Here is a 70,112-nt window from a genome sequence, read left to right on the forward strand (position 1 = left end):
TTCTAAACACCAATCGCATTTCTTTTTTAGTTTCTAACCTTTATCTTGAGAGAACTTGTCAACGTCTTTTCCGATGACTTTCGGTAAATCTTTGACGAGAATTGCCATCTGTTCTGCTTCTTCCATCTCCAAGAACTGAAACTGCATTAGTGTGTTCTCTTGGACATGTTGGCCTTTATTTATACGGAGAGATTATACATCGTAGTTAAATCAAATCTGTGTCCTCTACTGTCATGAAATGATGCAATGAAATGATGCCTGCTTTCCATGGTGAAACAATATGTCAAGCGACTACAGTGTGCTTTGTCGCCTCTTAGCCTGAAGGAAATGTTGGCAGAGTTTCACCAGACCAGGTTTGAGGAGTAAATAATTGATACTGGTCCATTGATGATGCAGGTGTTGGATAATATAGCATTGGGTCTTGATCACTCTTACGGCGTTTTGGATCGTACGTGTGGTGCATTAGGCACTCTTACGGCGTATTGGTGTTATAATTTCAATGCTGGGTATGAGACATCTGAGTGCTGATCACTCCAACTGTTAGGTATCAAATGAGGAATGATGTATACTACAGCTGTGAGTTGCTGGTGCCGGCAATGTCTTAATGATATCCTATTGGTGTAGGATAGTTGAATTCTAGGTACTTGTCACTACACTGATGAGTTGAATAGTAAATACTGGATGTATCATAGTCAAAGGCTGGGTTTTGCTCAATTTTAACTGGGTGTTTGATAGTAAATGTTTGGTAATGGATAGTAAATAAGTGGGTGTAGGTCGCACAAAACGGTGTGTTTGACATTATGTTTTGGATAGTAGCTAACTGAGTTCTTTGCATTCAAAGTGGTGCATAATTTTCAAATTATCATTTTCAGTTGACCCAGTATTACTTTCATCAATAGCTGAGTGTGTTCTTGTCGTTCAGACGATTTGATGGATGTAAAGATATATATATATATATATATATATATATATATATATATATATATATATATATATATATATATATATATATATATATATATATCGTCATCAATCAGCTAAAATCAACTAAATTGTGACATGTCAAGCAAAATGAAGGATCAAAACATCTAAAAGTATTTCAGAAACTTTAATGACGAAACAATTTTAATTATGAAACATGAAATTACAAAACATTAAACAGGTATCAAATTTATCAGGACATTTTCACTTCAATAAACTGTTCACACTAGTTGCAGTGGTGGGTAATGTCATCGTGGATGGCTTGGTGAGCTTTGCCTATAGGAGTTGTATCCCTTTCATAACTGGACTCTGCTTTAAGGACACACGGTACTAATTACACGGAAGAACTGTGAACCAGTCTAGAAATGGGTGAAGAAATAATAGAGTATTTACGGGTTTGGTGGTCCATAATTGGTTAATAATGAAAATTAAAATTTTAGGAAAAATATCTTTTGAGAGCTTATCCTATATGTAATTTAACAAAAATATAGACAAATTTCTACTGATGCAATTTTAGCATTCTTACAGGCTTGACTCAGGAGTACTCAATAATGAAAGTAGCACCTGATTCATTTGGTGCAGAATCAATGACATGTGTTTTATGCACATTTATGTAAACAAAATGCCGCGAGTCATATGGTGCTCTCCACACATAAGCTTGCACCAAGGTTAGATGTGCATGGAGAATTATAGGTCTCATCATCAGCACCCAGAAATTTTAAGTTATTGAATTTTGAATATGATGGTGTTTCCATATGTTTACCATTGGAATTGAATTAGTACCGTGTTCCTGTATGCCACCTATACCATAATAGGAGCTTGTTGTTTCCATGGTTACCATGTGCATCCAGAGTATCATTTTGGTGGTTTTTGCAGATGACAATCATAATGGCGTCTTTTTTTCATGGTTTGCATGTGATTTTGGAGAAAAATTCTATACAAAAGACAGATGGGGATAGTTTTATACACTGGAGAGTGGAAGTAGATAGCTCAGACCATGGGGAAAAGAGCATAGTATGGCCTGATGGCAGAATTTCATATGATGGTGCCCATAGATTGGCATATATGGTTAAATACCATTTAACGCATGCAACAATTCCCCAAGAGGGGGTGGGGGAAGATTTTATATGTAAGCCACTTATGTCACAATCACTTATGTATCAATACTGATCATGTAACTTTAGAGACACACTCAGCAGATCAAAGCAGAGGAGAGCATTGTAAAAATCAAGGACTGTGCACATGCTGCTTTGCATCAACCTGTAAATTGCATTATTATATGTCGTGTCGCATTGAATATCAATTATATCTGTCTTATTTCTTATCATAGAATTAAACTCCTTCACACCCATTCTATGTTCAGCATGTTTCTCATATTGGTACATCAAATTTTTTGGCTAACAGTATTGGAACTTTTCTGCATCCCTTTTGTTGAGGGAGCAGGGAGGGACATTTTCACTTAAAATAATAGTTTTCAACCCTTCATTCCCAATATAAGTCTGCAAAAGTCCTATCTGTATTGTATTATTTACACAGGCTGTTTTTCTTCAGCACCCTCTTTTCATACAGTTGAAACATTTTTGATGTATAACTGCATGGTGAACATATTGCTCTCTCCCACCACACCAGACCTCTTTTTTCTTCATGTACCAAGTCCCATGACAGAAAACTTTATAGTCAGGGTGTTGCAACTGGTGCCCTCAGAACACATTACTCCACATCTCAGCATATTTTCCTGTGTGCACTAAACGATATGTGTTTTGTTCATCAGATATGTTGTTGTGAATAGATGAAAACAAGCTTCATGTCAGAAATATGGTTTCATATTTGAAACAAAGGCTATTTATAAAGCCAACAGTGCTCTGCACTTACTATCAAGTAATAGCAAGGAATCATTTAACTGTAAATTAGAGCTTGCTACTTGGTTTGCTAAATCACGGTGTATTACCTCCCCTTTGACTGTAATTGAGTGATTGAAAGGTTTGCTTTGTTTCTCTTTTGTTCAATAATTTATGCATTGTATTCAGCTTTATATTAAAAAGTAAGTAATTTAAGACTGCTGTTAGTAGAAGGTAGCCACAGTAATGATTTTGAGACTTTTTCTTAACTTTTTATGAGTTTTGGGTAAATGTAGTTATATATTTATGTATTAGACAACTTTAATAGTTAATTCAATTCTATTACTTAAATTTAACAAGTAGTTTATGCAGTGATAAGTTTTATCAGTGTCTGCATAGAGCCATGGACTATGATTCATTTGGTGCAGAATCAATAACATGTGTTTCATGCACATGTAGATAAACAAAATGCTGCGGGTCATATGGTGTTCTCCACACATAAGCTTGCACCAAGGTTACATGTGCATGGAGAATTATAGGTCTCATCATCAGCACCCAGAAAGTTTGAGTTATTGAATTTTGAATATGATGGTATTTCCATATGTTTACTATTGGAGTTGAATTAGTACCGTGTGTCCTTAAAGCAGTAAATATCGTGATTATCTGCTTTCTTATAACTCTTTATCACTTACCATAATATACTTTGCCAGATAGTTGTATTGTTTTGTTATTTCGAACGTGGTTCAGTAATATAACAGCAAAGACCATATTCTTTATTAAATGAGTATGTTTTATTCTGGTTAATAATACACAAAATTATGAATGGTATGCTAGTAATAATTTAAAAAAATGTGCATAGAACATTAGTTTCTTGAAGGAAAAGAGCTTCGGCAATGCTGAAATACTTTGTGCAATGTATAAAGTTATATCATCTGTAACATAGAACATTAACTACTATCTTTACACAAGTCATGCTAAATTGTTATGGCTCTTTCTTTGCTCAATTCAAACTCAAAATCTGCTGGAGGTGAAGGAGTATGGTGCCCTGTTTGTCATCATAAAGCAACGTTAGATTTGAGTATCAGTAAATATCAGAGAGAAGCACATATTGCTAGACACACTGTCCATGGTAATGATTGACATTGATTGACATTAATTGGCCTAGCCCTCTATACTATGACTCTTTCTCACATGCATGTTTAAACATTTGCACTTCACATAATCTCAGGCTATTCAGTCTATATTATATGTACATGCAAACTGATATTTTTCATCGAGATCCGTCAATACCTGTACAATACATGTGTTAACATCCTACTACAGTTGTTTAATATCCTAGATTCAAAAGATTGTAGACGTTGAAGTATCTTATATATAAAAAGGAGAAAAGAAATGTGCTTCTTAGCTCATACATCAAAAATAAATGTCCATCATAAAGGCTATTAATGGAAACGATAGGAATTGGAATGTTCGTAGCAAACAATTATGATTGATATGAAACGATTTCAAGCTACGAAATATGTATATCGCATTTGTGAGAGAATATATGTATGTATTCATGTATTTTTATATACGTCTGTATGTTTGTTTGCATGAACTTATTCATGTACTTAATCACGAAATGATTCTTTCTGAAATTGATGAATGTGTATCCGTATGTGTGTATATAGTTTGGTCATTGTGAGGTCTGGACAGTGCAGTATATTATCGTATGTTCGGGTATATTAAGGTAGGTGATACAGACTTACAACAAAGCAGATAATCGCTAAATAATAAAAAAATTGCTAATTTTAAGCCCCGTCCAGCCCATCCTTAATGAGTATTACCCACCGGTTATGTTGTATTGACCATACGTTGCTGCCGTTATTCATACTACTAGTTGCAACACATTTCTGTTTCTTTGCTTTCAAACAAAACAAATGTTAAATTGACAGTTTTTGACACCTTTAATTACTGATGTGCTTGGCTATATTATTAATTAGTTATTGTATTGTTTGATAGCAATTTCTCTCTTGCAAATGCTCACTTAGGAATCATCGTAGCCAGTAGCGCTGCACATTCCTTGATTCTTTAATTCTTTCATTTGTGTGGTCTTTATAAATATACACAGTCAAAGATCATGCCGATTCTGAAAGGTGATTAAGTGTTGTATTTGTATTGGTCTTACTGGTGCAAACGTTCTATGCTTCTTGTTTCAACTGAAGTAAGAATCGTCTGATTTCGAAAGCGATGCTCATGGTTTCGAACAAGATTTGTCCTTTTAAGTTTCAGTTTAAATCTATCCATCAACCCATCCATCCTTCTATCCATCCATCCATCCATCTATGTATCGTTTTATTTTTATTTACTATTGTTATTAGTAGTATTATTAGTAGTAATAGTAGTAGTAGTGGTATTCTTGTTTTTTATGTTCTTGTTGTTTGTTTTATATGTTAATTTTTTATTCATTGTTGTGTGGGATGATGTTACGAGTCTATGCTCTTAAAAAAAGAAACAGAAAAGCGTGAATACAAAAAGTTGTGTAAAATTTACCAAATCATTTATTTCCCTACAATATAAAGTGGAAAATGAGAAAAAAAGAACTTATACCATTGAGAATTAAATCCAAAAATAATCCAAGAATTATAGACACAAGTCCTATTGATAAAATGTCCTGAATAAAATTCAGTCTAATTCCCAAAATTAAGACGATGACATATCTGTTATTGCCTACAAAGTACAGAGGAGTCAACAGTCTCATGTTGAATCACAGAAATATTATTGATGGTTTGAATTCAGTATATGTTCCAGTGAATTTCTTTATTCAAGACTTTTATCAGAGCACGTTTATATTTCCAGAAAAAAATTAACCACTAAAATTCAATAATTTGAATAAAAAATAAAAATTGACCACACTGGTCACAACATATTACAACTTATAGGGACATTCGTTAAAATACGACAGGTACAATCCTTTCCGTTGCAGGATAATATAGTTCTCTGCTTGATCTCAGATCACAAATAGCATTTTCTAGAAACAACTATTACTTAATGGAAAATAACTTTCTAGAATAATCTAATGAGCCTTGTTTATTTACAACACGATACCCTATAACATTCACTTGGGAATCCCCAAAACAAACAAAATGAATACCGTTTGTATACATCAGAGTGACTTTCAGTGGGGCATTACGCATGCTTTCAAATATGGCAACTGCTGCCTTGAACAAAGGAGGAGGTCGATCTCATCTCAAAGAGTGGGTATTTTTTATTGCTAGCTGGACTGTTTTGCACACTGGTTTATATATATATATATATATATATATATATATATATATATATATATATATATATATATATATATATATATATATATATATATATATTCACTCAGATATACAGACTTGATACAATTTACCATTTATAAAGTAATTATGGTAAGCACTGTGATATTAACTAGTCGTATTTTCAAGTATTATGCTTCAGACCTGATCACTTTCATCTTTTCCACCATGCTTAATGGCGATGGCTCCACACGATTCTGTTTTCCAAAAAATTCAACAAATAATTACAAACTTATATACTTATATTAATGCGTATATTGTATGTGATTGAGACAATACATTTTGCATTCCCTGAGATTTTCTCCGTTCGCTATGAAGCCGAATATCTCCTTCCCGACTTACAAGACCTCATGTGCCTTGGATGATATATTTAATAAGATACATTACTTGTTAATTTTCTTGGAGTCCCTCCCTTTTGGCAGAAAAACTTAGACTGACTAATGTTGTAAGGAAATTACTTAAAACCCTAAATTTTTCCTGGCAACACCCTCCTGCACTTAATTTTGCTATTCATGGTTAGCATTCTCAAACAAACAAAATTCTAGCACTCCCAACGAAATAAAAACAATTCTTTCTACTCCGTATTTATTAACAAATATACTGGTGGTATCATTTTGTGACATATTTCAATTGTTTCAAGATTTTCCAAAATTTGTCTCTGTCTTGTCGCTACGTTACCTAACTCAACATTGACATATATCTCGGACTAATATCCGAGTAGGTCCTAAATCAAATCCACTTGTGCTTTCAAACTAGAGAGGATAACCTTAACATTTACGGATAACCCATACGTCAAACTTAATGGTTGTGTACCCAACTGACGAAAATAAAATGTACTGGTAAAATATCTACAAAAATTTGCACCATGACAGATATACTTCTTAGAGAAGAACAACAAAACGGAAAGAAAATAAAACGAATTGTTGGAGGAAATTGGCTTGTGGAAAATGTAATCAAAACAAATTTGTATTTCATAGAATTCGGGTTGTGTACAAGATGGCCGCTATCGCTTAACCGGCTTGAAGCAGGTGGTAACTTTTTTAGTCCTATTTGCATGATAGTTGTGATTGTTGCCTGTCTTCATCTATGTTATTGTGTTTATTGTGTATTGGCTGTTCAATTTATATGTGTTTCTTTATCTCCTTGTTTTGGAAATGAGAACAATTCGACTTTTTCTCAGCTATCTTGCTCCACTGTTTGTGAACAAACCGCCATAACGTGATACTCGCCAGTCAACCCGTTTATGCTATGATGGACCCTCATTAATTGCTTTAAATGATCACTCCTTGGCTCTCCACACTACATTGTGCTCTAGACTAAACGAACTCGGACTACATTCATCATTACCCAAATATAAACAGAAGCGGAAAAAGAAACGTTGTTTCAAAGCTGGCCGGCGTAGAACAGGAAGAAGAATTCCGGTTCTCTCCCTTATTTCGGCTCAACAATTTAAAAAAAATTCGACCGTTAATTTAGATAACCTAATTCAAATCCCTATTAATTTGTCAACCTTTGTGTCAACTATCCAAGAGAAACCTCTTTGTATTGCATTATTCAATGCCCAGTCAGTAGGACCACCGGAAAAGCGCACAGAAATAGCTAATTTTATCAACGACCAGAATATTGACCTCTTTTTCCGGACAGAAACATGGCTAAGGACATAAGGCGATAAGCCCAAGTGTGCGGATCTAACACCCACTGGTTACTTCATCAAGTCGTTCCTCCGTAACTCTCACGCAGGTGGAAGTGCTGTCATCACAAAGAACTCAATGATCAAACGTCTTAACCCCACCACAACATTCAATTTCGACCACACATCGTTTGACCTAGTCCAAACCTCACTCACATTGGCGCAAATGTCAGTCCATTATTTATGCCTATGCCGCTCTCCTCCTAGTAGAAAAAAACAAGTTGGCTGAACCTCTCTTTTTCGAACAGTTTCCGAATCTCTTGGAGTATGGGAATTCAATAGTTGGCAACATGATTATTCTTGGAGATTTCAACTTTCACTGTGGCTGTCCCGGAAAACCAAACACATCAAAACTCCTAGATTTCATTAATGTTTCCAACCTCAAATAGTTAGTTAACCAACCCACGCATAAACATGGTCACATTTTCGAATGGATTCTTCATAGACCTGATGATAACATTGTACGGTCCCCCTTGGTATCCTATGACCTCGCATCAGATCACCTCTGCATTATATGACATCTTGACGTATCAGTCCCTAACCCTCCACCTTTATCTGCCACTAAGTGAAACCTTCGTATGATAGAATAAACAAACGACATCCAAGCAAACCTAACAACTTGCTTACCTCCTACAGCAGAATAACTCGATAACTGGCTGCGTTCATTACTCGACAAACATGCCCTTCCTACCAAGTGCAGAGTATTAATTCAAAAGTGTTCTCCATGGTATAACAGTGTTAGGGACTAGCTTCGGGCTGCTAATAGAGACCGCCGTAAAGCTGACAGGCTTTGGCTTCCCACCAGACTCGCTATTCATAAGCAAATCTATGAAACCGCTAAGAAGAAGGTCACAAATATAGTCCATGCAGCGAAATCAGCCCACTACACTACTAAGATCATGGAAAGTTCCATCTGCAAAGAGCTCTTCGAGACTACTAAAAATCTAATGTCAAGGAACAAATATACACCACTTCCAACTACCTTCTCTCCAGTCGACCTTCCGGACATGTTTGCAAATTTCTTCCGTGACAAAGTACAAACCATTAGAGATAAGCTTGACACCACAATTTCAATTGACTAGTCGTCACCATACAGTTAGGATTCGGAATTTGGGCGGCAACCATTAGCAGCATTTGAACCTGTCTTTATGGATTTCGTACGTACAATCCTGATGAAGAGTGCACCAAAGTCATATGAACTTGATCCAATTCCATCATCACTGCTGCTTGAGTGCTTAGATCCAGTATTGCCTTCACTAACTGATGTTATTAATACCTCTCTCTCATCCGGGGAATTCACATCATTTTTCAAAACGGCCTCTGTAAAGCCTCTCCTGAAGAAATCAACACTTCGCACAGTACTGAAACTACTCTTTTCAAAGTAGTTAATGACATTCTCTCTACGTTGGATAGCGGAAGGATTACAGTCCTCACCCTCCTTGATTTGTCTGCAGCATTTGACACAATAGACCATGATATATTACTTCACCGTCTCCAGCATGTATTTGGCATTCATGATACAGCCTTAATGTGGTTCAAGTCGTACTTGGTCAACAGGATTCAAATTGTATCTGCAAATGGAAAACGCTCCAGCCCAGTTGATTTATGTTGTGGTGTTCCACAAGGGTCTGTTCTTGGACCTGTTCTCTTCATTATATACACTCAGTCGCTCTCAATTGTCATAGATCATCATCCAGTGTCTCACCTGTTATACGCTGATGACACCCAAATATACAAATCGAGCCGCCAAATTGAAATTGATGCTACCATCCAAGGTGTAGAGAGGTGCATTTCTGATGCGAAATTATGGATGACATGTAACAAGCTGCAGATGAATGATGATAAACCTGAGTGTCACGAAATTGGGTATCAGGTATATCAATATGTATATGTTGTCAAAAATGTCGTCGTGTTTCGTTGCCGCGTACAGCGTCACCCGAGGGTGGTATATTTTTTCGGCTCTAGTTATTTAGAAATCCTGAGCGAAACTCGGACACCTGTACGTGCAAATTGCCGGCAGCGGGAAACCTAAGTACCTAGCTGCGCACATCTGTCACAGCTAGTGTACATATAGAGCAAATTTTCTATAACCAAATCACATTACGCAGTCTTGTCAGGAAGCTTACCCATTTACGGAAGCAAATCTCCAGCTGTAGAGGTAATGAAATTCTTTATTACTATTCGTTTATATGACAGAATTGTTTTCATACTGTAAATGTTTTAGAATCTTAATTAATGTTTCAAAAACACTTGTATGTAATGAAATTCTTTATTACTATTCGTTTATGTGACAGAATTGTTTTCATACTTTAGATGTTTTAGAACCTTAATTAATGTTTCAAAAAGACTTGTATACTGCAAACTTATTTATTGAATGCAGTAGCTAACGAGCAGGAAACATATATTTATTCCAAATTCTACAGAGTCAATACCTAGGTTATACAACGCTATATTATAAATACTATAGTCTGGTTCGAGTTAGCTATTTGTTGCAACAGAACAAATTGAATTTAATTATACGCTGTTTGTATTAAACGATTAATGTAATGGTTAACAAATTCATGTGCGCGCATCGCTACATATATCAATACAGAAGCACTTAACCGTGTCATATGTTCTACACGGTTTAGTTGTTATAATTTTAGCTGCATTATACCTGCCTTATACATGCCGCCACGTCTTATGCCTTAGAATGGTTTGATGTGAAGTCACAGAACTGTGTGTGGTTTCGTGTGACGTATACGCTGTGTTATGGTGACGTTGGATCGGAAGAGTATACTGGTTTTATCGGTGCGAGGGACCAGGGCTTCGCGACCATCGGGTCTGTGATGTGAAGGCTCTCGAGGGATCCTTCAACAGACTAAGAGGAGCAGACCGTGCGTGGGTGCTTCTCTAGCCATAGACTCTAGAGCGCTTAGAACTGGAACATCTTGGACGTCAAATGGGCGCCACAATGGTTATAGTGTTCCATGTTATTTCCACAATTGCATTTCATAATTTCATTCATTCCTATTGCTATATCGTTATGTGAACGATCGATAGGTTCGTAATTTCATTCATTCCTATTGCTATATCGTTATGTGAACGATCGATAGGTTCATAATTACACGTATTTCAATATCGGTTTACGATCGATAGGTTCATAATATCATTCATCCCTATTGCTATACCGTTATGTGAACGATCGATAGGTTCGTAATTTACACTGCTTTTCAATATCGTTTTATGAACGATAGGTTCAAATTTACATTCTTTTCAAAATCGTTGTTTGAACGATACGTTCAAATTTACCTGCTTTTCTAAATCGTTATTTGAACGATACATTCATAATTACATTATTTTCTACATCGTTATTTGAACCATACATTCAAGACTTTATATTGGGGGTGTAGGTCACTTTTATTTTGTTGATCGCTGATAGGAATTCACGTTCGTTTTAAAATTCCATTTGTTAAATTCATGTTTTGAGTTTTGAATTTTTTCTAGTTGAGTTAATCGTTGATAGTTCCATGGTAGGAACTTTATAATTTTCCTGATCTTTTTGTTTCCAATGGTGTCAGATTCGTTAATATTTAAATTGCGTTTATAAATAAACATCTCGTAAACGCAGTTGCTTTTGGTGCCTTCCCTAATCCAGTCCCAACCCGGCTTCATCCTGTGACACTGAGGCCATTCTGATCACAAACAAAGACTATTTCATTCACGTCCTTTACCTCAAATAATAAATATTAGCAACACCAACAACAAATTCACACAATCAGTGCAACACCTAAGTGTTACTCTGGACAGTACTCACATTGCACCAACATGTCATGAACATATGCAAGGCTGCATATCTTGAGCTGAGACGCATCAGCTCCATTCTCAAATATTATTCAGTTAATGCCACAAAATATTTGTGTGTTCATTAGTACTTTCAAGACTGGACTATTGTAACTCAATTTTGTCTGATTTATCGCAATATTTGCTCCAGAGACTTCATAAAGTTCAAAACACAACTGCTCGGATCATCCTTTCCCGCTGCTCTGTATCCTACATTGGCTATCAATTCGATCCAGAATCAAACACAAAATTTGTTCTCTGTGCTACGTTTCACTGTCGGACTCTAGTCCAACATACCTATCCGACGTCATCCATGTGTACACACTAGCAATATACTTACGCTACTCTTCTGACAATCGTATACTCATTATTCCCACTATGAAAACAAAGTCATATGGACAGCGCTCTTTTGCATACCAGGGCCCAACAACGTGGAATGAATTGCCTACTGAATTTAGACACAAAGACACAGTTATCACATTCAAGAGGGCTCTCAAAACTCACTTATTTCGACTGCAAGAACAAACGTAAAGACCTAATAATGGTTCCTACCTTTAATATTCTCAACTTTTTTATGTTTTCTAATGTCATGGTGTTTTCTTTTGTATTCATACCATTATATGTTATTATATCTTATAGATGTTGTTTAATGTTATAAAGCGCTTAGGGCTTCTAAAGATTATGCGCTATACAAAGTCATTATTATTATTATTATTATTATTATTATTATTATTATTATTACTATTATTATATACTTTAAGGTTTGAAAATTCGGATTGAAGAAATTATAAGTGAAAAAGTAAAAGGGTTGATTGTTTATTGAAACACAAAATGGATATGAGTAAAATAAATGACAAAATAATTTTCATTTTATTTAGTAAACATGATAATAATGTAAAATAAAACTGGATGACATGCTGGGAAGATTTGAGGTTCATAATTTGCAAAGCAGTGAATAAAAATCATTGAAATAACTCTTTTGGAGGCTTCAAGATGCCTAATGAACGTGAGTTTTTTAAAAAGGTACAAAAGTGATGTTATATGTATAACAGAGGAAGGGAATTATCACAACATGGCCAAAGAAAACTAAATGTAGAACATTTTTTTATAGAATTGGAGATCTATTAATTTGTTAAATGTTTCCTTGGAAATAGTCTTATCGGTTATAGCTAGCAGAATAAAAACATGCCGAAATTATTACATAAAAGTAAAAAAGGATTATAAAAGATAAGGACATTGGTGAGGTAGTCAGAATGATATATGATCGGATGTGTTTTATTGAACAGAATAGTGTGAATGGTATTATTCTACAGCCTGGTCATGACAACGTTACAGGAAGTGCTTTGTGTCTTTCATGGTTGAACAAATGAAATATTATATATATATTCTTCAGAAGTGCAAAACATGTGTGATTTAAAATGGATTCGCACAATCAAAGTGTTTTTTTTATAGTGGACATAGATGTCGTCAAGGGGATCCACTCTTTCCTTATTTGTTCTTATTAGTAACATGAACATTATGAATTATGATTCAGAACAATAATATAAAAGGAATATGCATCTGAAAATAAACTGGTACAATATGCCGATGATCTTGTTAAATGCATCAGAGAACTCTTTCCATGCCTTGGTAGAAACATTAGATGTATTTGCACTAAAAGTGAATATAAAAAATTATACAAAAAAAAGACATTTGATACTCAGTTCTACATATCTAGAATTTCATTGGATTTCAAATTTCTCTTTATTAGGAGATAAATTATCCATTGATATAGAAGACATTATCGAAATAATCTTTGAAAACAAAATTAAGATGTACAAAAACTGTTAGATCAATGGCATCTAAACAAATTAACAATATATGGGGAAATTGTTTTAAAATAAGTGGCTTTATCTAAACGGATGTATTGATTTCTAATGTTACCAAATCCAGAGCTAGTGTTCCAAAATGCATTGAAAAAATGTACAAATAATTTATGTGAAATTACAATCCTGTTTAAAAAAAATGGAATAAAATGTATCAATGGGCTAGAAGTATATAGATTTCGCATGAAACATCTAGCGTCTTTTGTCAAATATAATTATCCTTGGTAAAATATTTCTTGACTTATTTCTTAATAAACGAGTTGTCGTCATAGAGCTATTTCAAATAAATGAATTGCAAATATCACTTATCAAAAATATTAAAAATTCCTTTAGGTGGGATATTCGTTTAGTATGGACATAATTTATATCAATTACAAAGGATAGAATCAACATTAAAATTGCACATGAAGATGTAGGGGGAAATAGAAATATCAAAATTGTCAAAGACCAACTTTGTACTGATTGTGTCTGTCGAAGGGGATATGTATATATATATATATATATATATATATATATATATATATATATAATAATGAGCAAGGTTTTGTGAGTTATATGATATATTACCCAAGATTACACAACATTAGGTTATGTATATGCAATTAATTTATATATGATTTAATTTAATTGTTGTTTATTAGTTTTAATTGTTTTGTTTGTACCGTTGAATGATATTGTAATGTAACTTTATTTGCTGGATTTGACATGGTCCAGAAATTCAGTTCAGTTCTGTTGACCTGACAGTTTTTTTTATAAACAATTATTATTAGAAACACTGTATTCAGATTAAGACCTTGATTCAGAAACAGTAATAGTTTTTGGTAAACAACCTTTGTTTAATTTTTATTAGTTGTTTCTTAGACGAAGAAATATTAAGTCAAAGCCATACATTGAGTACGTGATATGGAACATGAGTTTATTGTTACAAACTTCGAAATCTTTTAGAAGGACCACCCACATCCGGGAATTATTTTTGCGTCGTAGTTAGACCTCTCACTGATGTTTTGAGAAGGAATAGTCAGTCGTGCCATAACACTTGAGAAATCAAGGTGTTTATGTTGTGCCAAGTTTGGGGCTAATGAGGTATATTATATTTTTTTTAATTATTTGAATTTCAAGTAAATGTTTTCATAGGAGATATTAGTGCTCTAAATTAATTCTTGGACAATGACATTTATCGAAATCTATACAGAATTCCTAAACTGTAATATTTTCTGTGATTCAAGAAATGACTGTTGACACTGTGGGACTTCACAGGTTACAGGAGATGTCATTGTCTTCAATTTTGGATTTCATCGAGAATCGAACTCGGCTTCATTCAGGACTTTTTATTATTAAAACTTCTGATTTTTAAATCTTGCATTTATTTAGAATTTGATTGATGAAACTGTAAGTTCTTTTTTCTCATTTTTCACTAGATATTCTCGGAAAATAAATTATTTGTTAAATTTTACAAAGCTTGTTGTCTTCACTTTGTTCTTTTACTTTTTGTAAGAGCCTAAACACGAGAGAAGAAAATTGGTCACTCGTCCTTAAGTTAAATGAATTGTGGCTACAATATTTCAGAAAACTTTGGTAAAGCTAGCGATATGTACTATTCATTCAAATAGCAACAAACGGCTGACTATGATCTGGTTAAGGAATGCGTCTTGAAGGTTTATGATAAAGTCCCTGAAGCTCTTCAGCAAAAATTCAGGAACTATAGAAAGGAAGCTAGACAAACTATCTCGAATTTGCAAGAGAAAATGAACTGTGTCCATAATGCCATTAAAACTGATCGTGATGAACATAAGGTCGAAACTTTTGAAAATGCTGCTCCTACTGCTGAGGGGTAATTCTTATCTCATAACGTTTCTTTTGGCAAATAAGACTTCGACTTCTGGTAGAAAACTGATTAAGCCTAATATAAGTCCTTCTAAATTTCAATCTGACAGAAAACGTGGAAACTCTATTTATTATTGATTATAAATTTATTGAAACGTACGCGAGCATTGAAGATCTTAAATGAGTAAGCTGTGGTGACTCACCATGATATAGCTCACCATTGTACATGTTTTAGTTCCGTCAGGTAAATTAAAATTTCTTCGACAAATAAGAGTATTTCTATTTGTTGTACCAGCACTTATAAAATCTAGTTCAGCGTCTCTATAATCAATCTTGTACAATGTCGTTTATGATCATATGATCCTCCTTAGGTGAATTTACTGATTGTTTTCCTGACAAGATCTTTTGCGATTTTATTCTCAAAATCAGGATTTTCATAATCAGAATATTTTTTTTTGTTGTGGTAACTAAATGCGGCGAACGATATGATACATTTGCTTCACTTACTGTTAACAATAATAATATTTATACATCGAGGATATACCATAATAATACTGTCGGTGCACCCAGGTTTTCTGCAAAATGTTTGCCAAACCGGACATAACATATCGGATGAACATTTTCGGCAAGCTTAAATTACTCGATACAAGTGAATCCAGTCAAATCAAAATCTGGTAATGGTCCATTTATCGATACTCTGGTCACTTCGTGTGTGGGATGTCCAAATTGTTCAAAATACTTAGAACACTCTCCCATTCCAAGAACACTTCCCGGATAACATGCAATCATATCACCTGAAATAACATCGTTATAATCGTATTCAATATTCCATAATACACCGTGTCCATATATCAATACAATTGTGTTATATCTCTTCAAGAAAATCAAATCGTGTTGGTTTCCACGAATTTTTTCTCTCTAGCAAAATGAGCAGCAACTGACGGAACAGTAAAACAATTACTCAGTAATTGTTCAGACCTGGCTTCGTCAGGGTCATGGGTGTATTTGGACGCAATATTTGTCATTTCTTCATGGAGAGATTTTGTACGATGAATAACGCCATTAGGTCGTACAAGCGGATCATAATTTCCATTTTCTTAACTTTGAAATAACCTTACTGATATAGGATCACTTTTACTTCTTTCGTTAATAAAATAAAATATATCTCCTTGGTAAACTTTATCAGTTCGATTTCGTGGAAATATTGTTACTGCATTAGCCTTTGCATGTATATTATGCTCAATAATTTCAATCGAAGCTCCTTTCGATCTATACTCGGATTCGTATAAAATATCTCCGGTTATCGTTCTTAATATTATTGGAAATTAATTTATGTCCTAGCTCAGCGATATCTTTAACAGATGATCCGGTATCTTAACTATTTCTCCCCACTCGTAAAGTATTGTACGTCTTTTATCCGTTAATCCGTTTCCACGTATCGGGTTTGTTAAATGTTCCGTTACTCGTTCGGCCACACAATTTCTTTTTGAAAATTTAATCTTTTTTAGATTATTGACGCGGGGTTAAATAACCGCGGTTACAGGATACGCTCTTTCATAATACGGTTTAAAAATAACAGTCAACATTCCTGGTTTTGAATTTTTCCTTAATACATTTTTTTCATTATGAAGGACAGGGTCATGTTTGTCATTGATAATCCAAGTATTGTTTGTTTCTGCTGATACAATAAACATTTCTCTGAAAAAATATCGGCGAGATAATTAATAATAGTTGCCGCTCGTTTGATATTCATTGTTCCATCGACCGCTTTGTCGACACCATCGGTGTTGCGTACGACATTGAACGTCGACCACGCATGAGATGCACCATCCTTGCTAAATTCTTTCTTGGCGTCTTGAATATGATTAATCAAACTTGTACTCCAAGGATCAACCAGAGCTCGCATCTTTATGTCGGAGGATATTCTGTCAAGTTTTCTTTTAGAAGGCCTCATTTTAATCTCTTTCAATTCTTTCATATTATAACTATTACAAATACATATTTAAATTGATATTATATATACAATGATTGAAACAAAGAACAAATGCAATTAGATTATTATATTCTCTATAACTCTTTGCGACAAAGTTTGTGTAAATGAATTGTGTGGCTCTCATTTACAAAGTGTACGGAGACGGAGTTTAGGACCTAAACCATGTCTAAATGGTGATGTTGGAGTTAGTGGAAACAGGCAATTATGTGTTGAATGTGGTGGTAAAAGTAACAGAATGCTCATAAGAAATGTGAAAGATTATCTATCTAGATTTTTAAAAAATTGATTTAGGCAAATAACTATTTAAACAAATGATAATATATATAAATGGAGCAAAACGAATTTGTGAAACATCCTATTAAGAATTATGAAGCATCTCGTGGTGGTATCATCAGGCACTAACGACTCAAAAACGATCTGTCACTAATACTGGTAATATCATGATCAATACTAAAGGGAATAAACATTATTTCAGTCATAAGTTCGTCTACGAATGTTTTCGAGGGGTACTCAAAGTGGTCTTCTGATACAATTTGCGAGCTATTACACAACACTAGACCAGTAGATTTTGGAAATTCTGGTAAACATCAAAAATTGCAAGACTTGATAAAGCTGTAAATACACAAACTGATATAGAAATGCTATTTCAATAAATGAACGCAGCTGGCAGATATTTTGATATTTTTCAGCGGTCGGTTCATCACGTCGCAGATAATATTACCAAATCGGCCTTTAAAAAAAATATAAACAAAAAATAAGTTTACATTATTGTTGAAGGAAGACAAATCTGTCAAGCTAAAATATCTTACATTACAATTTAATTATTCAATGTTTTGCTTATATTCTACAACCTTAAATGCAACTGTTATTTGATTAATCTGAGGCTTTTATCGTTGATTTGGCAAATATATAAATTACTGTAAAATTTCAGCATTGTTGAAGGGAGATAACTATCACTTTTGTAGAGTACCTCATTAGTTACATTGCTTGTTACTGCAAATAGCCTCAAGGATATAACTCTGTAGTTTTCTTTCTCCGTTGAGCCACATGTTTCCTCATCGTGGTGCAAATGATATAACCAAATCGGTATTTTCAAAGAAATACAAACAAAGGTATCTTAGTTCAGGGTATAACTCTATCATTAGACAGAGAAATTTAATGATTATATGACTCGGTCGATAATATACATCAAGAGGAATAACTCTGTTAGATAAAGGTAAAAGCCATAATCAAGCAAATTTTCATTTCTTAATCAATAATATTCTTTTACTTGATAATTTAAGAAACATTATCCTTATTTTTCTGAATTTTTCAGGTTTCTTGCTTCATCTAGATATTATCATCAATAATAATTAACAAAAAAAGAAAAATGCAAACAGCAAATAAGCCTAGGATTAGTTAGATTATATATCATAGGACCCGTTCTATCATTAGGGATCATTCGTAGCTGCTCCAACTTTGACCCCACAAAAAACACTCTTACCACCATGTTTTTGGTTCTCTCGCGGGGTTGATTATTGGCGGTGCGTGTGCTAAATCTGTTGAACGTAGAGAAGGCTCCGTATATGTATTGTCTTCCTTAGAATTGAGATTGTATGTATTGTGCCGTCCTTAGAATTATGATCATGTCATGCCACTAAGTGATAATCCTGACTGATCCATTGTCATAAGTGAACCATTGCTATGACACTATATGGTATTTCTGACTGAACCATTGTCATGACTGAACCAATATTATCATTGAACCATTGTCATGACATTATGTGATATTTCTGACTGAACCATTGTCATGACTGAACCATTATCATGACTGAACCATTATCATAACTGAACCATTATCATGACACTATGTGGTATTCCTGACAGAAACATTGTCATGGCACTATGTGGTATTCTTGACTGAATTAGAATGAAAATTGTATAAAATGATGTAAATAGCTTAATACAATGCTGTAAATATGCTACTATATGTGTTGTGCCGTACTATTATTTAGATTGTATATACGCTCTAAATAGCTTAATATACAATATGTATTACTATATATATATATATATATATATATATATATATATATATATATATATATATAATGAATTACGAAAATAATAATGATCTTATTTCTACAATAAAAAAATTAAAAATAGACGGCATAAAAATTCAACTTGTTCCAGAAAGCAACAAAATTCTGATTTCGAATCACTGCAAGCGCGTAAATTTCACGATAGATATGCATTGGCAGCGGAATATAGATTCATAAAGAGTACAACAAGCTTTGCTCCAATCGTTGACTACCGCAAATGATACGGAAGTTAAAAAATTCGTATGCGTCAGGAGCGTGATCGGAAAAATTAGATCAGAATTAGCTCGCGAATACGAAATGAAGAAATGTATTAACACACGCGTGAGGCAGTTAAAAAAGTTATGTCAAATCGTCTAAGCGACGTGCTTTCAGTGACTGTAGCAACAATGTCACTTGTGAATGTAGTGACCAAAGTGAAAATAGTGAAAGTATTGACAGCGTCACTGATGAAAGTTACCGCAATGTCGTGGTTAATTAACCTCTGAATTCTATTCAACCTGAGAAATAAAAAAAAATCCGTCTGTAATATTTGTCTTCTTAGTTTATGGTAATATGCCAATCTATTTGAAGAATTGGACAATATTTTTTAAACCTGATCCAATTCAATACAAGAATGTACATTATTCATCATCGGATCTCTCTCGCATGTAATTATAATTATACGTTCTCGCTGCAGTTCATTTAATTGTTCCTGCGTCAACAACTATTTTTCATTACCGTATTCATCAATAATTATATTAACACTAAATAGTTCTGTATTAACTGGGGACTGTATCATTACTATTATGATGGCTATTTCAAGCACCTCTTTTGTCGTGTATGAAAACGCACATGTTGGTACATTATATAATACCTCTTGATTAAATAATTAATTGTAAAACACTCTACCGATCAAAAATCATTAAGATCTTACATATAAATTTATGTTCAGAGATTCTCCATTCGATATTCTTCCATTTTTATTTTTTCACATTTATCAGGACATAAAATATCAGAATATAAAATATTTTTATAATGATTCTTATTTTAATGAGTTTTGTTAACATTTCTTATTTTTCGCTAAATTTAGTTGAACTTTTGTCACTAATTTTAGTCGTATTTGTCAAGGAAAATCTGTTAAATGCCATTTTCTTCGAGGGTGAAAACCTCATCGATTCTCTAATTGGTTTTTGACCATTTTGTAATAACGTCTTGCATAACACACCTAAAAATGATGTTTTTCTGTGTTTTTTGCAGTGTTTTAGCCGATTTTCGTGTATAAAATGAGAATTTATCGAGAACTGGTAAAAACCAATTAGAGAATCGCTGGGGCTTTTACCCTAAATAATTACGAAATCTGACAGATTTTCTTCGACAAGTTTATCGAAATAGATACTAAAACAATAATTTTGTCATCAGAATAAAATAAATCTGATTTCACCTTAAGGATGAAACTCGTCAAAAATCTATACAAAAATCTATAGCTATGATTTTACGTAGAGATTTATATTCAAATTTTCACTTCTTAAATCAATTAGGTGTCCACTCTGGTCAGTAACTTTGAAATGTATTCATGACAGTAAATTGTTATGACATCGTAGGTAACCTGGATTAATATACTCTTGAACGATTAAATATCCAGGAAGTACAAGCGGTGTAAAGCTTTACAGAATATATCCCTGTTGAGCCTGACTAGACGTATCAAGATCTATTTGATAGCTGCTATCAATTGCATCACATACAAGATTTACTGCGATAGTCGATGTTATATTTACAATACCTGGTTAAATATGTCTGCCGCCACCGAAACGACCATTGTTATTTTTGAGAAGAGTGGGTCTTTAGTGGGACTTTTTTCTCCATGACTCAATAATTTTATGATAATTTTCATTAATCCATTTTTTAGTTCCTGTTTATTAAATGTTGGTACAACAGATGTAAAATCACCTGGTTCTGTATACTCTTCTTCTGTTATTTTATTATGATTTATAAATTGTTTTCTAGGGCGGGGAAAAGAAAAAATGTTTATTTACTTCAGTAAAAGTTTCATTACATAATCATAATCTGTTTCGACTTGATTTAGACGTTGTATTGACTCAATGATCTGTTCTTTTATATCATCATTAGAATATTGTGATAATGACGAAAACAAACTGCACATTTTTGTTGATTGATTGATTGATCTCAGAATTAATGGGATCGGAACACATTTTATAACCGTATATGTATCTTAACTAATCGCGAAAAGCATATCTATTATATACATCATCAGTCCCATTCCACGGGAAAATATTTCGATATTTTGGAGTTGTAATTTTTATTTTATTTTCATTTGTAAGAAATTCATTTGACCTTGGTTCCTGTGGTCCATGATATTCAGGTGGAATTTCATGACAACATAAATCAGATCTTATTGCCTATTTATACATATCTACAATGTAATCTGGAGAATATATTCAATCACAGCCAATAATGATGGCTAGTTATAGCTATTTTGGATTCTCTTTCGTTTATAGATAGTATTCAGCGCTGGAATTCATCATTGATTTGTTATATTTAATGTGCATGTTGGAATTTCGACAATATTCCAGTCTGGTGTTCCATCAACTTTATCTTTGCAAATACAAGCGAATTATTCGCCTGTAATCCACCGAATGATCTTGATCTGATATTTGTCCAACTCTGGTATTCTCGTAATTGTGCTAGCGCTATTTCTTTCGCTGGAATTGCAGTTGGAAAGTCAACATTAAATTCAGGATTAGTTGAGCTTACTGATATCATTTTTGTTTTTTGTTTGAGCTGTGTTCGTTACAATTTGTTGAAGTAATTCGTTCGGAGTTGACGTTTTATAAATCCCGATTTTCTAAATTAAACACAGTCATTGCTTCTTTGTAGATTTTAATCATCTCCGTGAACTCAAAATCTGATACTTTTCCATCGCTAAGACTTGTTGATAATAACGAGGATAATTTGAAGTATGCTAATGTCGTTGTATGTAATTTTATTATATAATCATGCAATTTCGTGTTTGTGCAAGTGCATATTATTTGCAGTGATATTAAGGATACCTGCAATCGTTGTTGCAGCTGAAACACAAACTGTTATAATTGCTGGTGCCATCGCTATTGTTGATAACAATACTCCTGTTCCAACGATAACAGCGGACTTTGAATAAACAATTATTCAACGACAACTACACATATGCGATATTTTTTTAAAATTTTAATGTATACCCATCAACAATAATTTTTAGTTTTGTTTGCCATTCACGTGCTTGATTTTATCTGAAGCATTGAAAGTTGATCGGAAGGCTCATTATATTTTATTTAGTAATCAATTGAGGTGTCTAAGCCACAACTCCAATAACCATCAGTAACACGCTACGGTTAATTTTTTTATCAAATGATTCCAGCATAAACATTTCTTCGTCTCCTTTATTTAACACAATAGACACAGTTCCATAAAAAAATTATCGGTTGAATGACGCCATGGATACGTGGTAAATATCTTAAATTTTGCACTGCTGAACACGGACAGCCAATGACTTTTGCGGTATGTTCTATAGGATTATTTTGATGTGACTATGTTGAGAATCTTGGTGACACTATGTATACGATGTTGGTAATCTGTTTGTGGGGAATTTTAATCAGTTTAATTTTTTAACGCTGTCAGGAATTCCACTTATTACATTTTCATGTGGGTTTTGTTCTAATCATTTCAATATCTGATATAGCTGTTTTAATATTGCCAAGTTTTGTGTGAATTTCAGATAGTTGTATGTAAACAGTCAACAGATTTCCAAAGTAATCATCTGCGATTTCATTAATTCTTTTTACATTTCTACGAAGATTTGTAAAAATATTTACATGAACGTCATACTCAGCTCGTAGCGTGATTAATTTAGTATCTACTATATTATAGTTATTCTCTACATATTGTTTTTATTGCGGCATCTTCGTCAGATGTTGGATCTCTTAAAACAACTATTTTATTTCCATTCATGCTCAGTTCACCTGTCGTTATATCACCGGTAGATCGTAAACAATTCGCAACACATTTTTCGACTTCATTTATAATAGTTGCCATTGATATATTTGAGTCTCTAATTCTACAGCCGTCTGTTAATATTGGATTGTTATCTGTTTTAGCTCAGAGAACACTGCGAATTATGTCATTCCATTTGATATTACTCGTTTTTAAAACACCGTATTTATCCTGCAAAACAACTACTTCATCTCGGTCAACTCCAAAGAGGTTAATATCAGTGAGTTCATCTTTAGTCGCTTAATTTGACAAATAAATGCCACTTTTTTTCTTGTCTTTGATAGAAGATCATCCGTAAATATTTACTTTAAGATCTGTTTAAAACGATTAACGGCTACTTGTATAATCTCGCACGACTTTATGAGGTGGTAATGTTGATTTTGATATAGCATCTGAAATGTTTTATATTTAATTTTAGCAGTATCAAGTAAATCAAAATTTGACATTGGAAGAATTAACGAAGTGTTCCTGTAAGTCTTAGACCTTTTCCGTATCGGTAAGTGGTTCCTGGTAATCTTTGACCTTGTCCCATTTTTAAATCCTTTTCCGATTATTTTACCAACAGACATTTTACCAAGACCTCGGCAGCATTGCTTAAAACACCAAGTGCAGCTGTTTTTGCAATAGCTGGAGCTGCAGTGACTATTAACGTTGGTAAAGCTGCAAAAGGTGGAAATATACCACCTGTTTTAACTAAATTTTTAATGGAAATTGGAGAAATATGAAGTTGAACTCCAGTTTTTTATTCTAAAGCCCTTTTGAAATGTTCAAGTTGAGTCTTGGTTAATGAAAATTTGGTCCACCACTGGAAATTTACTCATTTTTTAACGTTGTTTTTTTCGATTTTACTTGCAAGTTTTGATTGTAATTTTTTCACCTGACCGGAAGTCAGAGTGACATTGACGTGACTATAAGACATTATAAATATCATGAGCGATTGAATTACATTTTCTACTGGAGCGTCAATAACTCTCATTCGTCCACCAACACCTTCAAGTAACATTGATTTGTCGCTGAGTATAACATCAATTGCTCTGTAATTAGGAGCAGCTCCAGCTTCTCTATTTAATCGAGCTCGAAAGTGAATATCAGTGACAGATTGTCTAAATAAATCAAGATGTTCCAATGAAAAGTAATATATCGGACACAGATTTGTTAAATCTAGTTGTGATATTTGCAAACCAGTATCTATATTTTGATCAGGTCCCATAAATGTCATTAACCGATGATATGCACGTGCTACATGATTTATTTCAAAATTTAATAGTATATCTTCAGATGGTTCTTGATGTCCATTTAACCTCAGTGAAACTTCATAAACTCCAAGTTTGTCAAATATAATAGGACTTTCTTCTTGCGAGTTTACTTGTTCAGCATTTTGAAAAACAATGAAAATATTCCTTGGCACACAAACACCTTGCTGAGATGCTATATGCCAGGTGAATAAACCATTAACGATACGTTGAAGACTGTCTGTAGTTGTTGTTAACTATGATAATAATGGTTTACCGTCTGAACCCATAAAAGAGTTTTGTTCTTCGGCAATCGTTGGAATCATTACCGGCATCCTCAACAAACATTTTGTTAGTTATACTTTACCGGCATTAACGCCAACACCTTCTCACCAAACAGCATCATCGTCAGTAGCCTTTCTTACAAGGACAATTTTATGCTTGGCACGGAAAATAACCTTTCTAACGTTTCTACAAAGTCCAAAGATATGAGACAGTGGAATCGCACATGAAAATCTTCTATTACCTCTTACCATCGATTGACTTGTTGTAAAACCTAAGGTGAAGCGTGCATTAATGCTAATCATTTCAAGTTGTGAATCAACGTCACGGGTGTTGGCAGCCTTTCTTGGCTGTCCTATCATATACTATCTCTTGTCAGGAAAAGTCCGAGTTGTCTTTAGCAAACATTATTGACGGGCCAGCTGATCTTGTATAATCGTCAGAATATCTTGCTATGCCTATTATTGTTTTTATAGCAACATCAACCTCTTTTTGAATATTTTCAATATTGTTTCCATCAATCATGTATGTACGTAGCACTGCCAAACAACAACATGTTGCCGTTATTAACGAAACTAATTATATCACTGACATTATATTCTGTCTTATCAGCTTTCAAAAGTTACCCTTCTACTTCAATAAAAGCTGCAGCAGGTAAGACATATGTGCTTGTATCTTGAACTTGTAATTCAATTCAACCACTCTAATCTGGTTGTCGTGCGTCATAAAAAATAATACTGATATTCACGTATGAATTCATCTTTGAGAATTGGTACGTCCATATCGAACGCTGGATCAGATATACGTTTGAACATTTTATTATAGTTGTTATCGTCTAACACAAAGACCACTTCCTGCTATTAAACTTGCCGTTTTTTTTCTCCTTCTGACGGGGGTATATCAGCCAACTCTGCTAGTATTTCATTTGCAGCTTGATTTATTATTTTACTGATATTTACAGGCACAACTTCAGTACTGGGTAATTTTATTGGTTGTGGTTTTCTTCGTACTAATCGAGCAAATCTCTTTAATTGATGAAAATGCTTTACCGGCAACATTACCAACAGAACTAATACCTTTATCACGGACATCCTCAATAGCTTTCATCCCTAATTGTTTTGCAATCGGTATTGCTTTTGAAGCCATCCTTCTGAATAAACCCATAACGACATCACCGAGTCTATCTCAGTAAATCGCTTTGTAAGTTGGCAATCTAGAGTTTACTAACCTAAATATTACAGGCCCACGTTGAGCAGTGTTTATAATCGTTTGTTTAATTACATACTGATTAATTAATTGTTTCAGTCGCTGTGATGATCATCACAGATTTCATTAGTAAAAGAATGATAACTGTTGCGATGCATAACACTGCCTGTAAATAATATTCGACAAAATCAGATATTTCATTAATAATTTCTGGAGAATTATTTCCTGCGCGTTTTCCTCCAATCAGAATTTTTAGTCGGTCAACATAGGCAAGAATACTGCCATGACAAGTAATAAGATCACTTCATTGAGTAGAAAAACCACTTCCGGTTGCTCCTTCTTCTTCACTTACTTTTATATCTGCTTCTTTCTCCCATTTTTGAGACTGAATTCCAATTTGCTTCTTTCTTACTTGGTGAAGTACGTAACTCCTTCCTTCGTCTAATTTCTCCAAAATCCAAATCTTCTTCTTCTCTCTTTTTCCTTTCTCGTGCAATCTCTTTAAGTCTCGACTTCATTTCTTTTTCCCTTTGTTTCCTTGATTGTTTAGCTTCTTCAAATTGCAACTTAATGTCTTCTTCTTTTTGTCTCCTTTCCAGCCTTGATCGTCTAATATGCTCATCTACTGTCTGGTTAAAAATGTTAAAATTATTAACATCTTCCTCAGATCTTTTTTGTTGAGTATTAGTAGCGACGCGATATGCTTCCCTAATCCAATCAGCATTTTGTAAAGTATTAATATACTCGGGTTTCACATATTTTTCTCTTTCACGATATCGATACGTGGCAATATCAAGTATTTTGTTTAGGTCTTTGATAAAGTCAATACCTTCAGGCGTGAATTTATCCATAATGTTAGTTCTAATTTTTTGCAGAGGTTGTGGTTGAACTTCAGATTGTAGTTGAGGAGGTTGCTGGGGTGGTGGTTGAGCTGCTTGAAGACGGCCAACAATATCAACAGGCAATGTTTCAAGAGCTTTTTGTGTTGCCTCAGTTGCTGTAACAAATTTCTTGGTTCGACAATTGGTTTAATTGTTCTGTATCTTCTGCATATTCAACTTGTACTTCTTGGCGTTCTTGCAGTTTTCGTCTGACAGAATCACGGACGGAAAGAAAATTCTTAATTGCTTCTAATCTTTCTCAAGCTAATCTAACAGTATAAGACTCCATAGCTGGTGCCTTTATTGATATAATAATGATTTAATTACAGCAGCAGAGAGGGTGCGACCTCAATGAAACGTTCCGCGGTAAACAAAAACGCACATACAAATTTAGAAAAACACTAACGACAAAGATAAAGTAACAAAATAAACTAACCCAATTAGATAAACTCTCGGTTTTGTTAGAGTATTCGTTTTAGCGTTATTACGTTTATATTTTTTATTTTTTTCGTATGAGGTTTTACTTTTCATTTTGACGTTTCAGCAAAAGGTCTGTTCACCCTCTCTGCTTCTCAATCACATATAAAAGCATCACTGTATTTAACTTGTAAATCAGTAAGAATTTTTGTTGCAAAATATCTTGATTCTTATACGTATTGCTAACTTAAATTAACCAAAATATGCACGTATTTATTAAGTCCGAATTGCCAAAGAAAGGAAAACACGACCATGCAATTCCTTGATAATGAGCGCAGCAATTTAGCATTCAAAGTTGTTTCGAGAAAAATTCTAAAGAAATGGGTTATTCCAAGTTGTCGCCAAACACCCATAGGGAAAATCGTTTGTCATATCGGCGTACAGGTAAAGTGCCTTTATTTGTTTTGGTTTCTCTTGTATAATGTGCATTAATTTCTTAACTTGTAAATCAACTAACCATATCTGCATAATATTTGATTGAGCATCATGCTCAATAAAGCCGTTGATATTACTGTTTCGATTACGTATCTGGTTTGTTCAAATACATGGCTGCCTGGGCCCAACCCGGAAGTGTGCTGTAATTTTACAGGTTGGACCCCAACTCTATCCATTCTGATTCCTTGAAGGGAATACTGGAGTGCATTGAAACCATTAGGGTTAATGTTGGCGATCGGCGAATAAGTACATAAAAGGCATCGACCTTTTAACAGATTTATGTTTTTATTGTATTATTTGTTTTATATTAACATGCATATAATTGTCAGTGTGAATCACATGATAGGGGAAAGCGATCGATAAACAAGAGGCATTCGAGATTTCTGGTTAAGCAAGGGACGTTACTCTGATATCACGGTAGTACTGAAAACATGTGGTTACAATGGCATATGCATGACCTAGTGTTAGGAGCTTGATGCAAATTTTGTAAATCAGTTTGAAAATTGGACGCTGATTCAAAGGCTCGCAATATTTCACTTGTAGCCTCCAACAACAGAAGAACGGATCTGCGACAATTAAAACATTATATATGTAACCATGGGCTGGTGTCCACAGGGGCTCATATTGTTGCTTATAATTGACCTGTCATACATGTACCATATAATAACTACAAGGGAGGACGCTTGTCTCCTTGCTCACGTGACCTGTTTAAATGCTGATATTAAAAGCTACGCTTTGAGTAGCTTAATAAAGTTGGTACTGATATTTAGTTTAGGCATTCGACTGTGTATCCCTATCAAACGTTTGACTTAATATCATTCCTTTAAGGAATGCCAAGTCATTTTCCCATGCTATTGCTCGACATGGCCCTGATCGCGCCCGCTTAATACGAAAGTGAGATCCTGATACATGGAATAGTCTGTCCTCTCATTCATTAAAGGAAAGTTGCTTCCTGTTTTTATTATAACTTATTTTCCTGTTTTTATTATAACTTATTTTCCTGTTTTTATTATAACTTATTTTCAGTCGGCCAATGAGAAGTACTATTCTTATCAATGCGTTCTTGTATATTAAGCAGGGCGACCAGGGCCATGTCGAGTGGTAGCGTTGAAAAATGATTTGTCATTCCTTAAAGGTATGATATTAAGTCAAATGTTTGAAATATCAGCATTTCTTAAATAGGTCGCACGAGCAAGGAGACAAATGTCCTCCATTGTAATTATTATATAATACATGTATTACAGGTCCATTCTAAGCAATGATACAAGCCCCTATGTCGGTTAGAGTGGACTCACCAACATGAGCATGAAAATACATGTCGACAACAGATTGTTTAAAGAAAACAAAGTGTTATAAAGAAAAATACAAATAATTCAACACCAGTTAATTGCCAAAGCCACCTTGAAACAAACATTAACATCCTTCATATTTTGATTCATATTTGCTACCATAGATTTTCAATGTGGGTATGTGAGAAAGCTTGCCAGTAGCTTCTCATGGGTCGGTTCTTTCCGGGGTTTTCTCGGGTTCTTCCTCCACCATTAATACTGGCCGCCATGTATAGCCTATCGTGTGCTGAAAAATGGCGTTAAACCCCACAACAACAACAACAACAACCATAGATTTTATCTCTTGCTTCTTTTTAACTATGGTAATCTTGTGATCTGACTCATGCCTAACATCATTGTACATTATCAGATGACAAACTGCTTAACCAATTTCTTAGAGTGATATCAATTTTATGATGATATAGATTTTTTTTAGAACATGCGATATGGCCATGTGTTAAAAACTTGTATTCGTCAGGGCATTATTTAAATAGTGTACTTGCCAGCAAATTCCAAAATTTTCCTGAAATAAAACTGGTGATGCAGAACTAGTAACTTATGGTCATATCTTGTATATAAGAATAGCACAAGATTGGTGGCACTAAAAGGAAAATTACCGAACGAGGTCGCCTTTGTGCTAAAATATAGCGTTTAACCCTACAACAACAACCTCTACTACCACGCTACTAAAAGCCTGTGATATCTTAGGAAGCCACTGTACACTAAATTTTCTTGGTACCCAGTCCACGTGTGCCATGCAACATACTGAACATGCTTCATCAGTTGCGATCTGTAAATTAAAAAGAATTTTAAAAAATTGAGAAACTGAATATTTCTTGGCACTTATCTTGGAGTATAACAAATCATATATTTCAGTTAGTCATATATTTCAGTTAGTCATATATTTCAATTAGTCATATATTTCAGTTAGTCATATATTTCAGTTAGTCATATATTTCAATTAGTCATATATTTCAGTTAGTCATATATTTCAATTAGTCATATACATTAGTCTCCTGGACTGTATGAGGCCATAACTCATTCTTGCCACATTGGCTACTAAACTGTTTTCTATTTTTACGGAATTTTTGGCAGAAAATTTCTGACATTCTAAAATGTTGAAATGCAACATAAAAAACATTCACACACATTATTATGATCTTAAACGACCTGTATTTTGAAAAGTAAAGTAATTTTCAATAAAAGTGAGCATTTTAGAATTTTCGTTTTCACATCTATAGCAGCAGAGGGGGCGAATCCGACATTTTGTCCAATCGTTATTTTGCTTAATTATTACTTCTGCACTCAGCGGATCCGGTGTAGTCAGCGCTGGTAAAAAAAAAACGACGACGTCGTTGGGGGATCGTCGCGTCGTCATTTGGTTTAATTAACACCTTCTGCGCGCCTATCCCAGTTTTGTCAGCGTCCGGTAAGCACATCGACGACCGCGTCGATGTCATCGCCCCCCTCTGCTGCTATGATCTTACAAACAGAGTAACCACTAACTCCTCCTCCTGTAGATCAATTAGGTTATTTGACTGATCGGTAAGTCTAAAATTAATTCTCGTTAAAAACCGATTATGGCATCTCATATAGACCGGATTAATCGGACTCTCAACGATTAAAAATCCGGGAGGGGCTGTTGGTGAAAATGAATAAAGGATATATCCCTGTTGAGCTTGATTTGATTGCTTGGTATCCACCTGGTAACTCCCTTCGATAACATCACACACTAGATTGATTGCTATCACTGATGCGATATTTACGTTGTACGGGGCAATATGCCTACCACCATCTCCGTTATCGTGTTTGAGGATATAAGTTGATGGACCGAGAAAATCATTAAGAGACTTTCTTAGTTCTGGCGCGTTGTATCCTGGAAACTTGAAATCGGGTAAATCGGCTTCTATGATATTATACTCGGTTAGGAATCGTTGTTTATTATCATCGCTGTTATCGGATATTGTTTTAACGATTAGTTCATTGATATATTCCATGTCTGATATAAGTTGATTTAACACCTCAATGTGTTTTCGTGTTTTTGTCTCCCGTAGCTGTTCTAGTTGTGATTGGTAAATACGATTAATCTCGGCAAACGCATCAGTGATATCATTTAAATTAACTGTGACTACGGCGGATAATTCAGGAGTTTTCTTATACTGAAAATACCATTGCATGGTATTCCTGTCTCGAAATGTAAACCAACTGAATAATAACGCGCTCCTTATAACAGACCAATCATCTCGATACCCGGGATTAATCTCATGATACGATTGCTCATTCGTGTGCAAGTCCGCGGGGATTTCCTTAGGCCATCCTAGTATGGTTCTTATTGAACTGTTATAAATATCAACCATATACCCCGGTGTGCTTATTTCAATCGTCGACGATAACGTCGGTTCATGAACCGTAATAGCGATTTTTGATTCCTTTCCTGTGATCGATTTTATCCTGCGTTGAAATTCCTTATTGATTTGTTCTATTTGGTATGACCCAGTTGGTATTGTAACCTCCTCCCAGTCTGGGGTCCCATCGGGTTTATTTGTCCGTGCAAAAACCAGCGAGTTATTAGGTTGTTGTCCGTTAAATGCGTCCGCTCGGATATTAGGCCAACTGTGATATACTCGCAATTTTGCCAGCGCTATTTCCTTCACTGGAACCGGCGATGGGAAGTTCACACTGAATTCGGGTTTCGTTGATGTTATCGATATCATACTTGTTTGTACCGGAGTGGTGTTCTCCGCGATCCGCTGAAGTAATTGAGACCCTTCGGGGTTCAGCGACATTATTATTATTCGTTGTCTTTAGTGTCTAATTTCAACAACCAGGTGGTTCCGGCTTCCAGTTGAAAATCCTCGATTTTTGACATCGCGGAGCTATACAACTGGACCATCGTGGAGAATTCAACATCGGATACGAACAAATTATCAATTGACAACGAGATCAACCCGGATAATTTCGAGTACGCGTCGGATACTATTTGATGTTTTACTGTATACTCGTTGAGTTTTTTCTGAAAACACGATGATATCTTCCTAGTGATTGCGTTGGCAACTCCAGCAACTGTTGTCATCGCGGAAACAGCGATTGGAACAGCGATCGGGGCTATCGTGGTCACCGTGGATAAAATAACACCGGCGCCAGCTACTATACCCGACACCGAGTACACGACCGCGTCGATGGTGGTTATTTTTCGACGGTATTTTTTTATTTTTGCACGGTATTGTTCGGAAAGCGTTTTTAAGTTCGCGGAGAATTCTTTTGCGGTATCGAATCGATATTGATGTGACGTCGGTGATACCTCTGATTCAATTTCCTTGGTGGTCATTTTTATTTTAAAAGAGCTAGTGTTTTTAATTACTTAGATTCGCTACAAATTCCACATACCATGTAATGTTTGCCCCGGCTAGATTTCTATCAACGGCATAAATTGTAAACAGTTCAGTTGCGTTCTTGTCTATAATTGTTGATATTGTATTGTTAAACCCGGATGAACTCGACGATAATATATTAAACTGCATCATTGAAACCAGTGTCAATCGATAAATACCCTTAACAGTTGCGGTGATATTCACTGTATTCTGTGTAGGAGTCCAATCGAATGATCCATGCCGAATTGTGTATACTGTGTTGATGATGTTCTCATGAGGGGTTTTTATTTTTTCGAATTGCTCTGCTACTCTCGGTAGTCCGTCTTTAATCGCTTCAACATCAGTTCTGATTATTCCTACTTCCTGCCAATGCGCGTCTATATTATTCTTGTTCGCTGCAACATTAGTTTTGATTGTTTCTATTTCCTGTGTATTCTCGGTCATACTTTTTTTGTTTGCTGCAACATCAAGTTTGATTGTTCCTATTTCATATGTATGCACGTCTATACCTTTTTTGTTCGCTGCAACATCAGTTTTGATTAATCCTATTCCCCGCCAATACGCGTCTACATTTTTTTTGTTCGCTTCGACATCAGTTTTGATTGTTCCTATTTCCTGTGTATGCGCGTCCACACCCTTTTTGTTCGCTTCAATATCAGTTTTGATTGTTCCTATTTCCTGTGTATGCGTGTCCATATTATTTATGATCGTTGTAACATCAGTTTTGATTGTTTCTATTTTCCGTCCATGCGAGTCTACATTATTTATGATCGTTGCAACATTAGCGCCGATTATTTCTATTTCCCGTTCATGCGCGTCTACACTCCTTTTGTTTGTTGCAACATCAGTTTTGATTGTTTTTATTTCCTGTCCATACGCAGTGATATCATTTATAGTTATTGTAATCTCATCCGGCTTGGTATTTTTTTTACCAAAGAATTTATCAAAGTTGTCATCGATCCTGTTAACATTTTTTCGCAACGGGGGTAAATTGGCCGACATCTCCATAAGATCCGAAATAGCATTTTTTATTTTTACAAGATTTGGTTCGTCTGCCGTCGGGGGTCCCCGAAAAAATCTTTCGACAATGTCTCGCATTTCGCCGATGTGCGTTATTATCGACCTGAACTGTTCTCCCTGCAAGTTAAATTCACCACGTAAACCCTTTAACGAATCCGACATGGTTACATAATTGTTGCCAAGTGTACTTATTTTTCTATTTATTGTCAAGATGGATTCACCCGGTTTGAGTCGTCCGTCGCCGGTATACAGCGCGATAGCGTTCTCGGCGGCATCACGCTGTCGTATTAAAACGTCATCCAGCGACACATTACTGGATTTCAATTTACCCTGGCGGTCTTGAAATACAACTATTTCGTCCGGGTCAACACTGGTTAAATTCAACGTATCAGCGATTTCATCCTCAATTAGTTTTTTTATGTCATCGGTGGCGGGCGTTTCCGTGGGCTTTTTCAGCGCCGAAACCGGTCGTCCCCAAATATCAATCATCGTTATTGTAAAAAAAACGGCGTTTCTAATTAACCCGCCGGGCCTCTACGACCCCACTAGTGTATTCGTTTACAACCACATGAGGTGGTTTCCGCGATGATGAAATCGCCGCAAGTACGTTCAATACCTCGCGGCCACATATCGGTGGGTCACTTAATCGCTGTGTTGGCAGCGTGGAATAAAAAACCCGGGCTGAACACGCCCGGGCTGAACACGCCCGGATATACCGCATGAACTCTTTCGGCGGGGCTAACCCGTATGAATCAAAATAGACGATCGCACGCGGATCAATTGCGTATGCAACCCAATGAGTTCCCGCTCCGGAGGACCCATCGAGGTTAATTATACCGGTTTCAATATTCCTTGGTGCCGCCGGTAATTGATCCCTCATAAAAACACCTCTGAAGTTTTTTATCGCTAACGCGTTTGCGGCGTCTATTAAATCAAAATTAGACATTGGAGTCATTGACTCAGGAGTCATTGACTCCCGAGTCAATAAACGGTTCCCGGTAGTCTTAGACCCTTTCCCGAGTACCATGAATACGGGGTTCCCGGTAGTCTTAGACCCTTTCCGGCCACGGGTCGTTTTTTTTTGTAGCCTTTCCCGGTTGCCTTCTTTAATGCCATTCCCGCCGCGGTACCAACGGCTCCTAACGCCGCCGCCTTAGCCACTGCTGGGGCCGCCGCGGCAATCAATGCCGGAATCGCAGCTAACAGCGGAAATATCCCACCGGTCTTTTCCATGTTTTTAATTGCTGCGGCTGAAAAATCTATTTGAACACCTTTTTTATTCTTAATCGCGTCATTGAAATGTTTTATTTGACGCGCCGTCAACGATATCTTATGATTACCACCCGCCATCTGCGACGGCTTCAGCGTTATTGTGGTCCCGCATTGTTTAGCCGACTTTGATCGTAATTTCTTGACTTGACCATCAGTCAACTCTACACTGACGACACTATACGACATTTTATTGTAAACGCGTTTATGCTTTCAATTACATGTTTTCCACTGGCGCATCAACGATTCTCATTCGTCCACCAACGCCTTCCAACAGCATTGATTTATCGCTGAGAATGACAGCAACCGCTCTATAATTAACACCAGCCGGGGCTATACGAGCTCGGAAGTGTATATCAACGACGGATTGTCTCGTTAAATCAAGATGTTCCAGCGAAAAATAATAAATCGGATACAGGTTTTTAAAATCAAGTTGTGATATTTGCAAACCGGTGTCGACGTTTTGATCACGACCCATATATGACAGCAATCGATGATACACACGTGCGACATGATTGTCACCGTAATTAAGCTGTATATCCTCGGATGGTTCCTGTTGTCCGTTTATTCTCAGCGAAACCTCCATGACTCCTAATCGATCAAATATCATATGGCTGCGTTCTTGATTACCCAATCGTTCCCTATTCTGTAGCGCTATGAATATATGACGCGGGGCTGAAACACCCTGTTTTGATGCTAGGTGCCATGTAAACGTATCGGCGACGTTATCCTCTTTAGCATCAGTTGTTACCGCTAGCCAACTCAACAGCGATTTCCCTCCCTGTTCCATAAATGCTAACAATCGTGCTTCCGTGGTAACTGATGGAGTCAGCACCGGCATCCACAATGCCATTTTAGTTAAAATGACTTTACCGGCAGCGACGCCAGCAGCATGCCATATTGCATTGTTATCATCGCCCCTTCGCGTCAGCGCGATTGTATGCTTAGCCCCATAGACAACTTTTCTAACATTTCTGCAGAATCCAAATATGTGATGGAGTGGAATCGCGCATGAAAACTTTCGGCGTGGTCCTTGCAACATTCCTATTCGTGTTGCAAACCCTAGATTAAAATTATCGTTAGTACTTTTTATGATATTGAACTCAGCACCCGGTCTTGTTCTGCGGTCTGGGTTGGCTGCTTCAGTTTGATTAGGAACTGAAGTATCTCTTTCCACCAGCACGTTAATGTACTGAATATGATCAGCGTTATCGGTGGAGTCCTTTGCGAACATCATAGATGGGCCCGCCGATCTTGTATAATCATCCGAGTATCTCGCCAACCCAATTATCGTCGTTGCAACATCAACCTCGCGTTCTATTGATTCAATTTCTCGCCCGTCAATAAGATATCTGGCGCTCTCAAATAACGCCATGATACCGTTGTTGACGAAGCCAACTCGAACACGATGGTCATCTGCGTATGGTGCATTATCGGCGGCATTTGTCACGAGTTCTCCCTCGATTTCGATAAACGCTTCACACGGCAAAAAATATTTACTGGTATCTTGGACTTGAAGTTCAATTCGCGATCGTAGGTCAGGTTGCGCTGCATAATAAGAATAATATTGATAATCACGGACAGAATCATCCCTGCGTACTGGGGCGTCCATATCAAACGCGGGATCAGCGGTACGCGCAAACATTCTATTATTTATCATGTTGATGTTTTCAATTGCGATTTTTTCGTCGTAAATTCTTTGAATTTAAACCACTCCCCGCTATCGCGTTCATGAGCGCGTTGGTTGCCGCATCGGCGGATGGCGAAGTCGTCGCCAACGACTCTAATTTTTCTTCCACGGCGTTATTTATTACTTTACTGACATTTGCAGGCATCACTGTCGTTGATGGCATTACCGGTGGTTTCTGTTTTTTTCTCCTGAATTTCACCAATGACATTAGTTTGTCCCGCGCGGCTGAAAACGCCCTTCCGGCAACATCTCCAATGGCACTAATACCCTTATCACGAATAACATCAATAGCCTTCATTCCTAATTGTTTGGCTAACGGCGCTACTTTTGGAGCCATTCTTGTAAATAACCCCGCAATGGTGCTACCGAGACCATCTCCATAGTACGCGCGGTAAACAGGCAATCGCGAGTTTACCACGTAGACGAGTACTGGTTTATCATGGTTGTAGTGTATGATCATCCTTATTAAAAACACCAGTTTTCCAATTAATCATCCACGAGTTCGTCTATGAGCGTTCGATATGCATTAATGTCCATAATACCGCCTGCAAATAACCGCTTGCAAATATCAGCGGCCTCATTGATTATTTCCGTAGAGTTATTTCCGGCTCGTTTTCCTCCAATTAGTACCTCTAGCCGTGATATATCACTGAGAACACTATTAGGGCAGGTAACGCCGTAGGATTCTTTACCAACAGGGTATCCTTTTCCTTTTTTTGGTGTTCTACTCTTAACTTCCTTGTGGAATGCGTCGTAATCGGATTTACTACGATGTGGTAATGCATCTTTATGTTTACTTGCTAAATACACTATTCTTGCCCAGTCCTTTAACGACTTTATATTTTTCTCGTAACCGCTATTGATATGCTTCTTATCTCGTATGCTCTTAGCAAAATTGTTGGCAGTAAAATTAATTAATTCTTCCCTGTTGCTGAAGCCTCTAATTTGATCTATTGTGCTCTTTTTGAGTACAATACGGGGTATATTCCCCTCTTTTTCTTCTGGTATTTCTTCTTCTGGTATTTCTTCTTCCGGTATTTCTTCTTCTGGTTCTTTCGCAGTAGCGCCTAGTTCTTCTTCATCGACCATTGTAACATAGGGTTCTTGTGGTTCTGTTATAGCGAGTGGTGGTGGCCTCCGTGTTGTAGCAGCCGCTATTTTTGCAGGGAGTGTTTCTAAAGACCTTTTTGTTTGTTTTGTCTCTGCCGCTATCTTTTCAAGCGCACCAAGAACGGGTACAGTTGCCGCCGTAACATCCTTAGTCGCTTTAGTTACCGGGGCAAATAACTGTTCACTTCCAACAGCAAAATCAGTTTGCATTTGTTGTCGCGTTTGAAGTTTCTCTCTCACTCTATCTCGTAACGGTATAAACTTTTTAAGCGCCGCTAGCCGCTCTCTGGCTAGCCGAGTAGTAAGTGATTCGCCTACCATTATTGTAAATTGATCCGCAATTTTCTAATTTTCCGCCGAGTGTACCATCGGGGGCTCCACGGAGTTTTCGTCTATAATCCTTCTAATGTTTTTGATCTTACTAGAAATCTCCCGGCGTCGTTCATAAACACGTCCGAGTTTTTTTCGTATTATTTCAACGGCAGTAAATAGTCCAATGAATGCATTTGCGTCATTGTGGTACAAGTTTTCATTGATCGTATGTTGTAATCGTTTTATAAAAAAGTACTCGCGGGCCAGGGTAAAACGCCCCCGTTTCGACTGTTCGTTAATAATCTCATAATCGGATAATATTTTTTCACTGTCGAGACCATCAGATAATTCAATTCCTTGATTTTTTAATTTTGAAATCTCAGTTAATATATTATTGATGTCTTCGATATTCATTATTCTTATAAAACATCTTATTTCTAATATCAAAAATTTTAATAAAATTTAAGTTAAAATTATTGGGGTCATTTTTGACCCCGTTTTTTGTATGGACAGTACAATGCCGTAAATCTCCACTCGAGTGTTGTGGCAGATTACAGGCATACATGGACAGTACAATGCCGTAAATCTCCACTCGAGTGTTGTGGCAGATTACAGGCATATACATATACTTAATTAAGGACATTCACATCTTGGAACCCCAAAGCATACATCTCCGGGAGGGAGGCCTAGGGTGACAAACGTCATCGTAGACCGCCCAGAAGATATGCTTGGGGACATCACTACATGTACTTAATTAAGGATAGATATATTTACAATGAAATGATTGATGGATGATGGGACGGCACAAGACAGCACAAACATAAAACGGCGGGGCGGAACTCTACGGCCAATTCAACCAATCAAAAGCAACCCAATTAAATTAACCCGGTTGCATGATTGTGAACAAAAGACAACCACACGCCCGGGTTAAGAGCGTGGGTTAGTTTTGATTGGTTGAATTGGCTTTCGAAAGCCCCAGGCTTATAACGAGTCATCTTGTATATAAAGTGACTAATACAGCGGCGTCAGTCACAAGGTGTGTGTTAATTTGAATTCCCTTGAATCGTTAAACCCTTAAATACTTATTAATGGTGTTTCACGGCATTTAAATGAAACCAAATACTCAAATAAAACATTAAAAAAAAGAATACAGCTGTTAGATAATAGCGTGTATTTCATTAGTTTTCATCGTAAAATGATTAATTAATCGCAACATTAATTGGACTTCAAGGGACATAACTCTTGTCATGCGACGCTATCACAAAACGAGTTATCTCCCTTTGATGTTATATATGAAAATCGAATTCTGTGACCCGTCTTTTTTGAGATCGCTGTTTTAGTTATATTCTCCGCAACATCTAGAACTGATTTACTACAAATATCGAAGTATTTACCAGCCGCATTCATGGAGCGAAATATTTTTTCTTCGTGCGTTATTGTATCAAATGACTTTACGGGTTTTGCCTTTCTCATCCCTCCTGTTTTTCCAAATTTGGAATTTTGACTCGGTGTAACAGCTCTTAGATTACACAGTCTGTTATTTTGAGGACATCCATCAATGTGATCAATAACGAGACCGTCGTTGATCAGTCCGTTAAACGCTTCATACACCATCCTGTGAATAAGACAGATTTTTTTCCCAGCAATAAATCGCAAGTATCCGTGATTATTTACGGTACCAACCGGCTTCTTCAGTCTGCGGTTTCTAACAATACCGTCGCGAGATGCCTCGTAATTAACAAACACAGGGTGAGGTCTGAACTCTTGGTTCATTTGTATAATAATACTACTTGTCTAATTTATTATTTGGTTTAATTATAAACCTTGCAATGTAGTCCTGAGGAGTTTTGATGACGAAGTCTGCGGTGGGGTCAATGACGGCGTTTTTAATTCGCTTGTCATAATAGCGTTTTAGTTCCCTGTATCGCTTTCCGCCACAATTAATACACAACTGCGATTTTCCTCTTACACCGACGTGGCAAACCAAGCACGGGAGAGGGCCAAGAGAGCCATTACGAACGCTTTGTAAATGATACCCGCAGAATTCACCTCTACATGATTTATTGCACGGGGTTGTCGACCCAATCATCAACCATTTGCATTTATTCATTATACTATATTCTTTCATTTAAATACTTGTTTTAATTATATGGATGAGTTCGAGAGATTAGCAGTAATTAAACCCCGGAAAAATATTAAGTTCAATCTCGATAGAGTCCTCAAGGACACACCAAAAGCATTAATAAACGATAGAACCCTGTTGAATAAAATACGCGATTGTATCAATGAATTCAAACGTGATGGTGCATCTCATAGTTGGTCAACATTTCGAATTGATGGCGTTGTTGATGCTACCATGAACGACAACCGCGCAGCAACGATAATATCACAACTTGACGGTAAAAGGTATTTCTTCAGAGTAAAATTCATTGTCCGGGTGAAATCAGGCGATTGGATCATACGTGATAAATTTGAACCAGTTTTCAGCGACAAGAAAACAGTCACTGTCAGCCGCGACTCCAAGCCGGGGTTGTTAACCGGAATTGACAGACCATACTATGAACGAGCGTATCCTGAAACAGCAGTTGTTTATGGAATATACCCGTTAAATAAGAAACCTGATATCGGAAAACTGAAACCGATGAAACAGTCAACGGGGATAAATTGTGTAGCAGAACGAATAATAGAGCATTTTACAAATGCATGTCGAGGAAACAAATTGACTGATTTACGACGTAGCAAAATCAACCAGTGGGAACTAACCGTAAAAGAGCGTGGAGCAACCATCAGCGACATAGCGAGATTAGAAACGTCGTTGAGATTTCCAATAACCGTTACAACGATAACCGGTGAAGTATTATACGAATCAAAGTACAAATCAAATGGAGCCCCAATCAAAATTATTGATCATAACGAACACGCATGGACGCCCGCGATCACAATATTTCCACGGGATAGAACAGTAAAGTATATACCCGAAGAATTCCTGGGAGAACAATTCTCCAGGGATGGTTTTCTCGCGGAGAGGAAACTATTTGATGCTATTGCCTACTTGTGTAAAAACGACCCTGTATCAGTGTGGTTACTTCGCAGCGCTGAAAACGATGCGGATACCTTTGATCAGTTTGTAAGACCAAACGGCGAATTATATCGCACTGAAGCATTTCACAACAGGATGAAAAAAACCGCCATGGAATTTGAAGAGCATGATGAACAACTGCTAACAAATTGTTTTACGATTCCATCGGTTGTAGCTCATGTTGCAGCAAGGAAAAATGCGTGGAGACCAACGCGCAAGGAATTTCTGCCGGATGTACAATCCAGTTGTTTGGAATACTATCACGGTGGACTATGGAACACTGAATACAGCCGCGACGCTATGATTTCCGTTGATATGGTTGCCTGTTATCCAGCGAGTTTTCTCGGGTATGGATCCGCCGCTGAGTACTTTAGACGATTTGGACACCCCAGTCATGAAATGACTCGTGTTGCTATTAATGGACCTCTGCCTGATTTTGATTTAACCGGATTCGCTCGCATAGTATCATTTGAATTCGCGGCAGGACTCCATCGCTGTTGCTATATTTGGATCGGTAGACACATAGCTGAAAAGAAGTGGTTGCCAATAGCGCTGCTACGGTATATGATTGATTGTAGCATGCTAGTTTCGTTGATTGTCAGTGACGCAATTATATCATACCGGGCGCAGACTGAAGTCTGGTTACCAGAACCGGAGCGTCTAGATAGCATAATTGACGAGTCCAGAAAAAACATTGATGCCGACGAGGAATATATCATCGAATGGTCCAGGAGGATATTTAACCAACGAAACAGAGAGGCAAAAGATCTCGGTAGAAGAATAATTGGTAAGTTCACACAAGGTGGAAAAAACTGCGACTACAAACGATATTGCTCACGGCTGATTATAGATGACGCAGAATATGATTTCGTAATCAAGGACGCAGTGGCGAAAAATAGATACGTGAACTGCAAAACAGCTTTCTTGTCCAGTGGAACGAGGTTGGGTACAGTTGTTACCTACAGCGACGGAGACAGCCCGGCGTATCCACATTTGAGGGCGTCTATGCTGGGTTATGCCGCTATCAATTTATTCTCGATGATAAATAGATTCCCCGATACCGCGGTTAGAGTAGCCGTTGATTCGTTTTATGTTGACGTAGCGTATAAGGAAAACGTAGCCGAGTTTACTAGTCCGGACGAGAGTTGGGGTACATGGAGAATTAAAAATGAAATACGACGCGATTATTCCCCGTCAGCAGATGTCACCGTTGAGAACAACTACTTACGCGGTGATAAATTGTCAGAATGGTCTAATGCACCATCGTGTTCTGATCCAATTTGTAGACACAAAACAGTTTATTTAAGCGGCTGTGGCGGGTCAGGAAAGACGACTCGGGCAATTGAATTATTTCGTACGCGGGCAAGTATAATCGTGCTTACACCGACCCATAGACTAGCGCGAGAGATAAAACAACGAAATGTTGACGCCGTTACTTATCACAGCTTTTTTCGATACAGCGGCGGTGAGTGGACTCCTGATCGAATGGGTGAAAAATTTATTCCCGACATTATCATCTGGGATGAGATATGTACTGTTTCGTTAGATACTTTACAAATGTTTCTTGAGTGGTTGCTGCGCGCGAATACAGCGGTAATCATGTGTGGGGACCATGGCCAACCACCACCATTTGTCGGCGAGGGTCCACATGATTGGTTGAGCGGGTTCGTAGACTATTATGAAGAAACCGATACTGATTATCGAGCACTTGATGAACAACTGCGCGAGGTTAAAAAACTAATCAGATTACAGCCGGATAAAATTCAATGTGAAATAATTCGCGAGGTGATTCCGGAAACGCCGTTAAATGAATTCTGGGAAACATGGAGACCAAACGATTTGATTGTAGCGAGTAGAAAGATAGTCAGAGACACACTACAGCGGAAGTTGTTTGCGTTGCATAAGGAAAAGTTTCCAACGCGTCCAGTGCCGTTATGTTATAGACCCGCGGACACACGGCGGCAGAACATTGAAGTTGAAATTCCAGCCCCGACAGCGTCGGGGGCAAAAAAACAAATTCTCGTGCTGAATGATATTGTGCTCGTTGATATCGGTGTCGTCGAGGACGCGCTACGTGCTGATAAATCCCCGTGGACGCTAGGATACGCAACAACAATACATTCCTCGCAGGGACTAACCATCACGGACACAATTGTTTGGATGGTTGATAATCGCATCGAATGGTCGAATCTAGTCTATCTTGCAGTGTCCCGAGTACGGAGAATAAATCAGCTTCGAAGAATTGTTGTTGACGAAGTCAGTGACGGAGTCACCAACGACAACGACATTATCGATGCAAGCGTCATTGATAGAAAACTCTCGGGTTACCGCCAACAGGATAAAAAAAAACAGCGGCGTTTTGATATTGATGCCGAATTAATAATTGCGTTACGACAACAACAGAATAATCACTGCGCGAGTTGTAATTGTGTAATGCGCTGGTGTTATTCGGATAAAGACGCTCGCCAATTTACCGTGGACAGAATCGATAACAGTCTCGGTCATGTTAAAAACAATGTGAGGTTGACATGTCTTGAGTGCAATAGACGCAACGGCGCTAGTTAAGACCACGCGGGGGTAATTGAGTATCGTCAGGTATCACTTGTAGTTGCTCGCGTGTAAATCCGCGCCGAGGAGCAGTTGAATCCAGTCTATAGATCGGTGGTCTACCAGTTGATCGTGTTATCGTTGATATGTTATGCGTGGTAACACTCCAAATAGGATCAGTAGCTCTTTTTTTACCGCCTTCAAGCTCTCCTGGTTCATATAGATATCTAACAGTGACATCGCCAAGAATCGGCTTGGAAACGCTATTTATTTTTGATTTTCCGGGTATATACTCGTATTTAATCGCGTCGCTGGGCTTCATGTTGATTGCTCGGGTAATCTCGTTATTTAACGCTGCAATTACACCTGGCAACCTTTTGACCCATTCACGAGATCGTTTTTCTTGGATGAATTCCTTCGCGTATTGATATCCAAATAACCGTTCAGCGAGAGTCCGATTGAATCGTTCAACAATTGCCTGATCACGATGTAGCGCAGTATGACCTCGTCGTATCGCGACGCTATGATGTTTCAGCGTTGATAAAACAGCACCGCGAAATTCACTACCGGGATCAACTTGTAATAGATTTGGCCAGCGCAGAGGGCCTCTTCGATAAATTCTTTCAAACGCAGCGGCTACTTCAGTTGCCGACTTTGTTTTTAACGGCTCCGCTTGTTTGTATCGACTCGCAACATCAACTACGGTTAGCGCGTATTTGTAACCGTTGTCATGCGGCAAAAATAGTATATCAGCCTGATGAACTTCATTAGGTACGCTGACATCAAAGCGAGAGAAGTTGATTTGTTTAGGCGGTGGTAGATAAATTTGCCATATAGCCTGTTTGGATAACCAATTAGCCGCAGTGGTCTTTGTTACCTTTGCAGCGCTTGCAAGCTTACCAATTGCGGCCTTCCCCTTCCAGTATCCTCTCGGAGAATAATAGATGGAATCCATCGTTTTTCTTGGATGATTGTTATTAATTACCAGCGCCAATCATTAATTTACCTTTCATAGCCGATTTTACCAACCATGAGGCCAATTTTTCTTTCACGGATTTATCAGGAATAGCATTTAGCGCGTGAATTAATTTTACATCCGCGATATGACGCTGTTGCAGATCGCTACTTTTGTAAGCAACATCATGAGCATGACACGCCTTATCGATAGCGTTTATTGGATACTCACCGGGTCGCGGCTGATTTTGATCATCGAGTCTAATATCTAATCGTGTTCCGGGGCCACAGTAGCTATATCCTGGGAGGGTTTTTCTCCTGGATACTTTGCCCACGGTGTTCCGGGGAGTTTTGCCAATTTGGCTGCAATATCACCTCCTCGCTTTTTTTTAAAACATTCCCGGGTTTAATAGAAATAAATCTAAATTTCTTTGTACCGCATTGTACACACTTACCAGTAAGCGCCGATCTGTTATTTCTTGTTGTAGCGGTTGTCATATCATTTGTGCCAGTACGCACTCTACACTTCACACAATATAGATCCATAATTTATGTATAGAAATATGAATATAATTGATTTTTCGGCGACTAAAACAAGAGAACCAGTTAAGCATGTTGCAGCGTTACCAAACTCGATCCGGATGATTATCATCGGACCATCTGGATCCGGCAAGACGCAATTGTTACTCAATTTAATAATGAGATGGATGAAGTGGGATAAGTTGTATTTGGTTGCTCCTAGCGTAGATGATCAACGATGCTACGAGGTGTTGAAAGATTTCAACGAGAATGCATCAGCGATCGCTAAAAAAAATGTCATCGAGTTTATTACAGATATCAATGATGCACCGGGTATTGATGATATTGATGGCGACGTTAACAATCTAGTCGTGTACGATGATGTTATGTTAGACAATCAAAAAAACCCAGCTAGGATATTTTCCAGAGGCAGGCATAAAAACACTGACGTGATATATGTCACTCAACGATACACTCAGATTCCAAAAGTAATTAGAGACAACTGTAATATTCTTGCTGTGTTCAACGGCGTTGATACACACACGCTACGAAATATTTGGCAGACATGGTGCGGCGGTGACATGGACTTTAATGTTTTTCGAAACTTTTTTAGTCATGCTCAGTCGACCCCACATGGATTCGTAACGATAAATTTACATGATCCTCGGACACGATATCGTATCGGACTTAACCAAATATTCGGTTAGTTGTAAATAATTTTCATTGTAAATAACCACTTAGCAGCAGAGGGGGGCGATGACATCGACGCGGTCGTCGATGTGCTTACCGGACGCTGACAAAACTGGGATAGGCGCGCAGAAGGTGTTAATTAAACCAAATGACGACGCGACGATCCCCCAACGACGTCGTCGTTTTTTTTTTACCAGCGCTGACTACACCGGATCCGCTGAGTGCAGAAGTAATAATTAAGCAAAATAACGATTGGACAAAATGTCGGATTCGCCCCCTCTGCTGCTTCTATAGAGGCGCTAATAGTCACATAGTAGATCTTAAGCTGCCAGCATATTGGAATAAATCAGTGCATGTTTCATGTTTCTGAATAAGCTCTAATTACCATACAAATGGTGAGTCAATGAATTAAGATATGTTCTGTGCCGATTGATACTCTGTTCCACTGATTAATGGCAGTATTCCAATCATACTAGGAATACTAGGGACAACTTATATGCAGAAATTCATTGTTGCATACACTTGTCTATTATAAAAAGTATCATATGAAGTAAAATACATAAGTGAGGACAAAATTATCCATATATGTTATAGGTATAATAAAACAGAACATAAGAATATTATTCTCTAGACCTGACCAGTCAGTGGAATTTGAGAGAATTAAAAAACTTGGTGAACCCCACCCCAAATTTATACATTCATTTTTCATGTCCAAAGGCCATTTTTGAGAGCATGTGATGGTCACAGTGCAAACACAAGCCTTTGCTTGGGTGATAATTTGGAAAAACATTTTGTACTTAATATATTGATGCAATTCAAAGTAGGTGTCATCCAGACAGTTTCAAAGATATTCTGCTTGCCTTAAATCAACGTGTCTACTGCTTTAAGTGACTAGCTCTGCTTCCTTGCAAGCTGCTGATATTTCACTGGCTACATACTGTACATAGGTGTACATACTTCGCATCAGTTTCAGGAACAACACAACGTGGAAAGGCCAACTTCACAGATACATGTATTTATTCATATATTTAATTATCACACAATAATAGTTTAAACAGTGACACCATAGTCTTAAGAAATTTCCCAGGAACCAATTTAAGAAACTGTCTCCTGCCACCTTAAGTGAGTGTGATCATGGTCATATCCACTGGTAGCGTGTGAAAATGGCCTGGTATTCCCTAAAAGCATGATAGAAAGCCAAATATTAATTAGGCACACAAAGTCAAATGCCTGAGCTAATCACCAGCACAAATCTATTGCCCTACACAAAGTGGATCCTGAAATATCTGTTTTGATTCTTAGATAGGTCGTGCAATGGGAGAGAAGTGTCGTCCCTAATGGGGTTATATAATAAGTATCTGATTGGTAGGTAAACTGTAAGTGACAATACGAGCCCTTGTGGGTGTATAATATCTCCTTTTATTTTTGACTACACATGAACAAAGAATACTACAGCTGCAATATTGAAGCAATTGCAGACAATATGTGAACAGTGATTTCAATTACAGCCTGAGACTCCGCTGGGAATAATAAAATATCATTGACATGAATGTAGGGTGTAATTTTTATAACTGTATCATATGATTGTTTCTACCTTGAGATATTGAGACCCCCCTATCCAAACTTTCTGTATAATTGAAGGTGCATATTGAGACCCCCTATCCATACTTTCTGTATAATTGAAAGTGCATATTGAGACCCCCTATCCATACTTTCTGTATAATTGAAAGTGCATATTGAGACCCCCTATCCATACTTTCTGTATAATTGAAAGGGCATATTGAGACCCCCTATCCATACTTTCTGCATAATTGAAAGGGCATATTGAGACCCCCTATCCATACTTTCTGTATAATTGAAAGTGCATATTGAGACCCCCTATCCATACTTTCTGTATAATTGAAAGTGCATATTGAGACCCCCTATCCATACTTTCTGTATAATTGAAGGGGCATATTGAGATCCCCTATCCATACTTTTCTGTATAATTGAAGGGGCATATTGAGACCCCCTATCCATACTTTCTGTATAACACTGGTCAACAGTGAAATCATTACTGACTTGAAAAGGCCCTAATCTGTAGTATTTTGGTGTGCCGAACACGAATATAACCGTGAAAAATTTGTATTGGCTCTCGTTTTGAAGATATTCATATACCTCATTTTCTATGTTTCACTGTGTAAATTTCTCCAGTAGGACTGCAGCAACATCCGGAATAATGATGTAACATTGCATAATACCATCATGCTCACATCATCCACAGTTGATTGCATCATTTTCTGATGCAATGCAATACTAATGCCATGCGGCTGCTGAAGTAAGTTGACGTCAGCAGTGTACTATACATGTGTAGGCCTATTATACTAATGCCAGGCGGCTGCTGAAGCTGACGTAAGCAGTGTACTATATAAAGCCCAATCAGATAGGTTCAGCATTTAAAATATTTTAGACGTTGTGCGAGACAGTTCAAGCTACTGTTACATAAAACTTATTATTTTATCCATTTACGTACAATAAAGAACAGTAATGCCTCGAAAGTGTGTTAATACCGCGGACAATTTTTGCTATATTTGTGGGGAAGTGACATTTGCCAACCAGAAGAAAAGTATCAATTCTCAAGTGAAGAAGGCATATCATCTTTACTTCGGATGCAAGGTTGGTGACCAAGACAAGCCTTGGGCTCCGCATATATGCTGTGCTACATGTACAACACAGCTTTCACAGTGGTTGAATTGCAAAAGGTCATCAATGCCGTTTGCAGTCCCAATGGTGTGGAGAGAGCCAAGCAACCACCTAAATGACTGTTACTTCTGCTTGGTTCCTCCTCTTTCCGGCGGAATAACGAAGCGAAAGAAGTCGAGAATAGTCTACCCAAACATTCCGTCTGCATTGAGACCAGTTCCACATGGTGAGGGACTTCCTATTCCAGAACCTCCAGCAGAATATTCTCTTGATTCATCTGACGAAGACAAAGGTGAGTCGACCTGTTCTTCTCCTGGTCCATCAGCATGCAGTGATCCAGATTTTCACTGTGGTGCATCATCAACCCCACACAGAATAACACAGGAAGAACTAAATGACCTGATTCGTGATTTGGACTTATCAAAGAACAAGGCAGAATTGCTAGGATCAAGACTCCAACAATGGAATCTTCTAGAAGAAGATGTCACAATTACTGCATATCGAAAGCACCACCAGCAATTGGAGCCTTTCTTCAGAAAGGAAAGTAATCTGATATTCTGTTCCGATATTGAGGGCCTCATGAATGCTTTAAAAATCACTCATGACCCACAAGAATGGAGACTATTTGTGGACTCTTCGAAACTGAGTCTCAAGGCTGTGCTTTTGCACAATGGAAACATTCTTCCATCTATTCCAGTAGCGTATGCTGTCCACATGAAAGAGACATACGATAACTTAAGGCAGCTACTGAATTCCATTGAGTATAACAAGTACAGCTGGCACCTCTGTGGTGATTTGAAGGTAGTTGCCCTTTTAATGGGACTGCAGCAAGGATATACAAAATACATGTGTTTCTTATGCGAGTGGGATAGCCGAGCAAGGGAAATGCACTACATGAGGAAGGAATGGACTCACAGGCAGAATGTAGCCATTGGAGAGAAGAATATCCAACACCCAGCTCTGGTTGAGGCTCAGAAAATCTTGCTACCACCCCTTCACATCAAACTAGGTTTGATGAAGAACTTCGTGAAAGCCATTGACCGGACTTTGCCAGCATTCCGATACCTGCATGAAAAATTCCCTCGACTCAGCGAAGCAAAGATTAAAGAGGGAGTTTTTGTGGGTCCTCAGATTCGAGAGCTTTTCAAAGATGACCGGTTCAACAACTTGCTGGAAGGTGACGCGAAACAAGCATGGAATGCTTTTCGCCTAGTTTCTACAAACTTCCTCGGAAATGTTAGGGCAGAAAACTATAAGGAACTAGTAGAAGACATGTTGATGAAGTATAAGAAACTTGGCTGCAATATGTCTCTAAAGATTCACTTCCTTCATTCCCATTTGGATTTCTTTCCTAGCAACTGTGGTATTGTTAGTGATGAACACGGCGAACGTTTTCATCAAGATATCGCAACAATGGAACAAAGATACCAGGGAAAATGGTCCACTACAATGCTGGCTGACTACTGCTGGACACTCCTCAGAGATGCTCCCGAACAGCTGTACAAGAGACAGGCGAAGAAATCTAAGATGTAGTCAATGACTTGATTTTTTATAGGTAGGCTATTACAGTTGACCTTTTACTATTGGAATGCATTTCGTTATGTAAACATTAATTTCTTGCAGATTACAAAAGAACTAGAGCCAATTTTGCAATTTGACTGTCATATTCGTGTTCAGCACATAAAAATTTTGATAAGAATTGACTAATTTTATTTCAGTAACATGACTTTTGTAAAATTGTGTTGTCCAGTGTAATTGAAAGGGCATATTGAGACCCCCATCCATACTTTCTGTATAATTGAAAGGGCATATTGAGACCCCCTATCCATACTTTCTGTATAATTGAAGGTGCATATTGAGACCCCCTATCCATACTTTCTGTATAATTGAAAGTGGATATTGAGACCCCCTATCCATACTTTCTTTATAATTGAAGGTGCATATTCACTTGACAAGGTCCTGATATGTTAACCCCATACACACCTTGGCAGATTAATCAGATAGTTAAGTGCTTTGGGTCTGCAAATTTACTTGGATACATTGGCAAGCAATAGCATACAATCAAAATCAAGCTGTAATATGAACATTGTTCCTATATGATTGGGACAAGGGCAGCACAAAACAGGAATGGACTTATAAGCAATTTTCCACTTCGGGTTCATGTTTGCACAAATACATCCTTTCTCTTCAATGCAGCAATAATTGCTTTTTTTCTCTGATTTGATCTCAGACTGACTAAATGCAGTAGAATGCACACTATTTTCACATTGGATTTGATGATCAACCTGAAATATATGCTTCTTTCTTGTTCTTGAATGTATGAAATAATTGTGGATTCATGTTACTTACCTATTTCAAAACATTTATCACAACAACACTATAATCAATGACCAACCTGGACTGTTCATGTGGAAACTGTGGGACTATAACACACTGTCATGTGGAAACTGGGGGACTATAACACACTGTCATTTGGAAACTGTGGGACTATAACACACTGTCATGTGGAAACTAGGGGATATAACACAGTCATGTGGAAACTGGGACTATAACACACAGTCATGTGGAAACTGGGACTATAACACACTGTCATGTGGAAACTGTGGGACTATAACACAGTCAAAAAAGGTAAAGTAATATGCATAAGATGGATTACAGAAAATGAGAAAAGGCCAAGCTTGGATGTTCACAACCTGATGAGGGAAAATAAAGTACCATAAATCAGTAAACCACTAAGAGTTATCTCCCAGTCTCTAACTCTTTTTAAGTCTTGTACTCATATGTACACAGAAAGGTGCAAAATCTTACCAAGAACAGAGCTCTTAGAATGTTCAGAAGAGCATGCAGATGTTTGAACAGACATTTAGATATGTGACAGATGATGAGTAGTTGGCACAAACTCAAGTAGCCTTCAGCCAGGAGAACTCAGAGGTTTTCTTGAATCAGTCAGTGTAACAACTGCATTAATCAAACTTTCATTATTGGGTTTATTTATAAGTAGACTAGTTTTGATGTTTGCACTGTACAAACAAAGACAAAAGCTGATAAAAGAATATCTAAAATATCAAATATAAACTTTTGTGCTATTTATAAATACGTTTCTTTTCTTTTATAGTAACAACCTTTCATAACACATTAGCGGCAGTAGACTTGGTGGCCTTTACCAGTGCAATAGGGCAGGTTTGAGACTCTTTGTCACATAGATGAGTGGCCCGATGGATCACAGCTACAGTGTTAACTGTGGGATTGAAATAGAAAACTGGACTAAATTTCCTCTTACATATCCTGTGGTTAAACTCGCTGGTGGAGTACTGGAAATCCCTCCACGAGATGTCCTTCCATCCAAAAGAGAAGCAATGGTAAGTAGGAAGATTATGGGACAGCCTAGAATACAACAGATCTCTCTGCAGGTATCATACGTAGGACAGATATAGTTTTGCTTAATAAGGGTGAGATAGGTTCAAAGAAAGCAAAATTTGTGCAATAAATAGAGGGATAGTTGAAAGGCACTTTGTTCGATACTGATGGTAGCTTAAACTAATCTCTTTATTGTACAGCACAAATGCAGGCTTACACGGAATGAAAAGGGTTTCTATTCCATCGATTTAGACTCTACATTACTTACATATTGTAAGAGGAATGAGTGTTGACCAGATGTTCTTTGCATTTAATATACAAGTGAATGTGTCAGGCAGTCACATTTAAATACGATTTGGTGTTGCATGGAACATGGAGATTTGTCTCACTAATTGTGCAGGAATAAAGAAATAAATTTATTTTGATGACAGTTTTTGCTTTAAGATTGCTTATGTAAATACGTAAAACCACATCGTCTGGCCGTATGTAGAGTTGGGAAAATAACCACGTTAATTCAAAAGCAGATCATAATTGTAATATCTGCTTCCCATTTTGTTTGTTTCCATGATATTCTGTTGGCGCTAGTAATATTTTATCTTAAAGAAGTCATAAATGTAATGTGACCAGGCATGCATATACACAGTTTTCAGTATTCAAATTATGTTGGAAAATATGAGCAAGAAGACCTCAAGAGATCAGAATGTAGGGTATCTTTTGGCAAGCTAGTTCTTCATATGAGAACATTTCTCATTGTTATTGTTGCCCTAACTAGTTCTTTTTACGAGAACAGTTCTCGTTGTTCTTGTTGCCCTAATGTGAAGAACATGCTGTTCTCGGGTTCAAGGCTCTAACAAACACTGATGCTGGAGTGGACAAGACAAAAATGGCAGAACATGAGTGTTCATTGCGATGAATGTTCAAAGATGGAATCTATTTGTTATGGCGAGCGTATCAAATGTCATTTTAGAACCTTTACTTGGCGTTTAACGAAAAGTCCCAAAATATGGAGTTCATAAAAGGGCTTTGAAGATTGTTCAGCATGGGAACCAACACATAGCTCTGTTTTTGCCCAGTAATTTCTGCAGTGCTTAATGCGGTCAAATGAAATAATTGATGAGATATATAAAACAAATCACACATGGTGCACTCAGATGAAATGGTTTGCATGCATCATTTTTTCTCTCTTGCAAATGACCTGAGCTTCAGAAGGAGGTATAGGTGATTATTTTGTTATGCTTGATGTTTCCTAGAAATCATTAGTACTACATTACGGATACATCATGACTTACAGTAAACAATAGGGTAGGGTAGGGTTTAACGCCATTTTTCAGCACACGATAGGCTATACTGGCGGCCAGTATTAATGGTGGATGAAGAACCCTGGAAATCCCCGGAAAGAGCCACCAACCCTCGAGAAGCTACTGGCAAGCTTTCTCACATACACACATTGGCTGAATCCGAGACTCGAACCCATGCAGACAGAGGTGAGATGGCAGTGATCCGTAACAGAGAGCGCTTTAGACCACTCGGCCACTTGGTGCCCCGACTTACAGTAAAAATCACTGTACTAACATTATCAGTACATATATGTTAGCCCCTCACTGTCCAAAGTTTTCAAAGTGATCACCATTTCTCTACGCCTGTAAACATGGTATTCAGATTTATCCTGCAAACTTCCATTACTAGAATAGTTTCATTTTTATTGTCTGGATGGTTTATGGAGAACAGTGCATTTATTCCTCAACTTACTCTAGGCATCATAAATTGATGTAAGTGATGGTTAGGGGTAACATGGTTCATATATATATATATATATATATATATATATATATATATATATATATATATATATATATATATATATATATGAGAGAGAGGGAGAGAGATATAGATATATATATAGATAGATATAGATATATAAATATAATTTTTAGCTGTTTGTTTTGTTATTTTTTAAATTGGGACACCTGTTTCAAGTACAGGGACTTGGTTTTTTGTGTTTGTTTTGTTTGTGGTGAAAAATGAAAATTACTAGTGGAAACACTCACTCGCTTTCCACACATTAAAACAATGATTTTCCTTATATGTTCCCCTCCCAGACCAGTTCCATGCTAATTATATTATGCCATGCATGTTCAGCATAAAGTAGACATTCCAACGTTCCAAATGGGTTTCCCACATATAATGAAGTACTTCAATCATCATTTGATATCCACTTGTACTTGAAGTTCCTTTGTTGATTGTTATTATGCATATTTTGATCAAATTTGAAAGCTACACTCACAGTGTGTAATGCCGTGAAATTTGTTGCATTTAATTCTCATTAGTGGTTATTGCTGTTCTGGTCCAGGGTATACAATCACCAGTCAGAACTTAATTAGCTTATTTCTTGCAAGACAAACAGGAAGTATTGGCAAAACGACAGAGAAACTTAGTGCGGTTGTGGATATTAATTAATCTGTAAAGCAGAGATGCTGCCATGGCGCATGATTTACCTGGACAGCAGTGATGTGCAAGAACTCCCACAAAGTAAAGTTGCCCGTGAAAATGTACTGAGCCTTGTGTACAATTGTTATTTAACTGTTCACCCTTAAAGTGCTAGCTGGCTGTGACATAAGTCATGCAAGGTGTGGAATTATAACGCTTGTTGTGAAATACGTTTTTCAGGTAGGAGACTGTGTATACATCAGGGGTTTTTTGCCATCTGCAGCTTGACATGAATGGTTGTTCAAGTAAATTTCAGTCTCACATTGTGCCCTGGAACAAGCATTATATCGTAGGTTGAACCTTGTATCACGGAAGTTTTGCAAATGCAAGTTTAAAATATGGGATACCTAAAAATCCCAAAATGGTTCCTCTTGAGATGATGACAAGGGATTGTAGTGTGACATAAAAGTTAAAGATGTGTAAGTTTGAATAGACCAAAAGAATGGAAATAATCGAATCAACAGTTACTATTATCAGATTGCGGATTAGCAACATTATTGTAGATAAAGAATTTTGGAAAAAAATATCAGCATTGGGGACAGTTGGAAAGATGTGTTTGTGGGATTCAAGAAATCATGTCAAATATAAGTAACTGGGTCATAATAATTTCAAATGGTGGTTCAGCATCATTCAGAGTATATTCTGTTGGGCCTGTCCTTCAGTTGGTAAGGGTTAGCCAGTCATACAATGCATGTAAGGGAAGTGGGTATTAGTATGCGATATAGTTATTATATATAGATGGCTTGAGAGTAAAGAGATAAAGACATATAATAGAGAGAAAGGATGAGAGTGGGGAAATAAAAGAATTTAGTAAAGTGGAAACACATAATGCAGAAGCATGTACCTAAATTTGTACTGTAGATGGCTGTAGAGGTGGACAGAACATTAGTATATATAACAGTAATTATCCAGAATAACTTAGTAGTTTAAATAATATACACCACCGAGGTCCCCTCTCCACGAACCCTTAAGGTTTAATGGACAAGAGCTGTCAGGTCAGATGATGATAATGCTGTTTAGATTGATGATAATCATTTTAAATTATGAAGTGTAACATTTTATTGGAGCTGGGAAAGTGTTAATGGTATACCAGTGATTGATTTATTGCACGAAAATGGTATTCAATACACGTACTATATACGTGCCAGACAGACACAAATATAAAAGTTAAATGCAGTTTTCATTTCTTTTCTAAAGCGATTCAGCCCTGCAGTATCATATGCTACAAAACACTGTTTATTTTCATATGAAGATTTTAATAAACTGAACCAATAAGAATGAAAATATGAAATAATTATTTGATCAAATGAACTTTGGACAAGCAGACGATGGCAATACTGGACTTCACACCATAATAGCTGGGCAGCATGGAAGAGGCAAGAAATTTATTAAAACACTGATCCAGCAAAGTAAAACTTTGCTATAACTTATGTTAGTGAGAAATCTTAGCTTGCAGCAGAAGTATCCAAAATGATAATATCTGACTTAACAACCATAAAGGTCAGTTTCCCAATATATTTAAGCTGAGTAAGCTAGTTTTGTATATGCCTCTTCAGACAGCACACTGGAAAGATGGCTCTCAGCACAGAACAGAGTTCACAAACAAAGAAGGAACAGATTAAAATCAAGATTAATGCTTATAAACTACACCTAGTTATAATTTGAAAAGATTTTTATTTCAATAGTGCTATAACAGGGTGGAATACAAAATAAAAGGGACAGATATTGAAGTGTTAGGAAAATGTTGAAGTATGGTTGTTTCCTCCTCCCCTCCTTTTATTTTGACAGTGAAACTAACCATGATTTTATATATTTGATCCAGGATAAGTTGCAAGGCTTTACCGAGTTCAGGATACAGAATCTCAGTGCAAGTTTACTATGGTATGTTTGGGCGAAAATGGTCACATAAACTGAAATGCTTGCCCCAGTAAATGGGTAAGGAACTTAGGCCTTTACTGTATAAAAAAGAGTTTCTTGCAAATGTAGAAAATGTGGCTGACAGACCCACTAATGAACCAATCAGTTAAATAAGTGAATGACAAGATGACGATAGACACCAGCGTTGATACTAATTCAGCAAGGAAGACTGCACAACTTTGCTTGTGCAAAGTGTAACAGTACATGGGCAGCAACTACATCTAATGAAGAATGAAGAGGCCAGATTTGGCCATGACAATTACTGTTCACTAAATAATCTTGAGCTCTTATTAAACTTTATACAGATACCACCCTAACCCCGACCATCCACATTTTCATTTCATTTTTTAACATGACAAAAATCTTGATTAAAATGTTTCTTTACTTGCCATGTTTTCTAATTTCTTCTTGCTGTGTGTTTACCACCACAACTCACACATATACTATAATCTTTTCATGTTCCAAACCCGCGCTTCCACCATGGGTAAACTCTAAGTCAGGGCATTCATGTACTTTGCATTTTATTTCTTTTCGGCAGGTTGCCCGAAAGATATCAGGCACAGCAACAGGATCAAGCGGAACAGTGTCATGGTTGATTGAAAAGAACACTCGTCGAATTGTCATAATGTGGTCTGTACCGTATGACTCCAATGTGTACAGAAATTGGCTTGGTGTTGGTATAACACCTCAGGGTGAGACAATCCATGCAGATGGAGACTTGTGGTTTAAACACATGTACTATGGAACAAGTTCAGATTCTTTCGGATTCAGCAGAAGAGAGTATTACAAGGAATCAAGCCCGGTGATTTATAGAGATGATCTGTTTGAAATATCTGGAACAATGTCAACAGGTCACCATGCACAAGTGAAAATAACTGTTCGTCCAGTAGGACTTGAATATTTGGCTGCACCTATAAGGGCACTTCTTGAGTAATGACAGAATCAACCTTATTTTGTGAATAACTGAAAGATGTAATTGGCCAATCAACTGAAACTTAACAGCACATTGGACATTCTAAGGTCGAAGTTGAAATCGGTTTGATGGCAGGATATAGCGCATCACAGTATTAATACGTGCCTTCAGTTTAAAATGTGTCAATTCTACAACTTAATGAAATAGTCATTTTATATCTGTTTCAGCATTATTTGCATTCCATGTAGTGGTTTGCTTTTGTCCTAAATATTTGAAATCTTTTCTCTGTAGTTGCACCTGTTTGTCTTTTTTTGTCATATATTCTCGATTGTCATATTATTTTGCAGTTCAGTCAATGTCGCTTATTTTACCAAGTTTAAAACTTACCTCCAAATTATATAATAATAATGCATACACAGTCTTCGTTACCTTTATCATGCTTTCATGCAAATTTATTTTGTGTTGTCCTCCACCTGTTTAACTATATTCACATGAGCATTCTACTTTTTCAACTGTGTTGAAGTTGCTAACAAAAGGCTTCAAGGCATTTATGTCCCTTCCTTCCAACATATTAGTCTGTCAGAGACTGTCCTTGTCAGTACTAACCTGTAGCTGATGCTTACTGACTTTTATTAAATGTTTTCATCTCCAATACACTGGCTTCAGATTATCTTTTGAATGTAACCATTTGAAGTTTACTGTTGTTGTATCAGATTTATATTTAGAGAACTGAATTCATATTACATCACTTTTAAAACTTTTCTGGAATCATTAACTCTATTGTATGTGATATGGGTTTGTATTGTAGCACTTAACATTTTTCTTTGTCACATTTCTATGATCTCTGTAGTGTAGCAGTTTATAGTGATGTCTAGGCATGGGCATCATGATGCAGACATGTGACATCATGTCCCACCAAGTCACATGATCCTAACACCAGGCCGACCAGTCCTAACACTAACCTCTTAAAGCTGAGCGCTTAGCAGGGCAGCTGCGGGTACCATGTTTTTATAAGTCTTTGGTTTGACTTGGCCGGGATTTGAACCTGCAAGTTCCTGCATCCAAGGCAGATGCTCTAACCACTTAGTCCACTGGGCGGTCTCTATGTTGTGTCCATGAAACCTCAAATAAAGACTTGAAACTACTGACTTAAAACTGTATCGCAATAAATGCTCTATACACTCGAAATGGTAAATAAAGCTGTATATACAGAAGGGGGGGCCCAAAGTGGCCGATTGGTCTAAAGCGCACACCACACTCCCTTCTGTCAACTTGGGTTTGAATCTTGGAATCGGCCAATGTGGGTATGTGAGCAAGCTTGCGAGTAGCTTCTCTAGGGTCGGTGGTACTTACCAGGGATTTCCCAGGTTCTTCCACCATTTATACTGGCCACCATGAAAAATGGCATTAAACCCTACAACAACAATATATATATACACACATCTGCAGCATTTATGCAGGAAAAGGCAATCATCTTTCATTTCTATATTAATCTTGCTTCCCAACCGAGGCGTAGAAGGTGAAATTCAGTCTTCAGCACACCATCACACCCTTTCGTCTCAGTTTCATAAACTGAAACAAATATCTGCAATTCGAGAAAACGGTAGTTTTCAAATGACTTATTATGTTGCAATAAATGACCATTTTGAAATCTTGACTAATTTTGCTTCATAATGGATGTTTAACTTTGCAGGTGTCAGATCACTATTAGAATTTCACTACAAGCTGAATTCACACCAACATTATATTCACACTGGCATTCATAGAATGACTGTTCCATTAGGAATGCCATGACTTGATAGCATTTGTCCAGCGTAATTAGGTTTTACAGCTGAGTGAGATGCTTGTTGGATTATCAGGGAACAATGACCATGTCTTGATTGATGAAGATTAGGGTCAGTTCCTTATGAACACATTGTATTATGTACATGTATCTACCACGTGGCAACTACAAACCTATCTACAACAAGATAACGTTTTTGACAGAAATTTATTGACATTTTTGCATAGCAGAAAATTCCTTGCGATTTAAATCCTTTTCTACTTAGTGAAGTTTATGATGTGAAGCTACCAGCCAAATGAAACATATCTTGAAAAGTCGACTCCTCAATAAATCGCTAGAGCCTCAAACCCTACAAATATGAATGTAAAATATTTATTTGAAATAGTTTCACTTATGTAAATTGATGCACTTGCGAAAGCTACACATATACAAAAATTATACCACTAAAAGAATCACAAGCAAAATATCCAGTGGAATGATGTTGTTGTAGGGTTTAATGCCATTTTTCAGCACACGATAGGATATACATGGCTGCCAGTATTAATGGTGGAGGAAGAACCCGGGAAAACCCCGGAAAGAACCACTGACCCACGAGAAGCTACTGGCAAGCTCTTTCACATACCCACATTAGCTGAATCCGAGAGTCGAACCCACGCAGACAGGTGAGATGGCAGTGATCCGTAATGGAGAGTGCTTCAGACCACTTGGCCAATCGGGGTCTCTCCCATGGAATGAAAGCTGTGTATACAATATATTAAAGTTATACCACTTAAATAAATAACACAGTTTAAGCTTGGTAAGATCCAATGTTTGTGGAACAAAATATATTTAAATATATGCACTTAAATAAATTGAAACGAGTCATGGAGGTAGTACAGTTGTGACAGACTCAAAGAATCTGCTGTATCAGTGACAAACTTCAAGGATTAAAATATTGTTAACTCTTAAGAATTACATTAAAGAGATAGAGAGAAGGAGAGAGATGATGTGGGATATAAATTACAGACTACTTGTTTTCTACCAATCTGAAACTAATAAAGGAAGATAAAAACGGCACCACTTCATTTATCGCATCTTCCAACAACTTACCTTGCATTAACAAGAATGAAAAAGCAGATTTTTAAAAAGAAATGTAACTAGAAGACTTGTAGGGTTACTGAACACAAATGTTCAAAAATGAGGACTTCACAATGGTAAGAATTAAGATTTTTAATGTTTTATGGTGTTAGTGTTGTTTTCTATGGTATAATAGTTATTGATCCAGAAAAAAAACTATTTTTGATTTTGAATCATTACAACAACAAAAATTTGAAGAATGATATACATTACCAGCAGAATACTGGTTCATTTAGCTGATTCAACAATCTGTTTCAATCCTTGGCAACAGTCAAAGATACAGAAGTTGAGCAGGTTGGGACTGGATTAGTGAAGACACCCAAAGCAGCTGCATTAATAAGATGCTTATTTATAAAGGCAAATTCAATATTAACAAATCTGACACCAATATCTACAAAAAGATGAGGAAAATTATAAAGTTCCTAACATGTAACTATCAACAAGTAACTAAACGAGAAAACTCAAACATGAATTTAACGGATGGAATTTCAAACAAACGTGAATTAAGACCTATCGCCCGATCAAAAAATAAAAGTATATGATCTACACCCCAATCAAACAAGGTCTTATTAAACAGCAAGGGATATAGGGATATGTGTGAATTTATGAATCTATCGCTCATATAATGATATTGAAATGGGAATGGATGTAATTATGAATTTATCATTCATATAACGATATTGAAATGAGAATGCATGTAAATTTGCTCAGATAACAATTGTGAAAATAACAACATGGAACACATAATATATATATAACTATCGTAGCGCCCATTTTGACGTCCAAGATGTATCTCCGGTTCTGCTCGCTCTAGTCAATGGTCAGAGAAGCACCCACACATGGTCCGCCCCTCTCAGTCCGTTTAAGGATCCCTTGAGAGCCCTCACATTTAACACAGACCTGATGGTCGCAAAGCCTTGGTCCCTCGCATCGAGAACACCAGTACACTCTTTTGAACCAACGTCACCAGACACAGCGTACACTTCACAAGAAACCACACACAGTTCTGTTACTCGATATCGAACCATGTATAAGACAGCTAAAATTATAACTAAACAGTGTAGTACATATGACACGGTTAAGTACTTATGCACTGATATATGTTGTGTATACGAGCACATGAATTCGTTTCCCATAACATTATTTGTTCAATGCATGCAGCGTATAATTAAATTCAGTTTGTCTGTTCAGTTCTAACCAGACTATTGTATTTCTAATATGGCGTTGTATGACCTAGGTTCTGTAGAACTTAGAATAAATTCTAAAACGACTAAAGTTTGAAACAATTCTGTCATATAAAAACGAATAGTAATAAAGAATATCTAAATTTTAATACCTCTACAGTTGGAGAGATATGAGGTAAGCTTCCTGACAAGACTCGTAATGTAATTCATTTGTAGATAATTTGCTCTTTATGTATACTAGCTGTGACATATGCGCAGCTGGGTACTTAGGTTTTCACTGCAGGCAATTTGCACATGCAGCATGGGTTGAGTTTCACTCAGTATTTCGAAATAACTAGAGCCGAAAAAATATACCATCGTCGGGTGACGCTGAACGCGGCAAAGAAACCGAAGTACATTTTGATCACATATACATATTGATATAAATCATACACAATTCCATGACAAATATGAAATAATAGAATTGTGAAGGCATGCATGAGACAATTGAGAAAGATTATGTCAGATCGTGAAATGATCCATGGTGAAAAGAAAGTGCTGTCAGTGACCATAATTATTGTGAAAGTGAAAGTAGTAAAAACATCACTGATGAAAGTGAAAGTTATGGCAACAGCGAACATTCAGCTTTGTGAAAAATGAAAAATCATGACAAGTCACCAGAGATTGTAAAATTGTTGACTCCAAATATTGACACCTGTAATACGTATTGCGATTATAATATTTATCCCTGATCCAAGGGATGCAGATTTATTTTTATTCTGATAATATTTTTTTATTCTGATTCAATCCTATAATTATTAGTAACATTTACCCCAACAAATAATGAAATCAGTCCAATAATTATTACTTTTAGTTTCATTTACCCCATCAAATTAAAACATCTTGCTAATTTTCCTTATTTTAAGTATTTTTTACCCCATCAAATTCAATAATCAGTGAAGAATAAAATTATTCTGATAATAAAATTATTCTGATAATAATATTTATTCAGGTTATAATATTTAACAGATTATAATATTTATCCTTGACTTTGTCTAGGGATTCATATTTATTTCTATTCTGATAAAACTATTTATTCTGATTCAGGCCTATAATTATTATTTTTAGTAGCATTTACCACAGCAAATTATGAAATCTGAATGATTTTCACAATTTCGGGTACCATTTACCCCACCAAATTATAAAATCTGATTTTCATAATTTCAAGTACCATTTACCCCCAGAAAATTCAATAATCAGTGAAGAATAAAATTATTCTGATAATATTTATTCTGATAATAATAAATATGTATTTTTTTTATTTTTCAGTAGGATTTGTATAATTTCGAGTACCTTTTTTACCCCACCAAATTATAAAATCTGACTGATTTTCGTTATTTTGAGTTTTATTATAAAATCTCACTGATGTTTGTTATTTTATGTATCAGAATTTATCAAATTATGAATACTAACTACCTTGACCTTGTCAAGGTTGGGTACCATTTACCTGAAATCTGAACGAGAATCAGTAAAAAAATTAATTCTGCCTTGACTTTGTCAAGGGTAATATATTTTATTTCCACTTATTAGGAATCAGGATTGCAAATCAATCACGAAAGCGAAGATCTATGATCGTACATACAGATTCAAAATTCGAAACTTCATATTGCAAATCAAGAAGGTGTCCTGACTGGTCAGTAAGTTTGAACTGTATCCTTGATAATAGCGGATTATGACATCAAAGATAAACTGGAATAATAGGTTTTTGTACGTTCATAAATTCATCAGGCACGTGAGGTGTAAATGTATATAAAATATATCCCTGCTGAGCCTGACTTGATTTTTCAAGATCAACTAGATAGCTGTCATCAGTTGCATCACACACAAGATTGACTGCGATCGATGATGTTATATTAACAATACCTGGTGAAATATGACGACATTCACCGTATGGATCATTGTTATGTTCTAGAATATTTAATGGCGGGGTTATTTTCCTATATGACTCAACGATTTTAGAATCATATTTATTGATAAGATCGTTGACTGAATATTTTTTAAAAAATTCTTCGGTATTTAAATCATGGTACTATAACATTTGGCAATTGTTCTGTGATCACATAGCGTTTAAGAAATAACTGCTTAAATGTTTTTTACGTTGGGCCATGGAGGAATTTGATATATTAAATGATCACCCCTTTCAATCACAATTACAACGATCTGTTTATTGATAAAAACTCGAGGTCTGATGGATCCTTGTTTAGATGTTTTATTGACTCAATGATATGTCGCTTTATATCGTCGTGGTAACGTTGTGTGACATTGAAAAGTAATTTTGTAGTTTATTACTTACTTGTTTATGTCCAGACTTACTGACGTCGGAAAATGATTTGATTTTTATTTCGTCGATGAAAAACAATATATATGTCCATATCTTGCAAATCGTTTATATATAGTAATCTAGGATGTCTTGTGCCATCAGAATCAATAATATAAGCCTATATATGTGTTAGGTCCCATGGATGAGGTTTTCGATACTCTGGAAGTTTTATAAATATTTTCTTAGCCTTGAGGAAATCATCTCATTTTGGTTCTAACGGTCCTTGATAAATAGTTGGTATTTCTGGCCATCCTAGTCCAGTTCGATTGATGATTGATATGGATTTACAGCATAATCTAGCGAGTTTAGTTATATTGCCGCTGATAATATTGGTTCGTGAACAGTGATATCCATTTTAGATTATTTTCCATTATTAGATTGAATCCTGCGCTGAAATTCATCATTGATTTGTTCAATTTGATAATTACCTGTGGGAATACTAATAACTTGCCAATCGGGAGTTCCTTCTGGTTTATTTTTATTTGCAAATACCAATGAATTATTTGCTGGCAAACCATAGAATGATTTTGATCTAATATTTGGCGAACTATGATATAGTCATTATTGTGCTAGTGCTATTTCGTTCGCGCGAATTGGATTTCGAAAGTTGACGCTGAACTCAGGATTGGTTGAGCTTGCTGATATCATCATGGGTTTGGACGGAGTTGTATTAGCGACGATCTGTTGCAGTAAATCTTGCGATGACTTCATTTTTTAACCCCTGATTTTAAATCCCGATTTTCTAAGTCGGACTTAGATTCTGATACAGTCATTGTTTCGACGTAAAGCTTAATTATTTATGTGAACACAATATCTGGTAGTATTCCATCGTTAACACCTGATGATATCAGCGAAGCTAATTCGGAGTATGCTAGCTTTGCTGTATGCAATTTTATTACATATGCATGTCATTTTGTATTTGTGCACGTACATATTTTTTGCCGATAATATTAAGAATATCAGCAATTATTGTCGCAGCTGAAACACAAATTGTTACAATTGCTGGTGATTTCATTGTTATTGTTGAAAGCAATATACCGGCAATACACAATTATATCAATGACAACTACACGTCTGCAATATTTCTATACTTTTACTGTATACTCGTCAATGTTATGTTTCAGTCTGGTTTGATACTCACATACTTGATTGCATCATGTTGAACATTGATTGGGGAACTCATTATTTTAATAGGTAGGAATTACCTACTAATTCAAAACACCAATGTAAATCAAGCCGAATATTTTTATTCGGGTTCCACTACAAATGTTTCCTCGTCGTTTTGCTCCAACATCAATAACAGATCCAAAGGATCTAGTTTATGGATCACTCCGCGGTATTATAGTGGATATTGTAAATGTTGTAATACCAAGTACTGAGAATCTGTATATACCAGTAACTTCAGCGCGATGTTTGATGGATTTATTGTGTAGTGATCATAATGCTCGTCCGGACGATACTGAGGGTACTTTTTATGTCGAAGAGTTTAATACCAACAGACGCTGGCTTTCCTATGAAATCATCAACAATTCCATTTAATCTCTTGCAATGATTCATAAATGTGTTTACATGAGTAGTATAATCAGACCTAAATGGGTTTTTTTCATTATTAATTGAAACTAGCGAGTTCATTATTGGGAGGTTTCTGTTGTTGATGTATTTCTTTGTTACAGTGTCATCGTCTCATTCTGGTTCTCCAAGATCAGTAATTGTATTAGACATATTGACAAAACCAGTTATTGCATCACAGGAATTTTGTACTCGACCATGAATATTATCTGATATCGTTGACATAATAACACCAGGTTTATTTTTTCCATTACTATCAAACAGCTATGCTATTTTCAGTTACTCCATTAATTCGAACAATATTATCTTGCAGTGAAAGATTACTTGTTTTTAATTTCCTTGCTTATCTTGAAATACAAACACTTTGTTTGGACCTATACTTGCAAGATTTATTAATTCAGATATTTCATCACTTATTTGTTTACTTACATTTACATGGGTTATTCCGTTAGTTTTTTTGTTTTTGGGCAGACGATCTTCCATAAGTATCTACCATTATACTTTAAGATCTTTTTAAAACGACGGTGGACGGTTATACCGTCTACTTGTATATTCGTGAACAACTTTATGAGGTCGTATTGTTGATGATGACACAGCGTCGAGTGCAGCAATTACTTCACGGCCACATATTGGCGGATCGGTTATTGTCTGTGTTGGAAATGTTGAATACCAGACTGCAGGAATACTACGTATTCCAGTGTTGACATATTTTAAACATTCTTTTTGTGGCGCCAATCCATACGAATCAAAATAAACAATTTCACGTGGATCAATCGCGTATGCAACCCAATGACTACCAGGACGGGATCTTCTGTCAAGATTAATGATAAATGTTTCGAAAATGTTTGGTGCTTTTGGTAAATGGTCACACATAAAAACACCTCTGAAGTTTTTGATATTTACTTTTAGCACCATCAAGGAAATCAAAATTGGACATAGGGCAGAGAAGCTTTATATTGTCCTGAGGGATCTTAGACCCTTTCCGAACCAATGAGGGGTTCCTGGTAGAATGAGAGTTCGCCCTTGTTTTAGAAGTATTTATTCCGTGACCTGTTGCTTTTTTCATGCCATCCCAGCATCAGCTCCAACAACACAAAGTGCAGCTGCTTTTGCAACAGCTGGGGCTGCAGCAGCTATAAACGGTGGTATAACTGCAAGAAGTGGAAATATGCCACCCGTCTTAGCGATGTATTTAATAGCGGCAGCAGAAAGATTATTTCGGACAACGATCTTTGGTCGTTTGGCCCCATTGAAGAGCCTGAGTTGACGTTCTGACAATGATAGTTTATTAGGACCACCTGCGATGTCTTCTTTTCTTTAGTGATATTTGTATCACATAATTTCTTTTTGATAGTGATGCTAGTTTTATAATCTGACCAGGAGTCAGAGTAAAACTAACATGATGTTATGACATTATACTATCACGAGCGATATAATTACATGTTTTCTACTGGGCATCAATGACACATTCGTCCACGAACACATTCAAGTAACATTATTTTATCGCTGAGTATAACAGCGATTGTTCTGTAACCACCAGTTGGTAGTCGAGCTACACGGGCTCGGAAATGTATATCAACGAAAGATTGCTTGAATAAATCTAAATGTTCCAACGAAAGGTAATAGATTGGATACAGCGTTTTGAAACCCCGCTGTGTTTTTTGCAAACCAAAATCAAGATTCTGAACACGCCCCATGAACGTTATCAATCGATGATATGCATGTGATAATGTTGATATACCACCCTGACTCATAAAAGAAAGTAACCGTTGGTCTTCGTCGATTGATAGAGTCAGTATTGGCATCCACAGCGAAAGTTTTGTTAGTATTACTTTACTAGCATCAACTGCGTTGGGTCGCCAGATTGCATCATTGTCGGTGGCTTTTCTGACAAGTACCATGGTGTATTTAGCTCCAAATATAACTTGTCTGACATTTCTTCGGAATCAAGATATATGTGATAGTGGAATCACACATGAAATATTTTCTTCTCCATTTAACATTAACCTGCGTGCGACAAATCCTAAGTTGAAATCGTCATTGATCGACGTAACTGCGTCCCCAGCTGCATTTAGTATCACGTTGTTAATCTCGGGGTGATCAGTGGTATCCTTTGCAAACATCATTGACGGACTAGACACCTCAAGCAATCATCGCTGTATCTTGCCAGACCCCGTATCGTCGTGGCAACGTCGACGTTTTTCAGGCATGATTCAATATCTTTTCCGCCAATCATTTATAATGCGCTGTTAAATAATGCCATATCACCAACGTTAACATGGTGTAATAAGCGCAGTTCCTCGAGTAACAACACCACTTCCAGTTGCTCCTTTTGCTTCTTTCTTACTTGTTGAACGAATTTCCCTCTTTCGTCTAATTTCATCAAATTGCAAATCTTCCTCTTGCTCAGTACGAGATGGTCTGAATGGCGATGTTTTGTGGGATAATATATCTCCGAGTAATGGCGCTCTTTTAGCTTGTTCAACTTGTTTCTCAAATTGTGCAAATTTATCCTTATATTCACCAGTGATTCTAGATATACCATGGTATTTTCGAAATAGAAAAGGGATCCATTTTTTCTGGGACACTGGTGATGTTTGGATCTAATAATTTATCACGATCTGAATATCATATTGCGGCAACCTTGACAACGTCGTCTTGAAGTTTTCTATCACCTTCTTCGGCAAATCGGGTTAGTGGTTTTGGCGTGACAAAGATCCCTTATCTCCTCCTTGACTGTGTCTTATTGCATTTCTTCTTGTAATTGTAGTGCAGTAGCAGTTATTTCAGCTGAATGTTTTTGTAGAATCTTTTGTGTTTTTTTTTAAATTCTTTCTGCTATTTGTCAAGTTGCTTTAGCGGTTTGTTTCAACATAGGAAGAAGACCTTTGGTAGCCTCTGTAACTCATTCGGTAGCCTTCGTAACTGGTTTAAATAACTGTTATGTACCTTCTGCAAATTCCACATGAGATTCTGATGCGCTTGTAGTTGCTTCTTGACAGCATCACGAACAGGGATATATTTCTTAAATGACTATTCGCTCTCGAGCTAATTTAATTGCTTGAGATTCTATTATTGATATAAAAATGCTTTAATCACACACTACAAGAGCAGAGAGGGTGCGACCACAAATCAGTGTCGAGCGGGTAAACAAAACATATATACAAATTTAAATACAAACGACAAAGATAAAGTAACAAATTGAGCTAACCCGATCAGAGAAAATCTCGGTCAGTTAGAGGCTTCGGTTTGACCTTATTACGCTTTGTAGTAGTGAATGGGGTCACCCTACGTACAATGGGAATTAGCATTACAGGGACCCCTGGGTCACTCTACGTACAATGGAAATTTAACATGGCGAAAAATCGTGGGTCACTCTACGTACAAGGGGAATTTAACATGGCAATAAATCGTGGGTCACTCTACGTACAAGGGGAATTTAACATGGCAATAAATCGTGGGTCACTCTACGTACAAGGGGAATTTAACATGGCAATAAATCGTGGGTCACTCTACGTACAAGGGGAATTTAACATGGGAATAGAGTTTAGGGACAAAGGGAATGGAACATGGGATTTTTTTTTTAAAAAAATTTTAAAAAAGGGGTAGGCAATTCAAAGGCTATCTCTTTTCGAGATATATGGCTGGCCCTGAAAAGGGCCTTTGGGTTTTCTTCTTCTTCTTCTTCTAATTTCTTCTTTTCCTCCACCAAGTTCTTATTTTATCTCCTACACTCTTCTTCTCTTTCTTTTTTTTTCTTCTCCTCCTCTTCTATCTTCTCTTCCTCCTCTTCTTTCTTCCTCTTTTCATTTTCTTCTTCTTTTTCAATTTTTTCATTCCATTCTCTCATCCTTATCCTTTCCTCTTCATCCTCCTTCTCCTCCTTTATTTCTTTCAACAGATCACTGATGATTACCTTCATTTTTCGTAAATTGTTTATCTCCATCTTCACTCTATGGGGACTATATGAATAGTGATCCTCGTTTAGGTTAACCAACATTTGCTCAAACATTCCTAAATTGTCCATCACGTTTTGCAATTTTTCCATTTTGTTAAGGTGGTTTGAAGCCATCTTCTTTTTTATTCTTTGCAGAATGGTTTGAACCACGAATACTGTGGGTTCTTATACAAAAAGCACGGACGTGATGGAAAACATCCCCCCTAATAACATAAAATTGATCTTACCTAGATCATAACCCAACAATGTGCGAACGTGAAGGAAAACATCCCCACTTTTCTCATTTCTTATAATCAAACCCTAACTATACTCTCCACATACTCTAAGAAACAATAAAGAAACCCATAATCTACTATTCACACAAACATACCTGAGCTCTTACAAACACAAACACAAACACACAAACACATACCCTCACATTTTTTAAAAAGAGTTAGTGTTTATAATCACACTACTCTACCTACACACATTGGCAAATGGATCGTTATTTCTTTTCTAGAGTATTGGGTAGCCCTGAAAAGGGCTGTTTTGTTTGGAACTTCATGGACACCTAGTTAATGGTGGCACCTTCCAGGCCTGGCGCCACATACACATCTTATCCCCCAGTTACTTTTTACCTTTTGGGGGGAGAGAGCAGAGGCAGGATATGTCGCTTCAGAATCCCAATTTTCACTCTCTGGGATTCTGAAATTTTTTCTTCTCTCCTTTTCCTCCTCCTCTTCTTTATATCTTCTTTCCTCCTCTTCTTTTTTTCTTCTTTCCTCCTCTCTTATCCTTCCCTCCTCGACAATGGCTTCAGCGGCCAGTTCATTTAATATGCGCCTGGCATATTCCAGATGCACATGAAGTTCCAACAGTTTCTCCAGTCTCGTGTTCATTTTTGGTGTTGATCAATCAACAAGGGTAGCTGGACTGCCGAACGAGTTTCATTTTATACTGAAAGCG

General features: G+C 36.7%; 1 protein-coding gene across 3 annotated transcripts; it reads left to right on the plus strand.

Moving 5' to 3' along the window:
• Window positions 1–27,837: 27,837 nt before the first annotated feature.
• Window positions 27,838–57,850, plus strand: LOC149780411 (tereporin-Ca1-like). Of its 3 annotated transcripts, XM_089937332.1 has the most exons (4): window positions 27,875–27,902; window positions 28,980–29,088; window positions 51,640–51,883; window positions 56,824–57,850. In XM_089937332.1, exons 3-4 carry the CDS (start codon window positions 51,728–51,730, stop codon window positions 57,217–57,219), a joined length of 552 nt encoding a protein of 183 aa, XP_089793458.1. In that variant the 5' UTR covers window positions 27,875–27,902; window positions 28,980–29,088; window positions 51,640–51,727; the 3' UTR covers window positions 57,220–57,850. The 3 variants fall into 3 exon arrangements, with proteins under 3 accessions (XP_089793457.1, XP_089793458.1, XP_089793459.1); XM_089937331.1 differs by lacking the exon at window positions 28,980–29,088 and having other exon boundaries at window positions 27,838–27,902; XM_089937333.1 differs by lacking the exons at window positions 27,875–27,902; window positions 28,980–29,088 and adding an exon at window positions 28,405–28,544.
• The last annotated feature ends 12,262 nt before the right edge of the window (window positions 57,851–70,112 follow it).

This window comes from Sinohyriopsis cumingii, chromosome 16, assembly GCF_028554795.1.
Source record: "Sinohyriopsis cumingii isolate HCF-2022 chromosome 16, ASM2855479v2, whole genome shotgun sequence".
In the NCBI taxonomy this organism is placed as follows: domain Eukaryota; kingdom Metazoa; phylum Mollusca; class Bivalvia; order Unionida; family Unionidae; genus Sinohyriopsis; species Sinohyriopsis cumingii.

What these genes read in the sequence shown, in the direction of transcription:
- LOC149780411 (XM_089937331.1), top strand. Translation starts at nt 51,728, where the DNA reads ATGAGTGGCCCGATGGATCACAGCTACAGTGTTAACTGTGGGATTGAA. An exon ending in CATCCAAAAGAGAAGCAATG is followed by an intron (nt 51,884 to 56,823) that starts GTAAGTAGGAAG and finishes TCTTTTCGGCAG; the next exon opens with GTTGCCCGAAAGATATCAGG.